General features: G+C 38.9%; 7 protein-coding genes and 1 long non-coding RNA gene across 15 annotated transcripts; 4 read left to right on the top strand and 4 right to left on the bottom strand.

The window, feature by feature from the left end:
- Positions 1-10,779: 10,779 nt before the first annotated feature.
- Positions 10,780-13,338, bottom strand: LOC126804754 (protein FAR1-RELATED SEQUENCE 5-like). The gene is made up of 2 exons (XM_050531993.1): positions 11,220-13,338; positions 10,780-10,901 (listed from the first exon to the last, which is right to left on the bottom strand). Exons 1-2 carry the CDS (start codon positions 13,336-13,338, stop codon positions 10,780-10,782), a joined length of 2,241 nt encoding a protein of 746 aa, XP_050387950.1.
- A 1,177-nt stretch (positions 13,339-14,515) lies between these two features.
- LOC126804739 (uncharacterized) lies at positions 14,516-19,960 on the bottom strand. The gene is made up of 7 exons (XM_050531985.1): positions 19,897-19,960; positions 19,607-19,818; positions 18,545-19,555; positions 18,355-18,487; positions 16,051-18,201; positions 15,786-15,918; positions 14,516-15,179 (listed from the first exon to the last, which is right to left on the bottom strand). The coding sequence occupies exons 1-7, from the start codon at positions 19,958-19,960 to the stop codon at positions 14,516-14,518; spliced, it is 4,368 nt and encodes a 1,455-aa protein (XP_050387942.1).
- A 943-nt stretch (positions 19,961-20,903) lies between these two features.
- LOC126804725 (uncharacterized) lies at positions 20,904-21,725 on the top strand. Its single transcript, XM_050531984.1, has 3 exons — positions 20,904-21,329; positions 21,437-21,531; positions 21,611-21,725. The coding sequence occupies exons 1-3, from the start codon at positions 20,904-20,906 to the stop codon at positions 21,723-21,725; spliced, it is 636 nt and encodes a 211-aa protein (XP_050387941.1).
- Positions 21,726-21,870: 145 nt separating this feature from the next.
- LOC126795463 (uncharacterized) lies at positions 21,871-28,460 on the top strand. Of its 2 annotated transcripts, none has more exons than XM_050522300.1 (4): positions 21,871-23,320; positions 23,614-23,736; positions 24,544-24,613; positions 28,370-28,460. In XM_050522300.1, the coding sequence occupies exons 1-2, from the start codon at positions 21,897-21,899 to the stop codon at positions 23,690-23,692; spliced, it is 1,503 nt and encodes a 500-aa protein (XP_050378257.1). In that variant the 5' UTR covers positions 21,871-21,896; the 3' UTR covers positions 23,693-23,736; positions 24,544-24,613; positions 28,370-28,460. The 2 variants fall into 2 exon arrangements, with proteins under 2 accessions (XP_050378257.1, XP_050378261.1); XM_050522304.1 differs by lacking the exon at positions 28,370-28,460 and adding an exon at positions 26,424-26,552.
- A 2,022-nt stretch (positions 28,461-30,482) lies between these two features.
- On the top strand, positions 30,483-32,637 carry LOC126797814 (uncharacterized). Its single transcript, XR_007672471.1, has 4 exons — positions 30,483-30,568; positions 30,655-30,920; positions 31,026-31,130; positions 32,518-32,637. It is a non-coding gene; the product is annotated as an uncharacterized LOC126797814 (long non-coding RNA).
- Positions 32,638-46,222: 13,585 nt separating this feature from the next.
- LOC126786219 (NAC domain-containing protein 59-like) lies at positions 46,223-48,397 on the bottom strand. The gene is made up of 3 exons (XM_050511983.1): positions 48,133-48,397; positions 47,712-47,977; positions 46,223-47,424 (listed from the first exon to the last, which is right to left on the bottom strand). The coding sequence occupies exons 1-3, from the start codon at positions 48,329-48,331 to the stop codon at positions 46,495-46,497; spliced, it is 1,395 nt and encodes a 464-aa protein (XP_050367940.1). The 5' UTR covers positions 48,332-48,397; the 3' UTR covers positions 46,223-46,494.
- Positions 48,398-54,273: 5,876 nt separating this feature from the next.
- On the top strand, positions 54,274-58,576 carry LOC126786229 (methyl-CpG-binding domain protein 4-like protein). Its single transcript, XM_050511994.1, has 3 exons — positions 54,274-55,332; positions 57,470-57,666; positions 58,255-58,576. Exons 1-3 carry the CDS (start codon positions 54,280-54,282, stop codon positions 58,376-58,378), a joined length of 1,374 nt encoding a protein of 457 aa, XP_050367951.1. The 5' UTR covers positions 54,274-54,279; the 3' UTR covers positions 58,379-58,576.
- Positions 58,577-59,190: 614 nt separating this feature from the next.
- LOC126784505 (pentatricopeptide repeat-containing protein At5g15010, mitochondrial) lies at positions 59,191-64,416 on the bottom strand. 7 transcript variants are annotated; one of them, XM_050509978.1, is made up of 3 exons: positions 62,675-64,416; positions 59,535-59,704; positions 59,191-59,437 (listed from the first exon to the last, which is right to left on the bottom strand). In XM_050509978.1, the coding sequence occupies exon 1, from the start codon at positions 64,354-64,356 to the stop codon at positions 62,779-62,781; it is 1,578 nt and encodes a 525-aa protein (XP_050365935.1). In that variant the 5' UTR covers positions 64,357-64,416; the 3' UTR covers positions 59,191-59,437; positions 59,535-59,704; positions 62,675-62,778. The 7 variants fall into 7 exon arrangements, with proteins under 7 accessions (XP_050365935.1, XP_050365941.1, XP_050365928.1 ...); XM_050509984.1 differs by having other exon boundaries at positions 59,191-59,403; XM_050509971.1 differs by having other exon boundaries at positions 59,191-59,704.
- Between the last annotated feature and the right edge of the window lie 6,161 nt (positions 64,417-70,577).

The raw sequence follows: 70,577 nt of genomic DNA, 5'->3' as shown, positions 1-70,577 counted from the left end.
GGACCGACCCATACCCCGCCCAGGCTCGCCATCCCCCAGCGGGGTACAAACATCTGGGAGCCCCCAGAACGAGGTCTTCACGAGCCTCACCATGTCCAATGACGACATATATGAACGTCACAAAAATTGCCTACCAAGTCCCAGAAGACGAAGGTATGACAAGAGGCCGATGAGGAACTCGGGAAAATACTGTGCTTATCATGATGATTCAGAACATGACACAGATGTCTGTTATACGTTGAATCTGCCATCGAGGAACTGGTTCAGGCTAGAAAGTTAGACCGGTACAAGACCCCGGCGTTGAATGCCAACACCATAAAAGTCCATGGGGAAATTGCAACCCTGCGTGGTAGAGCGATCTGACCGCGACCCCACAGGTCGGTAAAGAGACAACAGACCTTGGAGCTCTTCGAGCTCAGCTAGGGTGTTAAAGCCGTACCGGCCACCTGGGACACGATCCAATTCTCCACCGGGAAGACAGCCATTCGGGCTTGCCAAACTGACCTATTGTTGATAATTGCACAAGTAGACCACTATTTGTATTGAAGGGTATTGGTGGACACCGGGGCAACGGTTAGCGTGATGTTTGCCAACTGTTATCGATAGCTTAAACGGGATCGGACGAAGGATTATAGTAATAGTGATCCGCTGGTCAGTTTCTCGGGAAAGGTTGTGCAGCCTGTTGGCTTTGACCGTATGACCCTGTCGCTTAGTTCGAGATCAAAGCAGGGCAAGATCAGCACTCTGTTCCTAGTTGTAGACTGTTTATCCTCCTACAACAGCATCTTGGGCCAGGATGTGCTGTGGAGACTGCAGTGCATAATCGTCGGGCACACGTTTATGCTGAAGGTGTCAACCCTAGGTGGGATTTTAACAAACATGGGAGATGAGGTCGATACACTCAAGAACCATCTCGACCTCATCTCAGCCGGACGGGGACTGCTTGAGATGCTACTAGTAGCTCTAATGGAAGCCACCCGATGATCCGCGGGACAAGATCCTAATAGAGTGAGAGCCTTCCAAGGTACATAAGAAGAAGGTCGTCAGGCACCCCCCGAAGGCACACCCGGCAACAATTGAAGAGACCGAGTAAAATAAGTCTATTGGAGGCACATCCGGACCGAAGGATTCAAATACGAACGAGTTTAGGACCAAACCTTCAGGACCAACTAGTGGAACATCATCATGTTTTGCCTGGTTATATGCGGACATGCCCAGAATCTCCAATGAATTCATTTCCCATAGGCTGAACATCTTGAAAGGCTCAAGGCCGGTGCGCCAAAAGCACTGGGCCTTCGACCAAGAAAAGTATCAGGCAATCCAAACCGAGATCAAGTGACTTCGGGACATCGAATTCATTCGAGAGGTCAACTACCCAAGGTGGGTCTCTAATGTGGTATCAGAAGCCAAATGGATCATGGCAGATGTGTGTAGATTACACCAACTTGAATCAGGTATGCCCAATCGACAGCTTCCCCCTCCCCTGGATAGATCAGCTGGTAGATATGACGGCCGGTTTTGGGCTATTAAGTTTCCTGGATGCCTACTCCGGCTACAACCAAATCAAGATGCATCCGGACGACCAAGAGAACGCTGCCTTTGTGACTGCTATCAGGTCATGCCTTTGGCTTAACGAACGCTGGGGCGACTTATTAGAGGGCGGTCACCCAGATGTTTGAAAAAGAAATTGGCAAGACCGTGGAGGTCTATGTGGATGACATGGTCATCAAGAGCAAAACAGTGGAGGACCTTGACAAGATCTTCTAGATTCTCCTCCACTATGGCATGAGGTTCAATTCAGCCAAGTGTGTGATGGGCGTGGCCGGAGGAAATTTTGGGCTTCATGGTAAGCGAGAGGGGCATAGAGGCCAACCCCATGAAGGTCCAAGAAATAATGGACATGAAGTCGTCAACAACTCGGAACGAGGTCCAGTGCCTCGCCAGCTGAGTGGTGGCCCTCGCCCGCTTTATCTCCCGCCTGACAGACAAGTGGGCACCATTCTTCCAATTTCTCCGGACCGAGCACAAAAAGGATATCACATGGGGCCCAGAGTAGGAGGCCGTTTTTCTCCAGATCAAGGAATACTTAGGATCAGTCCCGGTGTTGTCAACCCCGGTTCCTGGGGAAGTTTTATTTTTGTACTTGGCAGTTTCCTAGACGTCGATAAGCTCTGCCCTGTTCAAACAGGAAGACAGCAAGGAGCTCCTGGTATACTATAGTAACAAAGGTGCAAATGGCCACGAGACCAGGTACCTTGAGATTGAGAAACTCGTCAAAGCACTAATCACCACCGCTCGGCGACTTCGGTAGTATTTCCAAGCCCATACTGCTTATGTTTTAACTACCAACTGCTCCGCCAGGTACTTCAGAAGTCGGAGACCTCTAGGCTATTAGTCAAATGTGCAGTCGAACTTGGGGAATTTGACATCCAGTTCATGCCTCGAACGGCGTTGAAAGGGCAGGCGACAATTGATTTCATCGCCGAATTCATCCCGGTAGAAGGAGCAACAGGTCGAACCACAACCGAGGCAGCTGCACCAGCACTGGTGTGGAAGCTATATATGGATAGTTCAGCCAACAAGAACTGCAGCGGTACATGTGTGATCATCATCGACCCGGAGGGGAATGAATACCCATATGCTCTCTGGTTCAAGTTCGAGGCCTCTAATAATACGGTTGAGTATGAGGCCCTGATTGCTGGAATACAGTTATGTTGAGAGTTGGAAGCCACCAACATCCATATTTTTAGTGACTCCCAATTGGTGGTCAACCAGGTTGATGGAAGCTATCAATCCAACCTACCCCGGTTCACTTCATACCAAAATCTAGCTTGGTCATTGCTTCGGATGTTCGACCACTTTGAAAAATCAAATAGATCACCCAAGTAAAGAACGCAAAGGTCGATGCGCTCGCCCGGCTAGCTACCTCTGAGCATGAAGTGACAATGCACGGGGTCCATGTGGAGACTCTATACCATCCAAGTATCTCTTGAACCTATTCAGATATTTTTACCATTGAGCATGCTCCGTCGCCATCTTGGATGGACCCCTTTGTTAGATTCCTAACAACAAAAGAACTACCAGCCGACAAGGCAGAGGTGAAGCGCATAAGGCATAAGGCTGCTACATGGTTCAGGACGGTAAGCTTTATTGGTGTGGCCAGTCATTCCCCCAGCTCAAGTGTTTGGCTCCGGAGCAGGGTCGACAAGTGTTGAGAAAATTACATAGTGGGGTGTCTAGGAACCATGCTGGGGCGAGAAATCTGGCATTTGAAGCCCTCCAGACTGAATATTACTGGCCCATGATGGACGAGGATTCCAAGGCCTTAGTCGGGGCATGTGTACAATGTCACCAATATGCCAATTACATCAGTCGCCCATCTATCCCATTTTCGGTTATTGTATCTCCAGTCCCTTTTGCACAGTGGGGACTCGATTTAATAAGGGAATTTCTGGTTGCCCCAGGACAATTCAGGTATGTCATCGTGGTAGTGGACTACCACACTAACTTGATAGAGGCAGAGCCTGGGCCAAAATCACCACAGATCGGGTAATAAGCTTCTTGTGGCGATGTGTTTACTGCCGGTTCGGTGTCGTAGAAGCTTTTGTCACATATAATGGCACTCAATTCAATAACGATAAGTTCAGGGAGTTTACCCATAGGAATGGCACCAGCATTTTGTATGCTTCCCCAGCACACCCCTAAACCAATGGACATGTCGAAGCAGTCAACAAACTCATCAAGCGGAACATGAAAAAGCGCCTCGATGAGGCCACATGACTTTGGGATCAGAAACTCCAGGAGGTGCTATGGGCCCTCCGGACAACCCCCATGACCACCATGGGCCAGTCTCCCTTCTTTTGGCTTTTAGCACCGAGGCCTTAATTCCAGTAGAGATTGAAATCCCTTTCGAGCGAGTCGAGGGCTACGACCCTGGCACAAAGGCCGCCAGCCTCTAGCTCAATATGGACTTGCTTCAAGAACTCCAGGAGAAATCCCACTTACGGAATATTAACGGCAGACAACGCATCGCCCGACACTAAAACAAGATAGTTCACCGTCGGCCCCTGGCAGTTGGTGATTGGGTTATGAAAGAGATCAGGCCCCAGCTTATTGGATTAAACCTAAGTGGGAAGGACCCATGAAAATTATTGAGGTGGTTGGGCCGGCCACATTATATCTCCGGGACACGTCCAGATGTAAGTTGGCGCACCCATGCAATGCTCAACATCTCCATTTCTTCCCTAAGTAGACCTTAGAACTGGCAGTCACCAGACGTTATAACCCTAGTTCAAGTCTCCAATTTTAAGAATTAATCTCCATTTTTTTATCTCCGGATTATCTTTGTACTATTTGTCCTATGGACTTGGTCAAGTAATGAAGAATTTCCAGACGTGTGTGCATTGAATATCTACATAACGTTCTCCATCTTGGTTCAATCCCAATTTGTTATATGATTACTCTGAAATGAACTAGACAAAGGTTAGATGCCACAGGGTGAACCACCCTGATAAATTTTATTCTCTTAATTCATACAACAATGTTTACAACATTAGGCACGTGAACCAAAACTGTTCATTACAACGGCCCGGCCGAACCCGCCGGGGGTAAATTTAAACAACGACATGAAACTGCCCTTTCCAGGCCTAGATTTCATATCTCACAGGATGATATCTCGGCCTCTCTTTTCCTTTCTCCGCTCAGTGATACTATCAGCTATGAGAAAATAGGCATCAGGCAAATTGGCCTTACTACCCCTTTTTTGCCGCACCCTAAACTCCTGCAGAAAAATGGTGTAGTGGGGATCAAACTTGGCATCTAGCAGGTTGCACTCTACTTTTGGAGGGTTGGGAAGAGCTCTCATTCCTCCTACGGACCCTGCACTCGAGCCAGCCTAGCCGGAGCATTCTCGACCGCCCTTTAGCCAAAGGATTCCAAGAAAGTTTAGCATGAGGATATGTTTTTACGCCTATCTCACGCATGAGGATGGGTTTTTACGCCTAAATTAATCTAGGGTAACATGCAAAAATTTAGGAAAAAATTTAGGACATCTGCGAGGCTTCAAAATCCAGAAAGGAAACAACATATTCAAAACTATGGATATTGTTGTGTTTCACCCTTGAGATAATCTCCTTTAATAGAGGGAGACACCACGATCCAACGGCCAAGATTCTTTGAGGACACATAGGGATTAAAGCTGGCGATTACGCCTAATTATGGTAATCAGATACAGCGGTTGGATGTGTTGAATGAATTTGTGACCAACGGTTTTCCCTAGGTTTGACTCTGCAATCGCCATTTTATAGGTAGTTGAACGTTTCAAGAAGATGACTTAAGATCGTCACCGAGGCTTCATTTCAGGCCTACGCTCAGGATCACAATAGTCCAATGCTAGGCCCAATAGGCTAAAGTTTATAGAATGATGCAGATATGAAAACTCTAATTTAAGATTGACAATTGCACAAGTGTTCGAAGCTTCATATTCATTGAATAGCTCGGCTGAACCGGCCGAGAGTACATTTACAATTTTGTTTTTCAGAAGGCAAGACAAGCTATGGCTACCCTATTGCCCGGCAACTTCACCTCTTCCCTCGACCGCGACCACGACCGTAAGGCATTTTTGGCGCCGACGATGCCACCGGAGGATTCGCTCGTTTCGGAGCCCTGGAGTCTAACACAGAGGTATTCGGCTAGGTGTGCTGAGGAGGCTTCAGAGAGTTGGCCGATTAGAGTTTGCCCATGTCCAGGGCCAACTCCAGGACTTCGCGTCTGCACAAAGGGCGCCGAGGCATTTTGGGGTGCGGGCACCTATGAACTAGGCACGGTTACGGCGGGAGGCATCACAACTTGAGAATGCTGCCCCGGCACCGGGGCCGAAACCTGCCGGTACTCAAGTTCCTTCACCCTCACTAAGAGTGACTCATTTTCCGCGACATACTCATGTATGATCCGTTCATCTTCGGCCGCCTTCGTTTGATATTGGGCCTCCAAGAAGTCCCAGGCATCGTGAACTTCGGCCATTACCTGCAAAGGCATCAGTTAAACTTGAATACGTCAAAACTCAGCAAAGTGATTCCATCAAGTTTGGAAACGTAAAACATGCTACCCGCTCCCGCGCCTGTGCCTCAACCACCTCGAATCGACACCCCCCTCCGCTGCCAAGCCTGGCACGGCCGATGCCTCGGCTTGTGGCTTCGGGATGTCCAGCGCCCTGGACATTTCTCCCGACCTCCCGGCCACATCGTCCGGTACGACTCGTTGAATTACCAGCCCCTTGTCGGGCTTCTCTGCCTCCACCTCTGGATTCTCCCCCTGCCCTTCCTCCGAATCGGTTACCGCCACCACTTCTTCCTCTGGGGGGGGCCATCAGTCGCCACTCCTTCCTCCAGGAAAATGATAGACGCTATGTGCTAGCGCACATTCCCATATTGAAGGAAGAGCCGGACACATTTCCCAATGCACCTATAAATAGGCAGCCTAAACCACCTAAAAGAGGTAATGTATTCCTAAGTCCTTAACTCTCGAACTTATTCCGCACTGGATTCTAACTTTAAGTTTCGGAGGGTCAAAGGCCAACGCACCGCTGGGCCTTTGACTTGTGTTGTGTACAGGTCCCTCTTAGCTAACACATTGGAATACAAGGTTACGAGGTTAGGTCCCCCGGATTTAACTCCCGTAACATATACTACATGAGGTTTAATTTTGTTTTTGTTGTTTTCGGGACAAAAGTGTATGCTAGGCATTGTACTTTTCCCGAAATTTCTTGAGTAACCCAGAAGCTGGATTTCTTGTAAACCAAAAGCTGAGGACTGCTAGCCTAGATTACGGACACAACCAGAAAATGTTTGATTATGCTCTAGTAGAATTGGATCTAAGAACTCTACAAGTAAGATATTGCAATTTTACATGGAGTATCAGCTTGAATCACTGTTATATTTGTTTTTGGTGTATTAGCTCTAATAACCTATAAAATAATGACAATATAGTTTTTTAGATGACAAATATAGTTGCATACTTGCATTACGTATTAGGTATGCAAATTATTATGTAATATGACAGCCATAACTTCTATTGCAATAGTGCTCGGGAGAGAAGAAGTGAAAGTGCCAATAAAAAGCCCATGATCATTTCTGTAAACACCAACATAGCCACCTACATCTAGACATCTTCGCCAAGCACCATTCATGTTAACCTTCACCCAGCCCGATGGAGGAGGGAGGTGCCAATTCACCTCTACAATTTTAGGAGCTCGATGAGGATTTCAGTGAGCCACGAAACACGAAGATCAAGAACAAAGTTGTGCATTATCCTAGAAACAAGACAACAAGAAGCATGAACATGCCCAACAATAAGCTCACACACACGATTCGCATGAACCACAACACTATCATATCTAGGGGTGGACATAAATTCTTGTAATCCTGAACCCGTCTTGATCCTATCCTGAAATTTATTGGGATGAGATGGAATGAAAATTTAGAAACGCCAATCTCGTCCCTATCCTGTCCCGCTTGACTATGGTGGGATGAGATGCGGGATGAATAGTTTTGTGTCCAGTCTCGTCCCACCTTTAATGAAAACTTAATAATTTTTATATATTTGTACCAAAATGATACTAATTTATGTTATTAATAACTCTCAAGTTATAACAACTCACATAATAATGGTAAATTGTAATATTTTTAAACATTATATGCAATTTTTTAATTAAAATTTCATTGTTGAATGTTAATTTGTTAATGGAAAATTGAAAATATAGGTTTTATTCAATTTCCAAAGAAGGTGGGATTGAACTCATCCCGTCCCGATCCCAACCGGGATTAATCCCGAGTGTGATGTATTCTTAAAAACCCGCGTCCTGTCCTGATCCCGTCCTGATCCCGTCCCGATTCAAAAGAGTGGGATGGGCCGTGAGATGAGCCTCATCCCGTGCTAGAATCCCATATGTACCACAATGTAGAAGTAAAAGCCACCCTCCATAACTCTTGTAATCGAGCACCACGACCAGCAACAAGACCACAATTGAAGACATTTAATATTCAACATGGCAAAGCAAATTTGTTCAATAAAAGAAATCCAAATTGCTGAAGCAAATTTAATACATGATTTACTCTCTCAAAATTTCGTATTTCCATACTAGGTGGTTTTGCCATTTTTCAAACTGTAGAGCCGAATAAGTAAGGAACACTTAATCCAGCAAATACCAATGAATGTCTGTATACCCATTTCCTTAAGAAAGGTTCTAGAGTTGAGTTTAAAGCTTGAAGGAAAGTTGTGAAGGCCATACCGACCTTGTGCTTCCATATCTTGAGAACGCAAAATCAGATCCAACCGATGCTTCTTGATTCTAATAAATATATTACGCCCACATCCTTCTCCATTGAATTGATTTGAAATCTTGTATTCAAGTACAAAATTGGTTATCTAGTTTCAGCAATATCGAACAAGGAAGATACGTAGAAATTACGTAAGGAGGTCACCATTGGAAAGTGATCTCCCGTTTTTAGGTGAATGAATGAGGAAGATTACTATCATAATTACTTTCCAACATTAGCATAGTGCCATTATATTTGACACTAGAAATTAGTTCCACTTGAACATTTGAGTTATGTAACAATGTCCGCTGGTGCAGAAGGCTTCTCTTTGTACTTGAATTTGGGAGAAAGCAATTTTGATCTTGAAAAAGAAGTATGCAATCATGGGTTTTTCATGATGGCTCCAAACCGTTGGATTCCGTCTTCAAAAACCCTACTACGTCCGCTGAGACTTGCAGACTCGACAAAGTCTGTGAGCGTCTCCATCTTTAAGCCTTGCATCTCTAGCTATAAGAACTCTCTTTTGCTTAAAATCCACAACGTTAATCCAAATCACATATCTAAAGAAGATGAGTTTGCTATAAAACAACAAGTTCGTCGAATGCTTAGGATTTCCCATAGAGATGAGGAAAATGTGAAAGAGTATAAAAAGATGTTCCAGCTCAAGGAGTATGGTAATGACTGTGAAGACCATTGTGAAGCCGGCTCTGGTAGAATCTTTCGCTCCCCTTCTCTCTTTGAAGACCTTGTCAAATGCCTTCTGCTTTGTAATTGCAAGTATGTATATATATAATACTCGCGATGGTCTACTTTAATAATATAGTTCAAAACTTGAAAGTACCTAGGAGCTTTAAACAGTAAACACAGTTGCAGAACCAGAAGATTAATTCAGTGTTAAAACCTCAATGAGGGAAAACACACTGTGATCTGTAATTGAATTAACTTGAAGGTACAAAGGACAACAAGTATCCTGTTCTATTACACAATCGGATGAACACACCAAACAACAATGAAACACTGTTGTAGTTCACACTATCTAAATTCTATTTCACAATTAAGATGAGTGAACTATCTACTCTAACACAGTAGAATTTGATGAGCAACTCTATAACACAGTTGCAACCTTTATCAAGGAACAAGAACTCTTTATCACAGTCTTGATTCTCTTCACATGTATTTTTGTTGGACTTCTCAGCACTCTAAGCTATATTGTTCTTCACAAAAACACTCAAGCAGCACAATATGCAGGATGAGTTTGTTTCAGAATTTTCTGTGATGTGTTCTCTAGCCCAGGAGTCCTGCCACACCGATTATCAAACTTAGATATATATACATGAACAAAATCAAGCAGTCAGCATATTACCAAGATTTAAGCCAGTAGAACATGAGTCATGTTTCCAGAAAAAAGTATCAGTAAAACCAGAATACCTGGAAGCATGTTTTCTGAAAAACATTCCACTTTCAAAATACTTCGAGCTCCCCCATAATTATAGGCTCAATGAATTTAATCAATTAAGGACATAGTTTAGATAAAAGACAGAAGGATCTCACAATATTCAAGTTTTGCACGATTCCTGAGTTGACTAGGAAAGCCAATATCTTCATTCTCCCCCATTGGCATTCATATTCAACTTATTGAAGCATAACCTGCAAAACTGAACATATATGCATAGGGTCCGGTTCCTGGGACATTAGTTTTGACACTAATTTTAACACCGTTTTCTGACCATCAGATTTTAAAAGTTTCAATGGTCTAGATCAATTGCAACTATGATGTCAACTTATAAAAACTGATGTGGCCGAGTGACGTGGCATTATCAAATTTTATAACAATTCAAATTAATCAAAAAGAAGAATAATTCAGAATCTCAAATTCTATAAAACCTGTTTGATAAAAAAGAAGGAAAAAAAAACGCGAAAGAACCCAGACGCATATGAAGAACACAAACCCAGAAGAAGAACACAAACCCAGATAAAGAACACAAACCCAGCTTTCCTTCTCCGTCGTAGACTTATAATCGGTTTGAATAGTTGTGAGAACGTGAGGTCACCTAAGTCTACAGAAGTCCCATTACAATTAAGCTCACCATGTCACCAATCATAATCAACTTGGGTCGATCAAATAATCTGGAAATCAAACAATCACGAATTTGTAGATTGTTGCAATGGCTTCATTTTTTATCTGGAAATCCCGCAAATACACAGGCAAAGCAAAGGTTGATGTCATTTTGTTTTCATGCCCAAATTCCATCACGAGATGGGGATTCAAAAGTATCATGTCTTTAGGATAAATCACACATATCATTCTCTCAGCACACAGTCAGACCATCTTTTTAGGTTTATAAAAACGAAAACAGGATACAAGTCTCAGTAACAAATCCTCTTGCACAGTAGCAAAATTAACCAACACTAACGATGGTAGTCAACAAAAAGAAGAAAAAATATCAATATTGAGGCGGTAAATTTAGTCTTCATTGTCCTCATCTGAATCCTCCTCCTCGTCTGAATCCTCCTCATCCGAATCTTCCTCATTCTCATCCGAAACTGTGACAGATTCTTGCTTTCTACAAATACAAATTAAGGCAACTGTACGTGTTAGTAACTATCAAAATTTATAGTGAAACTATAAGATCTGATAAATACAAAGAAGAGAAAAACTAACTTACTTTGATTTGAAGAAACAGCTGTTTTTTTTTTTTTTGCATCTGGATTCAATGGGCAAGTAAGCCTATTATGTCCTGGTTGTTGGCACATTGTACACTTTCTTTTTTTTGCTTTGAGCCAACTCCATACCACCTTTAATTCTCTTAGAACCATTTGTTATTCTTCTGCTGCTCTCATCCTTCTTTCTACCCTTAGTCTTTCAGATATTTGGATCTAGAAGCAATAGCTCTTAAGACTTACTGGTACATTTATCTGCTCCTTCATCTTGCAAAACATTATCTTGAGACTCCATAACATCTTCCTGTGACACCTTATTGAGCTCTGAAATTTTTTTTGACAATTCATCTAAACCACCCATGTAGATTGTGTAGGCTTCATTAGAAGGCGCAGCAGAACAAGCTAGTTGAGTGGCTCTCCGACACATGTGACTAAATCTCAATGCTTCCGATTGTTCTTTACCATCATTCTGTACTAAGGCTTCAGAATCCGTAACTCTAAATTTATTTGCTCCTTGTTTCCATCTTGAAAGAATAAAGTGGGACGGTATTGTATCAATGTCTTGACGAACAAACACTTTCATAATATGCCGGCAAATTATTCCCACAAATTCAAAATTTTGACATTCACATTTACCCTCATGTGTTTGTAAATTCAACTCCACCAAAAACTTTTGCGGGTTACCAATTTTCTTCATCACTGAGTATCTATGAAACTGGTCGTCAGAATCCCTTTCTTCAACTTTAAGCCGTTTGACTCTAGTCCATTCGCTCTTGAATTTTTCAAACATATTTCTGGTATACACCTGTGCTGCATGTTTCAAAAGAAAATCGTCATCATCCACAATACGATATTTATGCTCTGATGTAAAATCTTCGCTACTTTCCCTTCTAACAATCTTCTGTAAGGCTTGTTCATACTTAACAACAAACTCTCTTAGATTTGTTATTGATGTAACAAAGTCGTCAAAAAATACATTGGTGCCTTCACTACGCCCTGTAGTATTCATTCCAGCAAAAAATGTACCGCGATTATATACTGGAACCCAGGATTCACGGATTTCATAGAGTTGTTGTAGCCATTCATTCGGTCCCAAATCATGCTCCTCAATTAACTTTTTCCATTGCTCTTCAAAATCCTCTACCTTGTATGTTGCCCATATACACTTTTTCATGCCGGTCTTGAAGTTGGACTTCTTATAATATACATGTGACAACTTTTCACCAAAATTCTTCTTTATATGCCAAATGCAAAGGTGGTGACGAGTAGCAAGAAAAATCTTAGCCATTTCTCCTTTCATTGCCAAATCTTGGTCAGTGATAATACATAATGGATGCCGACCTCCCATAGCTTCAAGCCACGTCTCAAATAACCATTGAAAAGTTGACTCGGTCTCATCTTGCAAAAGTGCACATCCAAATTGTATGGATTGGAAGTGATGGTTAACTCCAGTAAATGGTGCAAAAGGCATATCATACTTGTTTGTCCGATATGTTGTATCAAATGTCACTACATCCCCAAAATACTGATACGCCATCCTTGATCTAGAGTCCACCCAAAAAAAGTTAGTAGCTCTACCATCTTCATCACACTGAATAGCATAAAAGAAATGCAGATTTTCTGCTTGCTTTTTTCTAAAGTAATTGAGGACCGATTGTGCATCTCCATATTCCAACTCTTTGTGCCTCACGTTCCTTAAATGATTATAGCAGTCCCTATTGTCAAAACCAGTACTATGAGCACCGCCAAACATTGAGGGAACTTTACTGATTCGCAAGTTCTCTCTCTGAAAAGCTTCAGTTAAATCTTTTGCTGCATCAGGCATATGTTTATTTGACTTCATCATCATTCTTCTAGCTGGTGACACTACTTTATGGTTGTGGATGTCACTGAAAACTGAAACTTTCCATTTTCTTGTCCATTTGTCATGAAGAATTCGCATATTAGCCTTGCACCCACACTTTACAGTTGAACAACTTCTACGCCTCTTCTTTTCAACCTGTATATCACATATTTCTGCTTCATCACTCTCAGCTCTCTCGTCTTTCTCTTCCAGATCATCTTCTTTTTCAGTTTGCATGACATGTTTACCTTCATGTGCACAAACAAATAATCTACCTGTCACTTCACTTGACTGTGATCTATACTTTGATGAACTTCGGATACGAGTCCAAAAACCTTCTTGTCGACCGTAATCTTCATAATATTGTTCGGCCTCCTTCAATGTTTCGAAAAACATTCCAACATAAGGAGATTTTAGTTTTGAGTCTTCTTTCTTTTCAGAATGGTGATCACTTGTTTTATCACTGGACTCTTGGTTCAACGAGCATCCAAGATTGTCATCTTCTGAAGCCAAATCCATTGATTCCATGCCAACCTGAACACTACATGATCATAAATATTCATTAAACAAATTGCATAACCACACATGTATACAATCTGAGTATATCTAAGTATAATTAGACAACATAATGTAGACAAGTTGGATAAAAACACAATTATACAATCTGATTGCCAGAAGGGTATATATATCAAATGTGAAAGGAGTTAAACGAACTGCTATTGTCTATAATACGAATCATCAAGACTTACTACCTTTGTCCATATATTTCTCTTACGAGCTCAATCTCAACTTAGCATCTGTGTATTCTAATCAACTTGCTCAAATTATAAACCTTTCATAGACCAAGACTATGGAAAAACCCAATTATAAAATCTCTTTCATGCCATATCGTTCCATGGACAAAACAATCATACTCTCTATGGAATTTGGTTTCGTTTCCCTAATCTTCAAAACCAAATACTATAAACCCTAAACCTTAACACGCCTATACAAACTCTGACCAAAGAAACAAGATAAGCTTACCTGTACTTTGTCGAAAGTATAAAGTTGTGCCTGGAGTCGGTGAAGATGGTTTCAACTTATTGGTTTGAATGCTGCTCTGTATCCTTCTCTATTCTTTATCTGGGTTTGTGTTCTTCTTCTGGGTTTGTGTTCTTCATATGCGTCTGGGTTCTTTCGCGTTTTTTTTCCTTCTTTTTTATCAAACAGGTTTTATAGAATTTGAGATTCTGAATTATTCTTCTTTTTGATTAATTTCAATTGTTATAAAATTTGATAATGCCACGTCACTCTGCCACATCAGTTTTTATAAGTTGACATCATAGTTGCAATTGATCTAGACCATTGAAACTTTTAAAATCTGATGGTCAGAAAACGGTGTCAAAATTAGTGTCAAAACTAATGTCCCAGGAACCGGACCCATATGCATATAACCATGAACTGATGAAGTTGGAAAATAAAGGGATCAGTTTCCATCCTTTCCCTTATCTAAACAACAAGATGAAATTTTAAATGATCATACCAAGGTATTTTGTGCTTATGCACTTACAAAACAACAGAACATTACTTAATAAAAAGTTCAAATTTAAACAAAAGAAATCATAAAACAGACACAATAAGCTTCAAATTCTCCCCCCATTGAATATGACTGCCTATGAGTGCCAGCCGACTGATGAGGAGATTGAGTAGCAGCGTCTCATGGATCAGTAGCCGGAGCAGCGGTGGTTGTATGAACTGCAGGAGGAGTAGAGTCCACTGGCCGATTGGGAAGCACCAGGCGAAGAAGAGCTTGAATAGTTATCATTTGCTCCTGCAATTGCACCTGAACTTGAGTGAAGGTGTCAAGACGATCCAAGATAGATGTGACAGAGGTGCGCATATTCTCCTCCAGAAGCATGAGATACGTGCCAAATTCTTCCATAGTGTTATGCTCAGGAGGTACTTGAGGATGCAAGGGTTCTCCCTCAAATTGGCAAGGAGGAATCATACCTGTGTACCCTTCCATGTTTGGTGGAGGAGGAACACGAGGTTCCACGGGGGGAATCCGAATGTCAGGAGGAAAGATAGGGAGAGAATATGTTCCATGCTGAGAAGAGGAAGGTGATGAGGACCGACGACGCTTAGAGCGGTTAGATGATTCACCGAAGGACAGGTGAGTATGTTCCATTTTTCTCTTGAGACCTGCACAAACAGAACCAAGACCTAGGATGAAGTTAGGGTTAATGAGTAAGAATGGAAGAGGTGGAGTCCTTTTTAAACGGAGAGTTGGAGCAACTGAAGCGGCAAGGTATCTTATGGTCCAAGTAGCGGAACCGTCAGGATTGAGCCACTGAATCGTCATCTTTTGACCAGGCACAGACCTAATTGACATGTGTAACAAGACTAGTTTGAAGAAAAATCCCTGTTTGAGTTAGGAGAACAAATGATTAATCAAAACTAAACCTGAGAATAACATTTTGACATTGAGAGTACTGTTGGAATAACCACTAAGCCTTGAACAACAGCCATTGTGCAACAATATGTATAACCATGAATTTAATTCTTTATAGGTTACTGGCAGAGCATATCAACAGGAGAAAGAAAGAGCAATTATTCATTGTACCATAACACCGTTCAACTAAGCTTGTGATAAGGAATCTATCAACTGAAACAATAGATTAACACAAAGATTTCAACTGCATCAGACGAAAGAACATAAATTTTCCAATATGGAGAGTGAATCACAGCTGAGTAATTTTGGCAATTTGAGCAACAACACTCCCCCTTATATCATTTTGTAACACTCTTTTATGGTTTGATCTCACAACTTATGTAGCAAGCAGCAGGGAGTAGAGCCAAAAACAATATCATCTACATAAACATATGCCACAATAAAATCATTTTTAAAATTTTTAACAAACAAGGTTTTGTCAATAGATCCTCTAACATAACCTTGATTAATTAAATGACTAGAGAGATAGTCATACCATGCCCTTGGAGCCTGTTTGAGACCATAAAGGGCTTTCTGCAACTTGTAGACATACTCAGGATGATGAGGATCAATAAAGCCTTTTGGTTGTTCTACAAAAACCTCCTTATCTATTACGCCATTCAGAAATGCTGTTTTGACATCCATTTGATAGAGTTTGAACTTTAGGTAACAAGCAATAGCTATTAGCAATCTCACGGATTCCATTCGGGCAACATGTGCGTATGTTTCTTCATAATCCAATCCTTCCTTCTAAGAGTAACCTTGTGCCACCAGTCTGGCTTTGTTTCTCACAATAGTGCCATGTTCATCTGACTTGTTTCTAAATATCCATTTAGTTCCAACAACATTTGAGTCTTCAAGCCTTGGAACAAGTTCCCACACTTGATTTTTTGTGAATTGATTTAGCTCCTCTTGCATGGCTTGAGTCCAGACCCTATCTATCAAGGCCTCTTTCACAGTTTTGGGTTCCACCAGGGAAAAAAATCCACAACAACCTATGATATTTGTTTCTTTGTCATGAGTTTCAACAAAGCAGGTCAATGCTTTTTCTAGTTGATCACCTTGAGAAGTCTTGTTTCTGGTTTGAATTCCATCATTCATCTTTTCGATCACATTACTTGTATCATGGTCTTTCTGAACTTGCTTAAACCCAGTCCTTTTTTGTGATACATGTCTGAGATTCTCGTCTTCATCATCAGTTGATATATTCCTGTCATCGTCTTTTTTCTCCATTGAGCAAGATGTGCTTTCATCAACCTGACTACTAGGCATATCATCAACCGACACATTAATAGTAACAACAACCTTTTTTGTTATTTTATTGTATACCATATAAGCTGAACTGTTCATATCATAACCAATAAAAATACATGGATCAATTCTGGAGACAAACTTATTTAGACTCTCACCTTCCCTGAGAATGTGACAAGGACTTCCAAACACATGAAAATGACCAACATTTGGCTTTTTCCCTTTCCAGATTTCATATGCAGTTTGATCACTGCCAATCCTGAGAAAAACTCTATTTGACACATAACATGCAGTGTTCATAGCTTCTGCCCAGATTTTTTCACTGAGTCCAGCTGAGTGAAGCATTACTCTTCCCATGCCAAGTAAAGATCTGTTCTTCCTTTCAACTATGCCATTTTGTTGAGGGGTTCTTAAAGCTGAAAACTCATGAAAAATGCCATTCTCATGACATAAGTTAGCAAAAGAAGCATTTTTAAATTCAGTACCATTATCTGATCTTATCCTAGCCAGTTTAAGATTTGAATGTTGCTTTTGCCTGGTCAGTTGTTTACTCAATCCAAGAAAGGACTCAAAGGCTTCATCTTTTGTGATAAGAAAATCTACCCAAGTAAACCTAGAGAAATCATCAACTATTACCAGAATATAAGACTTACCTGACATGCTCTGAGTTTGAGTTGGTCCCATTAGGTCCATATGCAATAGTTCCAGACAGTGAGTGGTAGCGGTTGAGTTAACCATTTTATGTGATGACTTGGTTTGTTTACCAGATTTGCAATCACCACACATCTTGTCTATTCTTCCACTTAGTTTGGGCATCCCTCTCAGACACTGCTGATTTGACAATTTTTGAAGATCCTGATAGTTTACATGACCTAATCTTCTGTGCCAAAGTTCAAATGTTTCATCAGTGGTAATGGTCTTAAGACATTTGTTAGAAAATAATACACATGAATCTGTTGAAGCATGATAACAATTATCAATAGATCTTTTACCACCTAAAACAACATTACCTTGATCATCAAGAACAATACATCTTTTCCTGTTAAACCAAACATCTTCAAACTCGTCAGTCAATTGACTTACACTTACCAGATTTGTTGCCAACCCCTCCACAAACAATACATTCTCAAGTCTTCCAAGATTCTGAGATTCTACTGTACCTTTTCCAAGAATAGTGGCTTTTCTTGCATCTCCAAAAGTTACAATTCCTGAAACTATATTTTCATTTAGAGTAGTGAAATGCTCTATGTTTCCACACATGTGCCTTGAGCAGCCACTGTCAATATACCAAACATCATTTCTTCTGGTATTTACAGCAGTAAGGGCCACAAGACAGGTAGCTTCGATCTGGTTCTCATCATAGGACATGCTAACAGACATGCACTGTTCATTGAAGTTTTCCTTCTTTTTCCAGATTCTATGATCACCAGCAATCTGTCTCTTAATTCTAGCATATTTCTCAACAAATTCATTAGTGTCAGGAATATTAGTGCACTTAGTTTCAAGAATTTCCAGTCTTGTGTGGATTTTTGCAAGCATAATTTTTTCTTTTTGAGTCTGCTTATCATGTTCAGCATGGATATCAGAGAATTTCCTAAATTTGCCACTGGTTACTTCAAAAACATTAGAGAGTTCAGTTTTGAGGCGAGTCAATTTGGTTTCTACATTTTTTAATCTTTCATGATAAGCATGTTCATTTTGCTGAGAGGGGAGAAGATCTACTGACCCCACTTTACTTCCTAAGATATCATACTCATTGTCTCTCTTTGACTTAATAAATTTAATTCATTTGTATCTAGAATCAATTGTTGTACCTTTAGGGTTTTCACCAGAGTAGCCAAGTCCAAAGTTGTTTTTGAAGTTTCGACCTATCCCAAGCATCTTGACCGCTACTTGTGAGCTATGATGAAATTGCTCGAACTTGTCATTTGTACGATTGATTTGTTCCTGCAAAAAATCATTTTCATGGGTGAGATTTGAAATGATATTGTGTTGAGTTTTTACCTGTTCCGATAACTTTTCCAATTTGATCAAAAATGTTTTCCTGGCAGTTATCCATTCTTCTTCTATGCCAACACATGACAGTTCCTCTATTTTTTTCTCAAGAGTTAATTTTTGATCATCCCAAAAGGCTTGTTTGTCACAAATTGACTGTTCTTTCTTTTCCAAGGATATTTTTAGTGTTGAAACTTGAGTCTCCAACTGAACATTCCTGTTGTGAACTGATTCTGCAATGTCACACAATTTTGCATATTTTTCATCTATGTTAGAACTTTCATAATCACTTTCTACCTCACACAATTCTTCAGTTTCTGAGTCACAGTCAGACTCTGCCGAATTAAAATTTAATGAAGCAATTAATGCCAGGTTCTTCTTTGAGGATCTAGATGAATAGTCTTCATAGTCACTTTCATCATCACTCCAAGATGCCTTTAAAGCTTTTCGATCTCCTGTACTATTTTTCCTGTTACCACAATCAACTGAGATATGACGAAGACCACCACATTCATAGCATTTAGGTTTAAAATTAGGATTTCTCCTAAAGCTAGACTTACTTTCTTTTGACTCATTTTTATTTTCAGTATATTTTAACCTTCTATTTTCAAAGTTTCCTTTTGAGGAACCAGAACTGGAATTATTGTTCCTGTATTTAAGAATTTTTTTGAATTCTTTAGTAAGTAAACCCAACTCAGAAAGTTCATCACTGACTTCTTTTTTCTTTGTTACCTTTAAAGCAAGATTCTTAGACTTCCTTTCCTCTGGTTTGTCCTCCTCATTCAGTTCAGCCTCATATGTCTTCAAGCTTCCAATGAGTTCAGCCAAGGAGTATGTTTTAAGATCTTTCGCTTCAGAAATGGTAGCCTTCTTCATTGCAAATTTCTTGGGAAGTGACCTCAAGATTTTCATGACAATATCATCTTGAGAGATCATTTTCTTTGCATTGATACTCCTGATTGCACTGGTGATTGAGATGACCCTCTTGTAAAACTGATCAATGGTTTCTTCTTCCTTCATCTGCAGGTTTTCAAATTCATGCAACAATAACTATAATTTGTGGAGTTTAACCTTTTTATTACCTTCATATGTGAGTTCGAGAGTCTCCCAGATCTCCTTTGAATTTGAACAATGCTTGATTAATGCCCTATCATCTTCAGTCAAAGCAATGAATAGAGCATTTTTGGCTTTGTTTTCTGCTTCACTGTAGGAGAGTTCCGAAGGAGTCCACTTGTCAAAATTTTTTAGTTTAGCCTCTTCAGATCCTTCTGGAGCTTTATCATCTGTATGAGGAGACTATCCATGCAGGATGCATTGCCAAGCTTTAGAATCGTGCGCATAAATGAAAGCTTGCATCATACCTTTCCAATCATCAAAATTATCTCCCTTTAGTAGTGGAGGCATGTTTATTGATGTTCGCTCCATTGTTCCCTGGATCTCACTAAGTATATCTAGTGGACCAGCTCTGATGCCAATTGAAAGTACCTAGGAGCTTTAAACAGTAAACACAGTTGTAGAACCAGAAGATTAATTCACAGTGTTAAAACTTCAATGAGGGAAAACACACTGTGATCTGTAATTGAATTAACTTGAAGGTACAAAGGACAACAAGTATCCTGTTCTATTACACAATCGGATGAACACACCAAACAACAATGAAACACTGCTGTAGTTCACACTATCTAAATTCTATTTCACAATTAAGATGAGTGAACTATCTACTCTAACACAGTAGAATTTGATGAGCAACTCTATAACACAGTTGCAACCTTTATCAAGGAACAAGAACTCTTTATCACAGTCTTGATTCTCTTCACAGGTATTTTTGTTGGACTTCTCAGCACTCTAAGTTATATTGTTCTTCACAAAAACACTCAAGCAACACAGTATGCAGGATGAGTTTGTTTCAGAATTTTCTGTGATGTGTTCTCTAGCCCAGGAGTCCTATCACACCGATTATCAAACTTAGATATATATACATGAACAAAATCAAGCAGTCAGCATATTACCAAGATTTAAGCCGATAGAACAGGAGTCATGTTTCCAGAAAAAAGTATCAGTAAAACCAGAATACCTGGAAGCATGTTTTCTGAAAACATTCCACTATCAAAATACCTCGAGCTCCCCCATAATTATAGGCTCAATGAATTTGATCAATTAAGGACATAGTTTAGATAAAAGACAGAAGGATCTCACAATATTCAAGTTTTGCACGATTCCTGAGTTGACTAGGAAAGCCAATATCTTCAAAACTGTTGTAACTGAGTCGTTTGTTTTATATAACACCATATGAAATTATTCACCTTATTTTATATCCGCGAGATTTACTTGTATAATGTTTGATATTAGGTGGTCGAATACATTGAAAATGGCTCGAGCATTTTGTGACCTTCGATTTGAGCCAGGCAACAATTCTTCAATGAGATCAAACGGACAAAAGAGGCAGAGAGATGAACTAAATACCGATCAAAGTGATGATAATTGTAAAAGAGTCTTAGGTACTTTTCCAAGCTCCGAAGAACTAGCAAGGCTGAATGGGGAGACTTTCAAAGAACTTACTAAAAATGTTCTAGGCTATCGAGCAAAAGACATTCTGAAACTCGCCAAGGATGTGGAGAGTGGAAATATTAAACTTGATGAACTTGATGAGGGGCTTGAGGACAAAGACGCACTGCTTCGAAAGTTCATGCAAATAAAAGGTTTTGGTTCATTTGCATCCGCCAATGCTTTGATGTGCGTTGGATTATATCACAAAGTTCCGGCAGACACTGAAACAATAAGGCATTTGAAGGAGGTACCAATTACCGCAATTTATACGTACTTTTGATTAGTTATACTCAAGGAAATTTTTATGCAATATATATCCAAGGAAGAATGCTGGCCTAATCCGTATAATTGTAGGTACATGGGAGGAACAATTGCAACAAAGATACTGTCATGAAAGATGTAGAAGAAATCTATGACAAGTATGCCCCATTCCAGTGCTTGGCATATTGGTAAGTAACACAGTTGAAATTTAGATATAATTTTAGTCTTTTTGTTTTGAGCAATGCATTAGTTGCTTGTAAATTTCAGGTCGGAGCTCTTGGACTCGTACGAATGCAAATTTGGGAAGCTAAGTGAATTACAGAGTTGTGCGTATCATACAATAAGTGGCAGACTTGAATCTTTTGACACCATGGTAGATTAAGTAGCTGAGAAATTGTAGTAATCTATTGGTTTTTCCCATTATGAACTTTCTTCTTTTTTTGCACAATAAATTGAGACAGAATACCAATGATGTATTGTTACTTACTTACTTTGCTCTCCAATAAGCTGGGAGGCTGGGTGTGATACTCATTTCGTTATTAGAACTGCAAACATGCTCCACCTCCAACTCCGTCTCCATGTTTCGGCCGCCTCCTCCAAATGTAGGCAGTTTGCTAAGGGGAAGCCTCGGCCTACCAGTCTAGCTGTGTTGCCAAACAGTCGCACTCCCATTCCTATTTTTCGTACTCCTAGGACTTCAGCAGCAGTTTCCAGTGTCATCAGTGCTTGTGGTGATCCGGAGAAGAAGAGCTTCTGGGGTGCCGTCAGCTTGATTATTGGGACCGCCGTTGGGCCTGGCATGCTGGGTTTGCCGGCTGCCACCATCCGATCCGGCCCACTTCCGTCCACCCTTGCCATTCTCCTCTCTTGGGTCTATGTCATCTCCTCCATCCTCCTCGTGGCCGAGCTCAGCTTTGCTGCCATGGAGGAAGACGGCCTCCAAGAGGTAAGCTTTACCGGGCTTGCTACAAGAGCGTTAGGAAGTCAATTTGGTGCTTTCATTGCTCTGGTCTATGCATCTTTGAGCTTTGCTTTGTTAGTCGCATGTGTTTCTGGAATCGGTTCGATTGTGTCCCAGTGGTTTCCATTATTGAATCCTCTAATGGCTAATGCTGTATTTCCTGTTGCGATTGGCTCAATCATTATGTTCTTCCCCTTCAATGCAATTGATGCTGCAAATCGTTTTCTATGCTTCATTATGCTCCTCTCTATAACTGCTCTTGTGGGCATTGGTTTCTCCGTGTCCAGAGCCAACTTGTTTGCTTCACTCGGCAATGCCTCTTGGCGCCTTTCCTCAATCTTACCTGCAATACCTGTTACCGTGCTCACTTTGGGATTCCATGTTATCACCCCTTTCATTTGTAAGATTGCTGGCAACACACTCTCCGAAGCTCGCAAAGCCATTCTCTTTGGCGGGGCAGTTCCCTTGCTCATGGTTTTGTCTTGGAACTTCATTGTCTTGGGCCTTGCCGCTCCCAATGCCCCCTCTTCCACATCTGACCCTATCTCCCTTCTCCTTTCTGTCAATCCCTCCGCTTTATATGCGGTCCAAGGGTTCGCCTTCTCGGCTTTGGCAACTAGCTTGATAGGATATGCTGTTAGCTTCCCAAAACAGCTTCTTGATACTCTCCAGTTGATACTAGGAAGAATGAAACTGCATTCTCATACTAGTGGTTTTGGAAGAATTGGATTTGCTGTTTATGCAGGAAGGCCAAATCTTGGAAATGAAGGAAGGGTTTCATTTACGACGAATCTAGCTACTACCGCTGCCTCAGAAGCTGATTGGGGATCCAAGTCATCCAATATTAATATGTTTGTAATGCCGATTGTGCTTGGTGGTCCAGTGTTCATTGCTTCTTTCTTCCGTTCCACATTTTCCAGAGCTCTTGATTTCTCTGGGCTTTACGCAAACTGCTTTCTATTTGGTATCCTTCCTCCAGTAATGGCTTACATACACCATACCAGGAAGAAACCAAGGTATAACTTGTGGACAGATAACTATTCTTTAACTGTATAAATTGAAACAGGATATAGATACTCTGGGGTCAAAAGTAGTCTTATTGGACATACTGAAGGTGCTCCACTTCCTTTTATTTCGTACGATCAGTCTAATAAGAATCAGAAAGACCAAGAAGGATTTTATAAACAGAATGAGAACCAGAAAATTCTCTTCCAAAAACTGATTTGTCTAGTTTTAGACAGTTCCATATATACTAGTTGCTAGCTAATGCATACCTAGTTTTTTAAACAAGAAAATTTGGGTTTTGCAGGTCATCCATTTTGCCTGGGGGAGATGGAGCACTGCTACTCCTCTTCGGAATCGCCGTCAGTTTGGGGATTTGGCATTAGATGGCTGCTAGGTAGAAATCTCAACAACTCCAAGCGGTCACAAGGTCTGAGTTTTCTGACTTCACAAACTTGTTCTCATTCGTTGGGGACTTGTAAGAATGACAAACTCAAATTAGAATCCTTGTATGAACACAGTTAGGCAATTTTAGGTAGTGACTCTTCCAAACATACTTGCATTGCCTACATTGCTCGTGTAATGATGAAACTTTTGAGAAAAATGTCGGGTTCACTTCTTGAAGGACAATGGTTGTATTTTGCATCACAAATGCTGGTGTTGTTTCTTAAATCTTAGGTGCCTATTTTTATTCTTGCAGGCAGCTTACGCAGAAATGACTTGGGTTTTACTTTTGATGCTTGTTCAGATTATATATACGCAATTTACATATATATACTTTTTATTTGAAATACTGGAGACTATTCTTAATAACTGATATGTTTGAGTATTCGTGGGCAGAATGTTAGAACTGATGTGGACTCAAACAATGTCTACCGCATAATTGGTTGAGTGTTAAACAAGTGATCAATTTAACAAGAATTATATGAGTACAATTCTGTTTAGACAAGTAATTCTAGTAGTATATCACTCAGATTGCGCAGGAGTTCATTAACTAAAGGCTGATTTAATGTGAATTAGTTTTGTGATAGAACTAAGCCTTTAAAACTAAGATTAAGAGTTTGATCAGGATTCACTAATGGGATTGAATCCAAATTGATCAAAACTGGCTAGTATATATATAAGGCATTAGTCCCTGTGTTCAATATCGTTTTAGCATCATACAGTCCCATTCTGTGCATGGTATTGAAATGCAGAAGACCTTGCTTTTGTTTCAATCAAAAGTTTGTTTATGCAGTAATACAAGAAGGAGAAGAACATGTCTGGATCAAGGAGCTAGATGAAGATGGATCTCTCGAGCATAGAAGGTAGGATCTTAATTCTATAATTCTGTGTTTACTCAATTGTTCTTGAAGCATATGTGTTTGATTGATGTGAATAAGATCCTATAGATTGATGGATTGTCAATACATTGTTTTATAAAAACTTCAGTTACAGTTTGAGATACCAATCCATCAATTGGTATCATAGGTGTGTTTTCATAAAATCACAAATCCTATGCTTTTAGCTTTTATCAAGAACATCTTAATAAAATTTAATTGTTGGTTTAAGCGTAAATTTTTTTACGAATATGCATCTGTATGAATAAAAGGGCTTGGATTGTTTTTTATATATAAAGAGCCAGGCCCAAAAACAAAATCGACAAAAGGCAAAACCCTTTTATTACTGTTGTGAGCGATAATGGCTAGTTTTGATTAAACTTCAGCTGCGCCTAAAGAATGAAACTGAGTTTTATTCTCGGTTTCAAGGGCTTCCAGACCCCTGCTAAAGAAAATCGATTTGTTAGAAGGGCTTTTCATACATATGCATATTGTTTTGTCTTTAATATTGGTGATGTGCTGTAGTAGAGGCAAAGGTGTGGGTTCAATAATCCCATAACTTGCAATTTATGAATTTTGCATTGTGGGAATGTTCATATGGAGAAGTGTTGGCATGAATTCGTTGTGGTTGATGTGTGGTTCCTGTTTGCTGCATGAATTTATTTAAATTGTTTGAATTGAAGGAGGAGGATTATTGAATTATTGCTCCTGTATATATTGTTGTTACACACTGTTGAATTTGTGTTTTTTTTTTCAAACTAAAATCGACAAATTCATAAGAAACAACACACAAACTCTTGCAGGGTGTTTACAAATATTCAAAAGACTGAAATTTAAGAATCAATTGATTCAGAATGTTGAAATTATTATTCTAAAAAAAAGCATGTTGAAATTATTTTGCCAAAGCAAATTTTTAATGACACTGATGCAGATTGATTACAGTAAGCAGCCAAGTTGTGCTTTGTTTTAAAATTTTACTTATTTTAGCTTCCAAAGAAGTGATAATGTTCAGTTTTTGAAACATATTCAGTGATATGGATGGTTTTGCAGGAACTAATTCGGATTTCTTGAAACTTTTCTTATCCTTAGATATGGCTGTTTTCATTAAATGTAAGTTCTTGTGGGATATTGCATATCAATTCAGTAAAATACAGAGTGATAAAATGTATATCAAAAAGATGTTTTTTTATTCATTGCTTGAGATATGGTATATTTTAGTTGATGTTATATTTGTCTTGTCTGCAGTATTGGTTGTTTTGTATATAACAACTAAAACCAACAACATAGGAAAAACTCTTACACAAAACTTTCTTCTGTTGTTAAGTACGTGAATGGCAACAAGTAACAACTATAGGGAATGGAGAGATCAACTTATGTAATAACCCGAATTTTGTTATTCATTTCTTGTAATTTCATGGAGATTAATGAAATGATATTTTGGTTATATCCATATTCTACGTCTTTTAAATAGCCTTCACTCGAAGTAGAAATCAGTTCGAGAACCATTAAGTCGTTTTTCGATTTAATTCGGTTGACTCAAGAGTTGACTTTTGATCCGTCACTCATTTCCGAAAACTTTCATCATGAAAGTTGTAGAGCTCGTCAAAACGAGTTCGTAGATATTCGGCACGTAATTTTCGGAAGTCGGGAGAATGAATTATCATGATTGGAAGATGGGTTTCCGATTTTGGAGAACTAGAAAGAGAAGGATAGAATGGGAAATCCACACATTTAGATATTTCTCTCTTCTTCAGTTTCTTTTTCTTCTTCCCACAGCCATTTTCTTCTTTCTCTCCAGGAAAATCCCTCCACCAATGATCTATTCCCTCCGGCCACCGTTTCAGCAGCCTTCAGACTTCTTGGAACCGTGCTACCTGCTGCTGCAAGCTAGGGACAGCAGCACCTCACTCTCCGACGCCAAACAGTCACTGCAGCTCCCAAGAAAGTTGCTGCGGTTCTGCCACCATCACATCTCCGGTCGCCAATGAGTCTAGGGCTCGGGGTCACCTTGTTTTGACCCTTGCAGTCCTTAGATAGTGTCTACGTGAGTGGGGTGGTCGATCTTGGGCTGCAAATCAACTTGCAACTGCTGCTTCAAGAGGGGATTTCAACTGCAACCCCAACAGTCCTTCCTTTTGACGAGTTATTTTAGGTAAGGAGATCATTTCCTTAACTGGTTAGCTGGTGAGGAGTAGTGAGTTATGTAGTTTGAGATTTAAGGGGTGAGTTGTGTTTGTAGTTAATCATCAAACTTTGTTGCTGATTTTGAAGTAGTTGAGTTAGGTGTTGGGATACTTGTGGTTTGTTTGAAATAGGTTGGTTGTTGTATGGGCTGTTTTGGTAAGAAAGAAGGTGTGAAGTCATTTTTGTGTTAAAAGAGGGTGTAGGATTTTGAGGGCTGCAGGGCTGCAGTGTTATTGTAGTAAGGAAAGTTGAGTTAGTTGTTATCTTTGGTGATGTTTTGGTGGTTTTGAGAGTAGAGGCTGTTTGAGAGTGCTATGGTTTTGTTTGGGGAAGTTGTTTAGTTAAGTTGTGACATTTTGAAAATGTTCGTTTTGGGAAGTAAGAGAATAAAAGAGTGAAGTGGTTGGAGTGGATGCCACTAGTGTGTGGCATGAGTGACCTTAGTAGAATGCTGAAATTTATGAAGTGTTTATATTTTGGGTTGTTTTGGTTCATTTTTTACTAAGTGGAGCTTTGTTTAATTTAGGTGCTTGAGTTGGAAACAAGTGTTCGACTTGTTGAGTTAGAAGTGGAAGCAAGCATTAAGGTGAGTAAATCTCACGTTTGGTCTAGTTACCTTGGCGGTAACTAGACGTGTGAACTTACATTTTATATATTTTTTTACTTGTGTGATTCATTATAGATGTGTATATATTTGGTGATTTATATACGTATATCTAAATGGTGATATGATATACGTAGATTTATCACTAAGTATATAAAGCTACTATATTGTGTATTTTTAGTTGGGTTTCATTGAACTGTGAAGGATGGGACCGAGGGGGAATAAAATGTACCTCTCGGTAAATAAGAGGTCTTTGGATGGATTATTGTATAGTCGAAGTACCTATATGTTGTGTGACCGGAAGGGAATAAAATGTACCTTCCGGCATTATTGTGTGGTAATTATTTTGTTGTTACCGGAAGGGAAGAAAATGTACATTCCGGTATGATTATTGCGTGTGTAGCTTTGTGGGTTGTGGTGTTGTCTTTGTGGCGGCCTTATGAGGCAAAAGACTTTGTGTGAGTTGTTCTGCCTTAGTGGCGGCCAGTTTGGCGAAAGAAAATGAATACATATGATTTAGCCTTAGTGGCAGCCCAAGCGGCAAAATGTATTTCAATGTTCTGCCTGTGTGGCGGCCTTAGTGGCGTAGGCATATGTCAGAATCACTCCTTGGCCGGTTGTGGGGATGATCATCTAAAGCTCTAGTATTACTGTCAATCTTCTGGGTGCGACTTGAGGGTTGCATTAACCCAAAATGTTATGCATGTGTTGTGATGTGATTGTGAGTTGTGATTATGCTTGTGTGGCAATATGTGGCGTTTGTTGTGGCATTGGTTGCGAGTTGACGTTGTTAGTGTTATGATGATAATGTTGTTTTATATATATTTCTGTGTTTAGAAATATGTTACATTATCCTTGAGTATTTCTTTTAGTTTACTCATACCAGCCTTGTAGCTGACCAAGTTTGTGTTTACAATCCTGGTGTACCATTATTGGTGCATGGGGTAGTACTGCAGGTACTTCGCAGTAGTAGAGGCGGAATGAGTGAGCAGTTTAACAACAGTGTGTTGTTTTAGCTTCTGTTCATTTTCCTATTTTGGTGAGGACTTGTGAGAGTTGAATACTGTACAACTTACACGTGTAACTACGTTTTGTTACAGTTTGAAATCTAAGTGTTTTGTTAAACTTGGATAAGATATTCAGCTGATGTATCGTAATTTCATTTATTGAAGTTATATCAAAGTGTTAACATCCACAAATTCGAAATTTTACTGTTCTGAATTGAGGGATGTTACAACTTAAGCTTTACCTATCCACACACCAGAACATGGATTATTGTTTGACAGAGAAGAAACCAACTGAGGCCTATACTGATGAAAGCACTGAGCATAACAATGGCATCACCATTTGAACCACTAAGACGGCTAAGAAAATTTTAGGCCCACCATGTATGAGATTGTGGGAGGATCTGTAGAGGAACCTGAAGATGTTGTACATTTTTTTGATGCAATAGTTGAGAAGTTTGAGGCCAATGAGAAAGCTGACGCCATAGTCAAGGCCGTAAGATGCCTGAAGATTGATGTATGCTTAGGAACTTTTTTGAAAATTGAGATTAAGGGGAACAGAAAATTGGGAGTTTTAGGCCTATCTCAACAGAATTATATTAACAAAGTGTTGAAAGGGCTTAATATGGAGACATGTGCTCCAGGTGATGCTCCCATGGGACAAACTATCCAAAATTTCTAAAAATGAGGGGTGGTGACGCCAATGGAGAGCAAACCTTATGCAAAGCTTATTGGTAGCCTAATGTATGCACAGGTTTGCACTTTGCAGTAGGCCAGAACTTGCATTCTCAGTTGCAATTTGTCCAGGTTTCAATCTAAACCTACACATGAGCATTGGGTTATAGGTAAGAAGGTTCTTAGATATTTATAGAAAAGTAAGTCTTGCGTGTTAGTTTACAAACAGGTTAAAGATTTAGAGTTAGTAGGCTTTACTAATTCAGAATTTGCTGGAAATTTCCCTAGTTTTGAAAAATCCACTGGAGGTTATGTTTCAATGCTTGCTAATGGGGCTATAGTATGAAAAACCATGAAACAAAGCTTAATCACTATGCAAGCTGAAATCGTAGCATTATATAAGGGTGTATGTGAAGGGATATTGATCAAGAATTTCTTGACAAATACTAAAGTTCACATAGTGCATAATGCGTTGAAGGTTTATTGTGACAATGAAGCTGCGGTTTATTTATGTAAAAACAGTAAAAGATTTAATAATTCTAAAATATAGCCTCAAAATACTACAGTGTGAGGCAATTAGTTAAGAAAAGTGAAGTTGAAGTTCTGAATATAGATACTGACATGCAGTTAGTCGATCCATTTACTAAAGCCTTGCCAATATGGAGTGTTTGAGAAGCATCTTCAAGATATGGGAGTGTTTCCAGTGCCAGATGAAATTGAAACGGTTAAGCAGGCTTTGGGCAGCTGGGTAGCATGGCCTAAATATCTGGTCATAGAGCCACCTGTAAAGGTAAGAAGTTGGTATATTGGAACCTATATCATTGGCTTTTACTTGGTGAAATATTCGCATGGGTTTTCTGAAATAGGTTTTTAGAAATGAGAATTCATACCTTACTTTAATTTCTTGTGTTAGGAACCTGTTGTGAAGGAAAAAGCTGGGAGGAAGAAGAAAACCAAAGCGATAGACCCAGCAAGCGCTCAATTTCCATTTAGCTCAGACTCTGTGTCATCCCAGTTACCAAATTCATTGTTGGCATTATGCAAGTGGGGTGACCAGGGGTTCAAGGATCGCGATTATATCACATTCTCCATAGAATCAAAGGTCTTTGGATATCCTCGCAAGAGTTACATATTGGATTCCGATCTTCACCAAGTAGCAAAGTTGATGAAAGTCACTGGAAATTGCATTGTTCTGTACCAGAGGTTTGTTTTTCCCAGCTTACATTTTGTGTTGAAGTCTATCTAGTTTGCCTTCAATGCAATGCACCCAAAATTTTCATTTTTTTTGCTTAAATGCAATATTAAGCACGGTATGATCAGTTGCTTGCTTATAAAATGGAGAAGATGGTTGAGTTTGTTGACCTTGCACGTATTGGTGCTGAGGGATGTGGGGATGCAGATGTGAGGGCTGAACCTTAGAGATAGGCTGCTGACTGCCAAACGAGGACAATTGTTCATGTTGCCTTTCAACTCAGGGTATATTTCATTGTTTTCTTTCATGTTCTTAGCTTATGTTGATTGAAATGGTTTGAACTTGAATTATTGTATATATATGTGCGCAGTGATCATTGGGTATTGACGGTTATTAACCTGGAACAAGCCAATGCCTATTTCATGGATCCCATGAAACGAGGCTTACCTGCTCAAGATCGGGTGAAAATTGTGAACAAATAAGTCTAGAAATTATTGATTTTCCTTACATTATTCTGAGATAGAGTTTAGCTTTATCATATGGTTATTATTATTGTTATGGTCTAGTGCAATTGGAATGTATTATATGGCAAAGACCGGGGATAGCGAGCGTCAAATCCATTGAGAAGTTTTGAGTGTGAGTACTTCATCAACTCAAGTAGATTAAACTTTTATTGTTGTGACTATGAACACAATACTTTATCTGTTCTTGTGACTTGGTAGATCGAACTTTTGGTTTTAGAGAATTCCTCCACAACCTACTGGGACATTACAGTGTGGTTACTTTGTCATGCGATACATGAGAGACATCATTGAGTACAAAGACCTGTCAATGTTTGCTATTAAGGTATAAACCCAACTGTTTTACTATTTTTCCTGGTTCGTTATCACTTTGTTATAGAAAACTGGATGTTTGTGTGAGGTGTATTGATTGATGTACAATTGATTTCAGTGATATTGATTTCAGTTAGAGGGCGCTGCAGGTATAGCCAAAGTGATATTGATGAACTGTGAAATGAATGGGCTAAGTTTCTGTTCACGAAATATATAATTGGGTGATTTCGCGTTGGAGAAAGGTGTTTTTTGTACTAGAATACCTTGCATGTGTTAATGTCAGCTAAATGGCTAATTATGTGGATTTGATGATGTTTATATATAGGTTTTAGTACCACTGGTTACTACCTACTGGATGTTTATTAGGTGAAATGAATGGACCGTTGTAACATTTAGGTAACCTTTAGAATGTGAATATCCCCGTTGTATAGACAGATAGACTTGAGAACATGGATATCCTCAATATGTACCTAATACCATGTCTGTCGACCAAAGTTAGAACTCGCTTAGTTGTGATCCTTGGTTTCGTTTACTTTATTCAAATTGCAATATTCATTCAGGGTGGGGATGGGTTCTTACTTGATATATGAACCTGTGTTCATTGACATCATGTTTTTAGACAGCATATAACCACTATTATGGATAAAGGTCAGTTTGAAACAATATGAGAGTGCCTCCATGGAGTATGCATTTTGTTACCCTGAAAATTTTGTAACAATAAGTGAATATAAGGAAATCTAATATATTAGACTTGACACATTATGACGACTGTTCTTGAATAAACTTTTATTAAGTAAATATGGTGTATATAAATCTTCCATTGGCCATTAGATTTGTTCTGTTCAGATAATACTACTGTCTCTAAATCTGATGGATGGTTATGCAAGCTTACATTCCTTATAAGAATTTTATTAACTTGGGATGATCAATTTATACTTGAAGAAACATGTGTTACTAATTTGTTTGCAATGTACATAGTATTATTATATATAGCCCAATTCAAATACATGATCATGCTCTGGTCTAATATAATTCTTATGCTGCTGTCATTACAAGTTAATGCACATATGATGTAGACGATATCAATCGCTTATCTATTATATAGAGTAATTTAACCAGAAATAAATGCGAGTCTGGAGAAGCTGATAAGGAGTTTATAAGAGATGGCAGTACAGAGAATACAGGGTGGTGATACAAAATATTAAGTCTTGGCTTTATGTTTTGTTTAAAAAATGAATTAGGCACAGTATCAAATTTAATAGATTGCATGTATATATGTATGAATTGAGATATCTTTATAGCATATATGATGTCACAAGTGCCTACTGTCAATGAAAAATAGGTTAATGATTTTGATATTTGTGGTATTCTAATATTTGTAATTGTTATGCACATTACAGATACATCACGTCTACAGGGAGCATCTCGAAGGAATGATTTTTTTGAAGGACGTGTTTGTTAAAGGTCATGATGCAATGCCAATTAAATAAACATCAGTTTCCGAAAATGTTTCACATAAGATGATTGATCAAGCCATAACTGATATTTTCTGATATAGGTAAGCATTCAACAAGCTTCCTTCCTTCATCAACCAGGTTTAGCAGTAAAACCTTAACTGTGAAGCACATTGTAAATTAGGAGTATCTATGTTCTTGAGATTATCTCTAAGTGGTGCTCCAACTTTTACCTGTTGAAATGTAAATAACATATCTATGTCCGTAATGTAGTTGTAGATGTGACTGTATGTGGCTTCAATAAGTGTAACATATAATTACATTCTAACTGTATGTGACTTGCAGCAAGTGTTGTGTATAAATACATTCCAACAATCTTGGCCACCTTTGTACATATCATACAAATAAATAAACGCTCACATACCGCTAATAGAAGCCGACTCAGCGGCGGCCACTAACTTTCCTAAATATTATTGCTCCTGAATCGGTTACTGTTTTTGCCATTGTTCTGTTTCAATTTATAACTAAATTGTTCTTGCATATATTAGTTGATTTAGTTTTGCTTTGTCATTGAGTTTTGCTATCTGAGTGTTTAGCCAGGTGTTTCTTTTATGAATTGCCATATAACATGGATCTATTATTGCCTCAGTTGTGTTTTGTTTGAGGTCTCCTAAAATTGGTTTCCATCTTCGGTAATAGGGTATTGTTTTAACCTCCCGCTCTTTGAGTTAGGGGTGGGTTTTGATTTGAATTGTTTGTTTGAATAATTCTAATATTGAATTATTTCTCTGTTTGGTTATGCTATTAAATCGTAATCTTTCGTTAAAGGCGTCAATTGGGGATTTCTTTTTGTTGCATGCGCTTCTTTTTCTTTTTTCTGTTTTTCACTTTTTACTTCTTAAATTTGGGTTGGATGAGCGAAATGAAGGTGGTAATAGTAGTCATTAATCTTTAATTTAGGGTTCGTCAACGGACCGGGTCTTAGTAAATTTAAATAAGTGGTAGACCGGGTATTTTCACAAATCCAAAGATCTAAGCCTGCCCATCTAAGGCGGGCCTTGCGGGTTTGAAACAATAAAAGAATTATTAGAAAACATTCTAAAAAAGTCACAAATAAATTCTAATTTTGAAATATTGTCGATCGATATCAATATATGTGATATATATATTTAGGGACCCTGTAAATATTTCATCCGTTTTGAACATGATTTGACCGTCCGTACGTACGGTTAACCAAAAAATAGGCGTTTTCACATAATAAAACCTCATTGACCGGGGCTTTTGCCAAATAGATTTCTTCAGTGCGACCGCACACGATAGGTAACAAAAATTAGGTGATTTCAGATATGCAAACGGCTTTCGGCGTTCGCATATTTGTAATAGCTCGTCCCTTAGGGCATATTAGTGGTGTTTTCGATTTACCGAAAATTCCAATGGTCAAACAAGATCCGAATTGGATGAAATTTTTACAGGGTCACTAAATATATATATTGATCACATCGGCTAGTGTCGATCGATTACAAGAAGTTTCCTTCATATAGTCACTTCATAATGTGATAGTTTTATTATAAACCTAATATAAAGGTTATGATACATTAGTGGACACTTCGGCAATCGACAACTTCAGTTTGAAATATGGTCGATCGCCCGGCCCTCTACCCATGGAAGCGGACTTTGGCGGGCTTTCTCGCGGGCGAGGCCGGGTAAAAGCCCATCGGTCTTGAGGGCCTTCGCGGGATTTTCGGATCCGCGGGCTAAATGAGGAGGCCTACTTTAATTGTTGAGTCAATTTGTATTTTAATTACTTCCAGTGTCAGCATGTGGTACTATGCTTTTCTTAAGTCGCGTTCATTTAGTTTGAGATGATACATGATATTTGTTTATGTGTTTTCAATGCAATCAGGGTTGTCTGTTGTTTTAAAAAATTATTGGGTATGTGTGCGTTCGTAGGTTTTTGCTTTGGGGAAGTGATGGGATTCTAAGTAAGTGATTGATTTTAGATGTGATTCGAGTAATGTGGTTATATTTGTGTTATTGTATTTGGGCTATAATAATCGGAGGTGGTGGGGGTACGTTCTTATGAGTTCTGTATAGTTCATTCATCTACTTTTCAACAAGGTAATGACCTTTAGTTCAATTCATTATATATTTTTGGTAAAATTGCCAAAATACACCCTAAATTTGATTTAAATTGTCAATTTACACCCTGAACTTGTAAATGCGAAAATTTGCCTCCTCAACTTGGCAAAAATTGCTGGTTTGCACCCTCACCGTTAAATTTAACATTTTTCATCCAATTTGTGGTCACATGCCATTTACATGATGTACATTTTTGTCATTTAATATTTATTTCATTTTAATGATAAAAATGTACAAGTAATTTAAGTTTGTACAATTATATCTGCTCACGCATTCACTTCACGATATTTATCTTTCTTGAAAAAAATTTCAAAATAACGATTCATAATTATGACCATAAGTGAAGAACTAAAACTAATTAATTATGTCTATAGTCTCTAGCAATCGTCAAGTTTACTTCCAAGGTTTTTGTCGTTGCAGAGGTTTGAGTTTTGTCCTCACTTAATTAGTTGATGATGAATATTAAGTGTACTAGCGGGGAAGAAATATTAAGAAACAAAAATCATGAAGTAAAATGAGTGAACAAACATAATTGTACAAATATTAAATTTCTTGTGTTTTTTGTTATTAAAATGAAATATATATTAAATAGCAAAAATGTCCATCATGTGCATGACATGTGACCACAAATTGGATGAAAAATGTTAAATTTAACGGTGAGGGTGCAAATCGACAATTTTTACCAAGTTGAGGAGGCAAATTTTCGCATGTACAAGTTCGGGGTGTAAATTGGCAATTTGAGCCAAGTTCGGGGTGTATTTTAGCAATTTTGCCTATATTTTTTCAGTGTCTTTACAGAGTGGAGATGTTAAACTAATCCGGAAGTTTATATAAAATGAGTTTTGAATTTTAAATTGATTGGAGATATTAAACTAATCCGGAGTGGAGATTTTAAACTAACCCGGCGCCACGTTCAAACACGATAGCATGTATTGAACGAAGTTGGACAACGGGAACATAAGTCCGCACATCATGGCAAACACTGACACGCAACACGACCCCAGCACCGACTCTCGGGCGAAGCATCGACTCTCCCATCCCTAGACACCTCGGACGGCCTTTTCATTTTCTACAAACCCCCCTCCCCCCAACATACACAATTAGCCTAGAACCACCAAAATCCGGCCCGGACAAAAACAGAAACCCGAAAAGGGGGTCGGAAAATACATTTTCGTAGTCAGAATCAAGGTTAAAAAAACGCTAGGCGTTAATCGGGCGGACAGCTGAAAACCAGCGCTTAGAGGATTAATCGGGGATTAATCGGATTTGTATTTTTGTATATATTTTAAATTTTTAATAATAAATAATTATATAAATACAATTAAAATAAGAATATAATGCATGAAATTAATGTAAAAATATATATAATGTTTAGAATACTGAAAATACATATGTTCCTAATCCTTAGAAATGTTCAACAATATTGATCTAATGATCTTAGCCTCTTAGGAAAAAAAAAGAAATACAATTCAACACAATGAACTTAAAAAAAACAATTCAAACAACGGGAATGCATTCTTGCAGGCCTAATCCCTCGAAGCTCATCAAATTCTTCTTCTCCATATCATTCAAGTACTTCTTATGTATCCGAATCAAAATCAAAATCCAGAACTTAAAAAAAAAAAAAAAAAAAGAACCTAGCCGCCCAGGATCCGCCCAGGCTCCGCCTAGGCGGGCAAAAATCGGCCAGCCGCCTAACACCACTTTTTAGCACAAAATCGCGGCGGACAGGAGTCTTCGAGCGCATAGGCGGAGATTTTTAGAACATTGGTCAGAATCGGAGAGCTTTGTCGATTCAAGTGGTTGCAAATGCTAGAATCCTCAAACTTCGATTGCACTCCAATGGGTTTTTCTTCTCTTCTCTCAATTAGAAAACACAAAATGCGTAATTGTGAGTAGTCCCCTTCTCCACTATATATACCCACACCAAACTGATCTGAACCAGTAATTCAAACAACCTTGACCTGCTCGATGAATGTCACGTGCCCCACCAATTCTTACACTTCTCGATTTCAAAAATCACGCGCTAGACGTGCGCACATCCCCCCATTAATTGTACCATTTCCACGCCCACTCAACTCCCTAGACAAGTAATTATGAGTGGTAACATCACTGACACCTCAGTTCACAAGACCCACCACACTGTCCCTAGCAATAAATACCACACAACCGTGACAAGCTGGCCACTTGTCGCGACATGCCTCGGGTGCTTTTGCTCCGGATCCATGAGACTTTCTTGACTGGTGACTTTGGGGACTCGCCAGGTTGCTCCGGATCCATGGATGCTCCGACTGCTAGTCAGCCTCCGGGCACAGCACGGAGATCCTAGTTCACTCACCAGGTCGCTCCGGATCCATGGATGCTCTAATTGCTTGTCAGCCTCTGGGCCTAGCAGGGAGATCCTAGGTCACTTGTCGAATATGCTCTGGATCCATAAATGCTCCGACTGCTAGTCAGCCTAACACGGAAATCCTAGGTCACTCGTCAAATTTACTCCGGATCCATGAATGCTCCGACTGCTAGTCAGCCTCTGGGCCCAGCACAGGGACCCTGGGTCGCTCTAACTCAAGAATCCACCGGCAATAGCAATTTAAACTCCCCACCTAAGAAAACTCATTGATCAGGGACTTGGGGACTTGTTAACACCTCCCCTGGATGGGGTAATTCCCAGTGAGATTCCCCTCGTCTCGGTCGCCAGATTTATCAAAATAGACCTAGCCCAGTGAGGGACTGAGCTGGCAGGGCAAGCCATGCCACATCTAGCTCAGGCGTCGTTGCTAACGCTGCCAAAGTAGCTCACCAGAGCAATAAAAAACATATTGTACGTCTATAAAAGCAACCAAAAACCTTCTATAACGGGTAACGTATCTCTAAGTCCTTAACCTGTAAGCTCAAGTCCAGAATCATTTATAACTTAAGCTTCAGATAGTCATAGGCTGGCGAACCACTGACCCTTGACCTTAATCCCAAATTCGTGCATGTAAATTGGTCTAGAGTAATACAGGCTGCGTGAACTGGGTACTCCAGGTTTCGTACTCGCAACACATAATATTGCATATTTTCAGGTTATGGCTACTAGATAAGGTCCTTTAGCAGATCAGAAACTTCTTAGCAGGTAAAAACGTTGCTTCATGAATGATCTTCCAACTTGGACCGTCTTACTATCCTAGTACCAATTTTGAATTTGATTTTAATGTGTTGGATACGCCTTTTTTTTTAGGGGCATGTCTTGGATGTTTTAAATAGCTGGTGGGTGCAGCTATTTTCACTCTATCATACTCTTTAATTTGTTCACCCTACTTGCTTATTTCACCCTATATTTATATTTCAAAATCTAATTTTACGCATTTCACGTATTTCCTTTTGCTTATACATATACAATTAAGAAATTACTTTTGTTAATTAAAATCTTTCATTTAATATTTTAATATATGGCAATTTCTCAAGTTTCCTTTCAAGGAACAAAATTTCCTAATCTAATCTACTTCCAGTATCTTAATACAATCTCAAACAGTAACAATGCTTTAAAAAAACAAACAAACAATTTCCATGTTCGTCTATTTTGATTTAACAAACATATCTTTAGAGATATATATGATGTTAAGAGTTGTGATTTGTGACTAACGAAGAAAATATTTGTTTTTCTTTCTAACTTGTTCTTGGTATTGTAAAAATTTTGATGAAGCTAACGTAATAATTTAGTGAGATGAAGAACGAATCAATGATGAAGGAAAACAAAAAAGAAAATGAAAAAAAAACCAATGAAATATTTAGTCTTTCTAATTAATTTCATAAATTGGTAAGAAATTAATATACATATTAGTGGCGAATTTTCAAGTCATACACGTGGACAACATTTTGGGTGACGTGGAATCCATGTGGTCATTTGGGCTTCACACGTAGATGTGGGCAACCAATTGGCAATGGATTGAGTGGCCCAAACTCTTATAAACCCACATGCTAGGTCCTATTTTCCCACGTGAGATGTATACTCTCAACACGTCCCCATACGTGTGCCGAATTTTCAAGCCATGCACGTGGACAACATTTTGGGTGACGTAGAGTCTGTGTGTTCATTTGGGCTTCACACGTGGACGTGGGTAACTCGCTCTGATACCATGATAAAGTGATCTGAGGTTCACATCCAAAACTAATTAGCTATGGATGGAGTGGTCCAAACTCTTATAAACCCACATGCTAGGTCATAATGCCCAATGTGAGATATATATTCTCAACACGCCCCGGCATGTGCCGCGAATTTTCAAGCCATACACATGGACAACATTTTTGGTGACCTGGAGTTCATGTGGTCATTTGGACTTCACGTGTGGATGTGGTCATGTGGGTAACCTGACTCTGATACCATGATAAGGTGATCTGAAGTTCACATCCAAAACCAGTTGACTATGGATGGAGTGGCTGAAACCTTTATAAAGTCATATGCTAGATCTCATTTTCCTATGTGGGATATATACTCTCAACATTTAATATAATCTTTTAATAATTAAAACATATGTCGGGTGAATAAAGAACATGGTAGGGTGGTAATAGCCGCACCCATAGCTGGATTTGTATGACATGGCCTATCTAACTTTACTGTGCTAACATTAATAATCAGTATCTACTTGCCATTACAAACAACTTATGTGAATATGTTATTGACTTTCTATCGTGTTCATTTATAATGATGGACTTTGTGTAGCACTCAGTTGTCCATTTTAAAACCAACACATAAGAGCAAGACTAATGATATAAGGCGTCTATCCTAATCAGTATCTTTTGCAATTACCATACGAGGTCAGATATTTATAGGTAATGGTACAAATAACATTGAATCAAAAGTCCAACATTTCATAATTGAAAAATCCTTGGTGCTATGCAACTTAGTACAGAATGATAAATTCAGAGGACCACTTAGTGAAAGCTTCAAAAGAGAAAAATGAAAGTCGTTTTTAAAGCTTCAACTTAATGCTACACATGTAAGTTTTAACTTTTAGGATTTGCATATGTTCATTTTATCTATTGTTTACTTATACTTTAGTTACTATTCTTAGGGAACGTACACCAAAACAAAATAATTTGGGACTTATATGAGCTAACGTAATAAGTTACTACCTTCAATCTTACATTATGTATTACGATGAACAAATAAGTAGTCAATAAATCTCACCAATGAACAATTTGAACGAATGACATGAATATTTCAACCGGAGAGAATTCAAGCATAAGGTGTGGATACAACTTCCAACAGGTCGCACTAGAATTGTTAGTATCATGACAATAAGAGCAAGGAGGGAGGGGCTGATTCCCGAAGCGTGGTGGGGGTCCTTGCTGATGAAGTGGAGCTAAAGTTGCTTGCTGAAGGGGTGGTGCTGGAGATCTAGCATGAACAATAAGGTTGGAAACTTCAACTTGTGTCTGATGAAGACTCTCTTGTTGAGACTCATTCTTACGGATATATGTGAAAGCTGTGATTAGGCTAGGGGGTTCGGTCTTTCTAAACAATTCTTTTTTCGCATTGTTATGCTTTGTATCAAGACCCTTTAAGAAATGGTGAACTCGCTCAAGCTCCTTCTCTTTTTGGTACCAAACAATATCCTCTTGATTCTTGATCATGCAATGACGTTTCACATCAATCTCAGCCCAAATATTTTTCAGTTTGGTGAAATATTGCGCCACCGGTTGCCCATCTTGTTGCATCGCCAAAGCTGTGCAAATTAACTCATGAACCTGTTTGAAAAAAACAGAGTCATTAGTATATAAGCCTTCCAGTGTCGTCCATATTATCTGCGCAATGTCACATGCCTCCACCAGATCAACTATCTCTTCATTCATAACTTTCCACAAGACTGACATTACAAGACCATCATCGTCGTCCCACTTAGTGTAGGCAACAATATCATCTGCACTAGGAGCCTTAGTTACTCCGGTTACATGCCTCATCTTGTGCATTCCTCGAAGATAAGCTGTCATAATTCTCTTTCATTTACGGAAATTGGTCTCATTGAGTTTGGCGCCCCCAAAGGAACCACTTTCAGAACTCTTGACAGATACTTCAAATTTCAGAACATCATTGATCTGAGAACTCTCAGCATTGTCTCCAGAACCCATTGAAAATCAAATTAAAAATCAGTAATTATGCAGCAGAAACACAAAAAATTGATATGAATCTGTCTTGGGTGCACTTGCACTGTCGGTGAACTTGCACTGACAACCAAGACTACAGAATTTGGGCCGGGTCGAATTTGGGCTGGGTTGGGTCAAAGAGTAGCCGAAAGAGCTGAACACGACGTCAGACGACGTCGGAGGGGAACCTCGCCGCCTAGGCGGCGCCTAAGAGCCCAGAGACCCATGGCCGCCGCGATTTTGGGCTAAACGGCGGTGTTAGGCAGCTGGGCGGATCTTGGGCGGCTAGGTTTGTTTGTTTTTTTTTTTTTTTAGTTTTGGATTTTGAGTTTGATTCAAATACAAAAGAAGTATTTGAATGATATGGAGAAGAAGAATTTGATGAGCTCCGAGGGATTATGCTTGCAAAAATGCATTCCCGTTGTTTGAATTGTTTTTCTTATTTTCCAAATGGTTGGTGAATTGTGTTTTTTATTATTAATTTTCCTAAGTTCATTGTTGTTGAATTGTATTTCTTTTTTTTTCCTAAGAGGCTAAGATCATTAGATCAATATTGTTGAACATTTCTAAGGATTAAGAACATATGTATTTTCAGTATTCTAGACATTATATATTTTTTACATTAATTTCATGCATTATATTCTTATTTTAATTGTATTTATATAATTATTTGTTATTAAAAATTTTCAATATATATAAAAATACAAATCCGATTAATCCCCGATTAATCCTCTGGGCACTGGTTTTCAGCTGTCCGCCTGATTACCGCCTAGCGGTTTTTAGAACCTTGGTCGCCACTGAGAATCGCGACTCCATCAACACTGCTTGCCAGAAATTGACCGCCAGCTGGGTCTGCGCCGCCGCGGTTGCCAACCCTAATGTGGGTTTCTCCTAGTTCACCGCAATCGACTTTGTGCACGGCCGGACTAGGCTCGAGCAGGGGAAGCCCGAACGCTCAGTCACCGCTTGCAACTTGGGACCTGCTACATGTGGCTATAGGGGAGGTAGCCAAGATGTGCATCCAGGTAGAAGCTATGCAGTTCAAGCCGAAAAGCAGGGGCATCTTGGGTGCTCCAAGAGTGCCCTCTCCAGCCACTCTCCCTGATTTCGGGTACTTCTTCCAGCCCCAACAAGAGTCGCTTCCCCATAAGCACTTGCAGCTTGAGGGCGTTTGGGAAGGCCAAAGGGTGGTGTATAGCTATCAGTATTTGCTTGATCCTAAAGTGGCGGGGATTATATCCAAGGCTGCAACAGTTCCACGCCAAAAACACAAACCCAGAAAAAATAGAGGATGAAAAACAATTGGCTTTGATACCAAGTAGAATAGAGTGAATGCTTCTTGTATATTGAATGATTCTTCTTACACTAAAATATTCTATAAATAAGCTAACAAGAGTACAGTTAACATATATTTGTATATTCCTACCACAAATCACTCCCTAATTGGTTCCCCTTGAATCACGCCATCATTGGCTCCATTACTCACGCTAACAAGAACCTTATTTATAATTATAGCAATACAAGTTCCTCTCTACTGTATGTTTATCGAATTGGAACCATTTATTTTCAAGTTGTTTGATTCGTTCCCTTACTTCCCAGCTCTCATATTCATGATTCGTTGAAACTCAGTACATGAATAAAATCTGCAAAACTTGAGACTACATATGTTTCCTAATTTCGAATTTGTTGTTGTTTCATTGGTTATTGAACTTGATGTCTTTATGAAAGTTAGAGTAGACATCCTAAAGATCATTTGAGAGCTAGAGTCTCTTATAAACGATTTTTTTAGAATTAGCTATGATTTTTCAAAATTACAGGACAACATAATTTTCTATTAAAAAAACAGTAGCATGAGAACCGAAACTAGTCAATCATGCTTTAATGCAATAGTATTTCAAAACTAAAGATTCCCAGGTTTTAAATAAGACCAATCTCTTCCTTGTTGCAATTTATTCAAATCATTTAATTGTATGGTTTATTCATTAGTACCACAGTCACACCTTCAACTCAATAAAAGTTTTTTGAAAAAAAAAAAGTTGGGGTGTGACACATCATCTTTGCCATACGAGCTTATACCGAATGAAATATCGATTCGAGTTTATTGCAAGTACATGCATATACATATCCTAGTTTAATAGAGAGTTTCATCTCCCAAGACATATCGTCGCTCATACGGATGAAACATATCTTCTCATGACTTCAACTGATTCATGGGATACTTATAGGCATTAGTTAAACATTTTTATTGCCTTTAGCCTACCTATGAACAACATCATCAATAATGGTCATTACTTTTGAGACCTAGTGTTCCCAAAATCCCGTCATTCTAACTTTGGATGAGTGATATCTCTTAGGAGTCAATCACAATTTATCCGTAATTTACACTGACAAACTCAATATCCCAACCCTAATCATGTTAATGTACTATGTGGTCTGGAGGCACTAGAATTGGATGAAAATCTGATCCATTCATGATCTTAGTCTTTATCTCTTACTTAATTCCAACAAAAATAATATGTGACCATAAGTTGCCAATTCAGTTGTTTTGGAAACCATCTAACAGACAAGGTAGTAGAGTGCAATGTCATCCATTACGAGAGAAAATCTTCTCGTAGTCGATTTCTTAGCGTGTTGTGAGATACCTTACGCTACAAGGTGAGTCTAAGTTCTTTCTCACTACTCTTTCTAACAAAGACATGACCGATATGGTTTACACTTCAGTCATCCGCATTACCTGACCAATACATATCTCTTTGTCTAAATTGGATAACATCTTTCCATATAGGCCAATCTACAACGTTGGTATTTTGCTTCAACGAAGTATGGTTCAACATCAAACTCATTTAATGTCATCATTTGTCGAGATCTCTCTTTGGATAGGTATTGACATCGAGGCATCCCCTAATGATAACCATCATCCAAGAATATAGACGAGTGAGTATCATTAATTATAGATCAAATTGTGCCAAACTCGCATGCATCAAGTATTATCGAACCAAGTGCTCTCCCTACTCTTTCGTGAGAACCACGTCCTAGTGACACCATATATATACCACATTTTTTTAGTCATCATGTCACCAACAATGGGTGACTAAACGTCCACTTATCGGACATCAATCCTTACAAGTCTATTTGATACTTGAGCAATATTTTGGTCAATGCAACATTTAAATTTGATCTCATCACTCCAATTTATGATTAGAAACATGATGAGACATAGTGGGAAAAACCATGACAAATCCAAATTTAACTTGAACATACTTGTTATTCTCTCTCCCCCCCCCCCCCCCCCCACCCAAACAATGGGAAGACTGGCTCATCAAATGTAACTAAACGAGATCGTATGTTAAGGTCTTTATATAAGCAGGCTTTAGGTGGAAGTTCATGTTTTATTCAAAGACAATATTCACATCAAATAGCTCATCATTATGCGCTTGTGGAGTTGGGAATTTGACACATAAAATATGTGGACAATAAACCGTTAATATAATCTGTTAACAAGCATGCATATCATTAGAATTGAAACACTAACATGCACACTATTACAATCTTCAACAAAACACTTTGAATGTTGTTTGCAAGAGCAACTAATATGTAATGAAGGCAAAAGAGACCACTGATATACATCCATCAACAAAACAAAAAGAATACTCAAATGGTCAATCCTAGATTGACACATAATAGGACAAAACAACCCAAAACTAAGCCCCCGGGGCGTTTCCCAAAAAATTTCCTTATATACCCAGAATAAAAATAGAAAAGATACAACATGTCATTTGGAACGTCATGTTTATCTTATAGCGAAACGTTAGTTGACTAAGAAATCATTCTTGGCGAAAAAATTGTCTCAGCCACATTTCATTTGGTAGGGGACTTCTTTGGCTAACTCGTGACCTTCTGGTTTGGTGACGTATTTGTTGGCATGCCAACTCACAGTAGGGGCCAACCAATGTTTTACAACTATTTGTTATCAATCTGACCTCTCTAAGAAGATTGTGGGACGATGAAATATTACTCTCAGCCGTGGGTTTTGTAATGTATCGGAAGTAAGAACTTTAACATGAGACAACTTGCTAGCTACGGTATTTGTGTGACTTGGTGAATGATGTGAAAGTGCAGGTGCAAGTCATTTTTTTAAATAACTTTCATATATGACTTGCATAGAAATATGTTAAATCAAAGTAGATGCGAACAAATAAATTGTAAGGAAATAAAGAACAATAACGTAAAGAACGATGATATAAAATGCAAGAAATATATATATATATATATATATATATCAATACGAGTAAATAAAATGATAAAGTAAACACGTAAAGATTGAATACAGTGAAATGTTGAATTGTATTGATAAAAGAAGCGTAGTCGTGTTGAGCATCTAGTAAAAGACCTCTAAATAAGATGACTAGAGAGATCTCACATCAAATAAGTGACAAATAAAATACAACTTATAAGTAGGTGGATAATATACCTAATTGTACTAAGACATTTTATAATTAAAACCCACCACCTAAGATTGTATGAGTATAATGGAGATCCACGGACCACGTTCATCGTTGTTTAACATGGTATCAGAGTGTGCTCCTCTCCAAATCATTCCCCAAGCATAATGAGCCCAAATTTGGGTTTATGAAAAAAGTTTGAACAACATTATGTAATTGTTAACTCGTCTTAGGCGGCAGAACACATGTCATTGAGAGAGACGACCATCCCCCCCCCCCCCCCCAAAGTTCATTAAGTTTTGACATATATGTCGAGTGATTATTGTAAGTTTAATTTGTTGTAGTACTAACTCGTGAGACATTGTTTCATATCATTGAAAGGATAAATTGTTATATATACTTTCCACATATCCCACGTGACGTATCCCCTTAATGTTATTGGTCTATTTTTTACTGTGATTGTTTTTCATTGATTCTTATATATGAATAAACTTTTGTCATTTTTACTACATGCATGCTAATTATACTATGGCTTAATATGATTGGTTAGGTATACCACATTAAAGTGTCACGTGGTGTGGCGGGTAGGCAGAATAATTACTCCATGGAAAGTTTGTGATATACACATTCCTCCAATTCCCTTAGCATAAGTCCCGTTTTTTTTTTCTTTTCTTTTCTGGTAATGGAAATCCTACTTCTTTTTTTATATAGTGTTGCCAAACATAGTCACTACCCAAGCATGTCTCATGGAGACATGGAGTCAAGTAGTCCCATAAAACAAACATTCTTAGGGCACCCTAAATGTCTACCTCACTCGCAGCCTAACATACTTTCACTACCCTATTAGCAGATAGATGTAATTTTTGTCATATTAATAAAATTGTCCTTCTACTCCAATCTATTCGAATTAATACTTTGAACAATTAAGGAGTGGAAGAGTTGCTTCTTATATATGAGTTTTACATGAGGCAATTTATACGTAATTAAGTACGTGCATTACATGAGATTTACTTGAACGAATCAATGTAATGAATCTTAAAGCTAGCTAGTACCACTACATGTATATATGTACGTACCAGCTAGTACCATTTACAGTATTGTATATGCAATAACAGTAACAAATTAATCACCTATGAAATTGAGACTGAAATTAAAGAACAAGAAATTAGCAGCAGTAATTAAGACGCTAGCTAGCTAGTGAAATTAGCTCCGAATGTCAATAGTCCCACAAGCCTTCAATGTCCGAAATGGGGACAATTGATGGACTGTCAGGATGATCTTCATATAATTTGTTGCTGCTTCCGACCTCGATTTCTTGCTTTGAGACGAGTGATGATGATATTTCGGTGGTGTTCATATCCGCGGTGCTCAATCCGGTGTCTTGTGAGACGCTAAACATAGACTGGTTGGATGAATACTGCTCCACCTTGCACTGTCTACTATCTAAGCCTCCTGAGCCTGCTGTTGTTGCTGATGATTCGATGTTGTGGTTGTTGTTGTTAGCTGCAGCCATTGCTCTTAAAATGGCCTGATGATCAATTGTGCTGCTTTGAAAGTTGAAAGAGTAGCCTTGATTATTTGGGACTGAAGTCCTGGGACCCCTAATCTCTTGTTGCAAGTAATAATCAGAACTATTATTTAGCTGAAAAGAGAAGGGTGGGTTCGGGATCAGCTGGTGATGATGATGAGTCTGAGGGTATAACATGGTGGGGGTTGCCATTGGGTTACTCATTTGGTAGCTACTGGCGGCGGCAACAGCGTTGGGAAGCTGAAATTTGTTGACCTGACGAGCGGAAGATCCATCTTGAAAGTGGTATTGCATACTTGCTGGAATTATATTTTTATTGGCTGCTCCTGGTATTGATAGTGGTGCTGCTGTGATGTTTCCTTTGGAGTAGTGGTCGTTGTGCTCTCCATAGTCGACACGGTAGCCGCCGTAAGAGCCTGCAGCAGGCTTGTCGTAGGAAGGAGTAGGATCCATGAGAGGTGGGAGCGAAGAAGAATAATCCAAGAAATCGTCCCCAAAAGAGTTGAGCCTTAGCTGCTGGCCGCCGTCAACGCCTTGATCAGTCGGAGACAATGGACTAGTACTAGTCTTTTTAATCCCCATGTTCTTGTGAAAAACCCTACACACAACCCATTCATCCTGCAACAACAAAGATATATTATCAGGGACTAGACAATTAATTCGATCATCACTTGAAGACACCCATCTAAAAGGTTTTTTTTTTTCTCATATTGAAGCTAGGGTCCCCCTAGTCGATCCCATGAAAAGAAACTCTCACCCAACATATAAGAAAGGGAAAAAAATCGAAAAGGAAATGAGGAGAGAAAGTTAGCCATCATAAGCAAATTATCAAGAAGAAGAATGTAAGGGCTGCAAATTAAGTAACGTAAGAGAAAATTAATGGAAATTAATAAGGGGAAAGTGACCTTAGCTGAAGGCTTAGAAAGGTTGCCATGGAGTCTATATTCGTGCATGACCCAGTTGGTCTTCTCACCCTTGGGAGCTCTGCCGGTGTAAAACACAAGAGTCTTCTTCATCCCGACAATGATTTTCCGCTTGAAAATCTCTTTATCTTTTCCGGTAGCTTTCCAGTATCCAGATTCCGTCGCTCGATTCGTCCTCATGCCAGTAGGATACTTTCTGTCTCTCTGGCAGAAGAAGTACCACTCCTTCTCCCCCATCTTTGCCTTGTCTGCCATGATATGATATGATATGATATGATATGATATGATATGATATGATATGATATTACTAGTTAGAATTAGGACTATAATTAATCGAGAGCTAATTAGTCGATCACTTAAGATTTATGAGCATGCTAGATAGCTAGGGTATATATCAACTTACCGGGTAAATCCCAAGGTTCACACTTGTTCAAATCGGCTTCACCGATCGCTGCCGCGGCGAAGTTGCTGTTGGCCACCTTCTCCGTGAGATAGAAAGTGATGATCTCCTCGTCGGTAGGATGGAAACGAAAACCAGGAGGCAAGGCCATCAGCTCATCAGGAGGGCCTTGTTGGTTCACCACCATACCTTCTTCTTCCATCAGAGATATGATCGACGCCGCGTAGTAATGAGAGAGAGAGAGAGAGAGAGAGAGAGAGAGAGAGAGAGAGAGAAAATATCAGAGACGGAACTTGGAGGGGTTAAATAGATGGAGACGATTTGTACATGGGGACAGCTCATATTGAGGAGATGCGTGGTGCGCAAGGCATCTTACTGAGGAAGCTAACCTCGTGTCTCTTCATTTTTATATTCTTCTTCTTCTGCTCTCTTAGCTTGAATTGGCCATTTCTCAACTCTATCGACCTGTTTGAAAACGATTACTTATTTGCTAATGAAATTATAAAGTGATCAATCGAGAGGGAGCTTTCTCTATTGGCGCTTCCGCCGGTAGACCCATGTTTCTATCTGGCGCCGATCCGCCCCTTTCACATTTTCTGATTTCCTTTCAAATCAAACAGTTGAATCTATCTAACCGCTATCGGAATTTCATATTGCATCTTCCAGTCAGTTTCCTCGATCCCTTGAATCTTAATTTGCTACTTGTGTTTGTTCAAACCTAGCTACACAAAAAAAAACGTCAGTTGATGGATATCTAGATTCATCCCATATTATTACTATCTTAAAATAATACATTCAACTACATAAATGAATGTTATCTAATACAAAGAATTGATCAACTATACGTTGGTAGAGTTGTTACGAAAATAATATCTAATTTCTTGCCACTTGACAAATGGATTAATATTCATTAAGAACACAACCGACTTTGAAATTTATACATACAAATAGCTGCAGCCACTATTATATATGTATATGGTATATTCCCGATCATGAAGTAACGAAACTTGTTTTCAGATACGATAATGAAAGATGAGCATATGCATATATAAAGCTTTTCACATAAGGAGATCTTTATCTTATCTTAAGATACAAATTTTTATTTTTGACCAACTTTTCGATCGATTTTTCACATCTCCACCGTCCAATATCTAAGTTATAACATATAGATCATCTACACAAAATTTCAGCTGATTTCATGATCGTTAAAGTATCGAACTATTCAAAACCAATAGATGTATTGAATTTGCCGAACCTGAACCGTTCATATTTTGAGTAGACAATCGAAGTTATGAGTACCTTAACGGTTATGGAATCGGCTGAAATTTTGTGGAAATGATCTATACGTTATTACCTAGATATTTAACGGTGGAGATGTGAAAATGCGATCGAAACGTTGGTAGAAAATGAAAATCCGTACCTTAAGCTAATGACCTCCTTATGTGAAAAGCCTTATATATATATATATATATATATATATATATATATATATGGACTTCCTTTTGTGAAAAGCCTTGTATATATATATATATATCCATTAACATTAATTTGGGCTAATTGCATATTCTCACCGTAACATTTCAGTTGTTTCCATGATGAAAAACATGATCATCAAATATTATATAAAAAAATCTCTATAATTTGATGTCATTAAGGCGGATCTATCACTATAGTTAGACACCTTGCAAGTCGGAGCTTTTTATCGTAGAAACTTTAATGAATATGCGATCTCATGTCGACCCTATAAACTAATGCAAGTTTATGGTATGGCAACCATGCGGTCTCTAGGTGAACTTGAACTTTTTCGATTAGGAGCTTATTCTTTTTTCTTCGGATAGGGTGGTTTAAAATCTCTTTGACAAGGTGGTAAAGGTAGCTTTGAACATAAAGACGGGTCAATCAGTTACGATTAGGTAAGTTCCATAAGAAAGTTGTTGAAGTTTGATCGTGTCGGAACAAAACAAAAAGGGAAACTTCACGAAAATTTAGCCCAGTCGAACAAAACGGCAACTCGAACGACGTCGCCAAGTAACCGTTTGAGCTGGCCAGCTCATCTCCCTAATAGGAGTAGTAATAGCATTAGCTAATCCTAGATAATAAATCAAATTAGGAAAATAAAAATGAATGTCAAAATAATCACGCGTGGACCCCAGCAAAATATTACTAATAAATTCCCATAATTCAATAGCTTACCATTAATCAAGGAGTAGTGGGATGACTGGGATCTAAATAATATTGTAAATATATATATAAGAAGAATATGTAAGAATTGGAAGGGAAGGGAGCGAGATTGGAACACAAGACTAGGGTGTTGACTTTTGTACAACGAAACTGCAAAGCAACCATTCATGAATGCTTACTCTTCCCTTTCATTGCACTAGTAGAACCTGACATTATATGACGACATTCTTTACCTCACACATCGAGAGAGAAGAGTAAACTAAGCTAAAAATATTCTTTGATTGATTGATAGCGGCGGAATTGCAAAACTATGAAGAAATTTCAACATCAAGTCCCAAATTCTCGTGTTAAACTTAGAATTTCCTATCAATACATCACAGTTGGGCTCGGTTCGGGCTATAGTAAATTTAAATAAATTGCGGGCCGGGTTTGGTATTTTCACAAATACGAAAATCCAAGCTCGCCCACTTAAAACAGGACTTACGGGCTTTTGCGGGCCTTACAGACTTTTACGGGCCGGGCTTTGCGGGCTTGTATTAGAAAAAAAATCTAATTTAAGGGTTTGACACAATAAAAGAATTATTAGAAAAAATTCTAAAAAAAAGTCACAAATAAATTCTAGTTTCGAAATATTGTCGATCGACACTAATAGATATGATCGATATATATATTTAAATGGCGGGCTGGGTTTGGTATTTTCACAAATACGAAGATCCAAGCTCTCCCACTTAAAGCGGGCCTTACGGGCTTTTACGGGCCGGGCTTGTATTAGAAAAAAATTATAATTTAAGGGTTTGACACAATAAAAGAATTATTAGAAAACATTCTAAAAAAAATCACAAATAAATTCTAGTTTCGAAATATTATCGATCGACACCAATATATGTGATCAATATATATATTTAGGGACACTATAAAAATTTCATCCATTTGAACATGGTTTTACCATCCGTACCTATGGTCAACTAAAAAAGAGGTGTTTTCACATAATAAAACCTCATTGACCTGCGGCTTTGCCAAATGGGTTTCCTCGTTGCGACTACACACGATCGGTGACAAAAATTAGGTGATTTCAAATATATAAACAACTTTCCGCATTCGTATCTTGGTAATGGGTCTCCCCCTTAGGGCATATTAGTATTGTTTTTGGTTTACCGGAAATTCCGACGGTCAAACGAGGTCCGAAATTGATGAAATTTTAAAATGATCATTAAATATATATACTGATCACATCGAATGGTGTCGATCGATTCCGAGAAGTTTCATTCATATAGTCGCTTCATAATGCGATAGTTTTATTATAAACCTAATATAAAAGTTATGATATATTAGTGGACACTTTGGCGATCGATAACTCTAGTTCGAAATATGGTCGATCAACACGAGCAAAAGTGATCAATATATATATATTTAGGAAACGAGTAAAAATTTCGTCAGTTTTGGATATTGTTTGACCATCTGTACCTACGGTCAACCAAAAAAGAGACGTTTTGACATATTAAAATTCTCTTTTACCGGGACTTTGCGAAATGGGTTTTCTTGGTGCAACCACACACAATCGGTGACCAAAATTAGGTGATTTCAGATATGCAAATGGTTTTCGGTGTTCGCATTTTGGTAATGGGTCTTCCCTTATGACATATTAGTGTTGTTTTTGGTTTACCGAAAATTCCGATGGTCAAACGAGGTCCGAATTGGATGAAATTTTTTCAGGGTCACTAAATATATATACCGATCATATCGACTGGTGTCGATCGATCCCGAGAAGTTTCCTTCATATAGTTGCTTCATAATGCGATAGTTTTATTCTAAACCTAATAAAAAAATATATATATAATATTTTATTATTTAGCGGGTTTTGTGGCGGGACGGGCCGGGTTTCACATCTCTAATATAAGCCTGGCTCTCTACGCACGGAAACGGGTTTTGGCGGGCTTTCTCGCGGGCCGGGCCGGGTAAAAACTCATCGGACTTGCGGGCCTCCGCAGACTTTTCGAATCCGCGGGCTAAATAATGAGGCCTACGTCACATGAGGTCATTTTCCGTCAGGGTGCCATCTTTTTAGTCACTTGTCACGCACGTGCTCTTAAAACAAAGATAATTATTAAAATAACCTTAATAAAAAGTTTTAGTGTTAAATGTCGTCAACCCACCAAACTCTTAGGAGTGTGTATTGTATATAGATTTGTGTAGAATTATTTTAATTGACTGACTTTTTAGAAACTCTACGGAATCTTTAAAAAGTACACCGACTCTTATAGAATTATCAAAATCACTGATTTCAACCACAGACTTTAGGCTGATATCTAGCGACTTTTATTAATTAGTGAAATTTAGATAATTGATATTGATCGACTCTCATAGATTTCTCAGTACTCATAAAAAAATGGAAACTACTTTTCTTTCCGTGATAATTTGCTTCATTCCCTGATGCGTCATAAGTATCTGGGTTGGCCCTATGAGTTCTCTGACGCCTCGTGAGTGCTATTCAACGAAGATTAATGCATTTTAGAAAAATTTATACAAAATAATTTTTTTCTAAGCAAATTTATTAGTTGTGTCTATTACAAAAATACAAAGTCATTAGAGAATTTATTTAAGAAAATTTAAAAGAAACCCTTCAAAATTAATCTATCGAGAAGTAGGTACTAAAGAAATGGAAATAACTAAATTGTTCAGAAAGTTCAAGCTAAAAAAGTCGGTGTTCATGACACATTGATATGATTATTATTCTTTTTTCTTCTTACGTACTTCTTTTATCATCATTGTTTTTATTGTTAGCATCGAACATGTGTTCACATATGAGAATGCGATTTTAATAAGTGTAAAGATACAAGGTAAGAACATAACATAAAGAAGAAGAAAAACAAGCATGGTATCATATGAATAATCATGAGTATAAAACATGTTAGGTTGTAGGAAAAAGAATTGGTAAAGAAAAGAAAAAAATAAAATCAAGAAAAATGGTGGAGAATGAACGTCTTTAAATACAATGATAAATTCCATGAGAAAGTCTATGAAAATCTTTGATCTAAAGGCTAGACAATTTTTGGATTGTGGTGTGTATAATTAACACTACAAAGTCCATGATTCTATGAGTTTATAATTTCATAAGTATGAATGATATTTTGAATACCTACATAATTCTATTCATTTTTAAAAGTCCGGATTAAATACCTCAAGACTTTCATGGATTGCATAATGACTTTTAAAAATTTAATTGAATACACCTAGACTCGTATTGATAATTAAAAGTCTATATTGAATACACCTAAACTTTTGAATTCTATAGAGTTCTTTAAAACTCCTACCAATTTCATATACAATACACCCCCTTATATCAACATCAAGGAAAATGCTTGGAACACAAAATTATACCAAAACGCATTACTAAATGATGTGGCATCTTGCATATCAATGATTCCATGGAATTTTTGCTTTAGTGCATTGTGGGGGAATAATTTTCAGCTTTGAAATGTTTCACATATTGCTTCAATATCATGTTTGATAAATAATTGATCATCAGTCAACCACATACTTGCTAGTTGTTACTGTAAGCGTAGTGTTATTTTGCAATTAGTTTGGTACTTTTCATCATGTATGAAAATTCCGAATTTTGGTAACGGATTCCTCAAAATTATCAGGTAGTGTATTAAGCATGAGATGTGTATCTAGCATTTAGTATTGTGCGAATAAACTTTCTCGTGTTGAAAAATTTAAATTTCTAATCTCTTCCATTAAAATCCAATCTCCATTTTTATTGTTGAGTAATCATACAAATTACAAACCCGCTGACGTAATAGTGGGCTTTGGCTCGAATGAAGGAATTGGCCCAACCGCCCAACTGTGCTTGTAAAAATAAAAATAAAAATAAAATACCCTAATGGGCTCCAACGATGACTATATATATATATATATAGCTTTATAGAAATAAGAGAAACGAATATGAGAATGGTAGCGGTGGCGGAGATGAAAAAGCCGACCAATGTGGCTGAGACCACGTCCCCCCGGAAGAGGAGAAGAAAATCTGTTGGGCAGAAATCTCCGTATTTCCCAATCAAGTCAAGTGCGCCTGTGACTCTGCCGGTGGAGTCTTCCTTTCATTTCCAGAATCAGCCGGCGGCGGAAATCAGGACCCAACCAGAAAACGCCGAGTCCAAGTCAATGTCAGTAGATGCGAGTAAGCCCATCTTGAATCTCGACGATTTGTTTTCTCAATATGCTTACAAAGGTGGTGCACTCACTTATAAACATGGCAACATGTCCAGAAAGCTTTCCCAATGTCGAGATACCACCATGCCTTCAACCAATCTGAAACAAGAGAAAGTGGATGAAACCCAGCCATCGTCTGTCGAAACCCGAAGCTCAACAACTATCTATCCCTGTAGTCAAGCTGGTCAGACTGGCCGGAACTCAACTGAGGACAATGCCAATGTGCCTGCAACAGTGAAACAAGAAAATGTCCCTCCACAGAAGGAGGAGGAGAGGAAGAATGAAACTCAGCCATCTGCCGAAATCCGAAGGGTTTCTCATTACTTGCCAACCTCAGCTGAGGACAATGCCACTGTGCCTGCAGCAACCTTGAAACAAGAGAAATTGCTCCCACAGAAGGAGGGGATGATGAACAATGAAGCTCAGCCATCTGTCAAAATCCGAAAGGTGTCTCGTTTCTTCCCGATCCCCACTGATGAACCAGTGCTGGTAGATGAGTGCAAGAAAACAAAAGCTAAACCCCCCCAACGCCGTTCTGGAAAGAACAGAAAGAGGGATGCCGGAAAAGAAAGTAATGCAGATGGAAATTTGTTGCAAAGTAAAAAGAGGAGGCAGAAAAACTCTTCTAAAATCAAGCCTGCTACTCTGACAGCTTCCCAGAAGAAAGATGAAGCATACCGAAGGAGAACTCCCGATGACACATGGATTCCTCCTCGCTCTCATCATCATCTCCTTCAAGAAGATCACTATTATGACCCTTGGAGAGTATTGATTATATGCATGCTTCTTAATCGGACAACAGGAAAGCAGGTCTGAAATCCTTATACTTTTACTGCTTGATTACTTAATAATGTATGTTATTATTTCTAATTGAAATGTTGTATGATTATGACTCGCATATATTATAAACACACACACACACACACACACACACACACACACACACGCACACACACACACACACATGAGAGTGTTAAGGGTTGGGTAAAGCATTATTGTAAGCAGTTTCAGTTAGTACTAAGTAGTTAGAATCAGTAAATAATCCTGAACTTTTGAATCAGCTGTAGTAGCATTGATTGGTAAATATTGGAGTTTGTGGCTCATTTTAGCCATATATAGTATATAGGTACAAACACAGACGGCATACAGCCCTATAATGATTATATATGAGTTTCTAGAGTGGGATATTTTCTATATGTTTTATAGTATTGTTTAGAGGCAGCTATCTGTGTCCAAAGTTTGCAAAAGACTTTTGCAAGATTATGAACTTTTGACTTGGAAATTTAGTTCTTCTACAACTGTCCTCAAGAGGGACAGGAAATGTATGTCACATGTATTCTTTGAGATGAATCAGAATGGTATTGGAAATTCAAAGGAAGACACCCAAGTAGAGCACTGAAGATTATATTCGCTATGATGCACGGGTACAGATACGGATACGGGGTGCGTGATGCGTGGTACGGGGATACGTGGATTTAAAAAAAAATTAGGATACGGGATACGTTTTGATTATATATTTAAATAAATAAATGATAATCATATATAAAATAATAAATAATATTAGTGTTAATTGATTTGTTTGACCTACATTTGCTCCTAAAATTATGCAATTACAAAGAGGATGGAACAATAGCTATAGAAATTAAGATTTGAAAAGAGGAGAGTGATTATGTATTAATTATTGAGGTTAGGTTTCCTTTTATTGACAATAAATTACTGAAATTACCCAAAAAAGGTGTCCTAAACAGTATCACATACGTATCTAGTTGATCAAATATGTGTCCAAAGTCAAGGATACGTGAAACAGCAGTTGGATACGTATCTTAAGCGTATCGGTGTCGTATATGTATCAGGTACGGATGCGATATAGCATTCCTTCAATTCTAACGCATCCATGCATCATAGTATATTCCGTCCATTTGAGCTGCAGATTCCTCCACTAGAATTTAATATAAATACAGCTTCATGCTGCATTTTATGTTAATTTTATAAAGAAATTTCTGCCTCTAATAGTTTGATATTTTAATAGTCTTATAAAGTGATCTTATCCATGCATTCCTTAGTAATAGTCTTTCCACATTTAATACTGAATAACAACTGCAGCTTTGTTACAGTGCCTCACAAATTTTGTTTTACATTATTAAGCTTTGTGGCCATTAGTGGGTTGTGTGCCCTTTGATAGCCTGAGTCATGATCCTTGATGGTTTGTCAGTAGCATTTTTGTGTACCGTAGTTGCCTAAGATATCATAGAAGCTGTTCTAGTTAGTACTTTACCTAAGGTTTAGATGCTGAAGTTTGAAGGTTCGATAGATTTCCGACGGCACAAAGTGTTTAGTTGAATACAAATTCTTCTTGCTTTCATGTTTATATTTTATTTTTCAGTTGATCAAAATTCTTTACTATCTCGTGTAATGTTGTGAAGTTTTTCATCATCCATGTGGTTTTACATTCCTATCAGAGCTATAACCCTTAAATTTGCTCGCATAAACCCCTTCAGAAGTTAGATTGAGCACTTTCAAGCCTTGTAGTCCATAATCTTTTTGCCTATTAGCCCCATGCACTTCTTTGTTACGAGGTATCTGAGCCTTCAAAAATCAGAATTAATGGGACTAAGGTATCTGAAACAATAGAGATATTGGGCATCACTTGTGACTTTGATGTTCAGTTAGTGGCTGGAATTGGAAGCTTGACACATATCTGGGAAGTTCCATATCATATTGGGGACCAGCTATCAGCTAATTGTGCAGTCTAGGTTCTCACTTCAGCAAAATATAATTACTTGCTTCATTTTTTGTGTTAAATATAGATTTTAAATTTCCAATTAAAGTAACCAAAGTTATATTATTCAGTCCTGGGTTCTTTTGTAATTTAGTATGATGGATCCACAGTTTGGCTTGTGGGAATTCAGAAGGAACAATCCATTAAAAAAAAAACGTTTCCATGCAGGTAAAAAAAGGAGTAATATCAGATTTCTTCAATTTGTGTCCTAATGCAAAGGCTGCTACTGAGGTTACCTCACAGGCTATAGAAAATGTTATAAGATCTCTTGGACTACATAAGAGAGCAGAGATGATACAGCGCATGTCTCAGGAGTATCTAGGGGAAAGCTGGACCCATGTAACTCAGTTGTATGGTGTTGGCAAGTATGTTGCTAATCTCTGGTCCTTTCACTTTCTTATTCTATTATTTCTTTTTGTCTTCTAATTCATGATTTAGTCTTCTAATTCATGATTTGGTCTTCTAATAAATGATTTTATTTCTTCTTCTTGGTTGTTTGCCTGGATAATTTTCGTTAATCTAAAAGAAGAAAAGCCTTTCTATGTCCTCCATAGTTTCACTATGTCTTTAGCAAATCCACATCTTATTAAAATAAAACCATGTTATCCCACCCCAGATGGTCCTGGTATAAGATAGATCAATTACAACAAAAACGTTGCATTTCTTTGTATCTAACCATTCAAGATGAATTTCAAACTCATGGTCAACATTATGTTATGAAATGTCATTTTGTGATCAATGGTTTAAATTTTTCTAAGTTCCAAATCCAAACTAGTGCTAGTGGAATTCTAGTGAAATATGTAGGTTTTATTTCAGACTCCAAAGTCCAAAGTAATGGTAGTGGAGTTCTGGAGGAGCTGCTGAGTTTTCCGTTTTCAGTGCTATTACAGTTATTTAAATTGATTTGGTTGATGGAAATTGATTTCTGTGGTCAATGGGTTGGATTGGACTAGATACGCAGCTGATGCATATGCAATATTCTGCACTGGAATGTGGGAACGAGTTAAACCTGCTGACCACAAGCTAAATGATTACTGGGAATTTCTCCACTACCTTAAAGCTCCACCTGCAACCTGAGCCTGCAGTTCTTATTTGACAGCAGGAACTTTTGCGTCTTTCTGATTGAAATCATCTGATAGAAATATATTTTTTGGGGGAGGGAGGGTTTTGTATAGTAGAATGCTGCAATGGGGGTGGAACTCTGAACCTTGCTTTGTTCAAAAGCTGTATTTATAACTCTAATTGGAACTATTCTGAATTGTTAATAATTATTTTCAATGCTTATCATTTTCGTGCTTAACGTATATTCAGTTCAATAGAAAACCATTTATGTACTTGGCTGGCTCCCTTGACCGGAGCAAGAATGGAGATCATCCTAACAAAAACATGGAGCACCATCAGGCCGCAGAATTAGCCGAGTAGAATCAATAATGAACTCGATCTTGGCATCTCCTATTCTCCCCAAGATAGGTTGAGGTTTTATCACCAGATTTCCGATTTGGGCTTCGGGGTGTCTCGTTAAGCGAATGCGCATCTGTATGAGTACATCGAGCACGGTGAGCCAATCTTCAATGCCGCGTAAATGGCGTAATCCAAATAAGAATAAAAGTGGCTTTGTTTTAAACTTGCATAGGCACAGATGGTTGAGGTCCTTTTCTTAGAATTGATGGCTTGCCACCCCACATACTGGAAATCGAACGAAAAAACGGAAGTTGTGTGGGAGTAAGGGAAGGCAAGAGGTTGGGAGCGGAAAGCCCTCTGCCCTCACCAAAAGGAATATGGAATGAAAAAGGCGGTTGTATCTTCTTTTGAATGTAGTGTCCAAAGACGAAAATATCGAAGAAAACAAATAAAATTTTGGGATGAAAAAATCAAGAAAATATGGAATATAGATGAAAATTTTACTAATGTTATGTGAATTGTATATTTTCCTAAAAACAGACCAAAAATTGAAATATTGGAAAGATGTGAATATTAATAGATGCTAGTAAAAATGGAAGTTTCGATGATCCTTGGTAGTGTCAGGCTGTGCTAGCTCAACAAAACCGAGAGCCTCCGGTATGGAACCCCAATCTGTGCTGCAACATGCAGGGATCAGGAACCTGCCAAGTTCCAAGCTCTGCATGCTTAATCCCGCTAAAGTTCCAACATAGCAGTAAGTTGTTCTCTATTCGGTGGAAGTCTACTCTTTCGATATGGTAATAAAAAAAGGTTTATTGCTTAAAAAAATTACCTGAAAATACTACTTTGACTGAAACCTAACAAAAATATAGGAGACCTTATTCCCTGAAGAGGATTATCAAGTCATCTTCGTAAAATTCCAGTTTATTCCAGTGTTCTATACACCTTGCTTGGCTTTGCTGGATTGATTGTGCGCTTTGGTCTTCTCTTTGGTAACTTTATCTGCAAAATAAGAAACAAAGTAATTAGCATTAACAAAGGTTCGGCCGTCTAAGGATTAGTGTAGAATTCACCAGTCTATTGAAGATACTGAAACATAGATTTCCTATTCATAAATGAAACACAGACCAGCAGAAAAAAAAACATTAAAAAAGAATCGAAGACACAGAAATTCAGTTCCCAACTATATCCTTGGCTAACTACAATTTTTGTTTTTGTTTTGCTCCAATGGAATGACGACAGTCTTTATTTACCAGTTACCTTGTTACAAACACAGCTGGTATAGGTCCCACCGAGAAATATCACACCTGAAAAATAGAGGGCATGCTAAAACTCGGACCTTAAACTAAAGCCAGGAGACATATCCAAATACTTCATACCCACACTCAAGGAACAGGTCAACATAGCTTCCGGGGAAGGGCTCACTCCCGTTTGACCAGGGCTCGCTCCCGTTTCAATATCTAATCTTATGAAAAGAATTTCCCATACTTTAAATGTCTAATCACACACCATTGTTCCATCATATTTGTTCCTCTATCTTTTCAGAATTTACCACAAAATCTAATAGAGCATGATCCTAAATTGCAAAGTTAATAAACAGAAAATAAGGAGGATAAGGGAGACAAAAAGTTGCAATTAAAAAAATAAAAGATTCAAGGTACTGTGGCTCTGAATTCTGAAATCATAAAAGACTGGAAAATTGTTGGAGAATTTTGGGTTCAGGATTCAGTTAAGCATGAAATACTGCATGAGGGATATGAAGTTCTCATATAATTAATTTGCTTGTGCCACGACTATAAATCCGAACTATAACTAAGACCATCTCCGCTGTTGAAGCTGCCTCATACATTTCATCTATTTGTTTATAGGTAAACCTTCTAGCAAAAGCTCGTCAAAATATACATGTCTGATTAATGCCTGCATCATATTAAACTCAATATACTATAGTCCTCGACCCATGTAAATTTGCGATTTACCTATACATACGAAAAAGACTCAAGAACCTTTATTCCCTTGAAATCTCAAGTGATATATAGTTTTGATGAAACTAAATTTCAATTCACTTTCTCAGAAACAATCATTCAATGAAAATATCATCATGTCAAGATGACAAATTTGATATGTAAAAGTTTGCTAATATTTACTGTTCCAGCCGCATAAAATTTCAGATAACTCAACTCCGCTCCAAATGGATACGGAGCATCCAAGGGGGCCTTCCAAAATCAAGTTAGGGTTTTTTTAGTATTTTGACTATTTTCCCAGTTGATTGGGTGTTTTGGGGTTCTTTCCACTTAAGCTACGATGTAAAGTGATTGCAAGGATAGGATACAGGGTCACTGTACCTTGGAATTAAACCTAGTATGAATAATATTCATAATGAATATTTTTAATATGTCATAAAATTTTATAAAATTTCTATAACTCAATTATCCAAACTCCAACTTTAATGCTATAGTTATTTAGCTCCTTTTTCTGGTTTGTTATAGCAGGAATCCTGTTTTCTATTGCGTTGGCTCCTGCATCACATTCCAGCAGAACTTTGTTTAAAATTTCCAGCTACCATCACGTTTGCAAAATTATAAAGACATGATTAAAATAAATATTAAAAAAAAAGGAATCAAAAACACAAGAACCTGCCTTTCCATTCAACACCACAAAAACCAACAAGGAGTTCTTTTTTGTTCACCACAGCTCCAGATACCTTCCCAACACCTCCCATCTCCCAACTCACATTATTCTGGAAAAACTTGCACAAATGTGATCTACAACACAAACAAGCTAGTAAAAGACAGTTCATTAAGCATAAAGCAATTTTTTTTGTTACACAGATTTAGGTTATTTGAGCAAATACTCCTCAAAATAAACTGCTTCATTTTTGGAGGCCTACCGATCTAATTTTGTTTTATTAGTCCTCCAAACTTTCATCGAAAGTCTAAAAAGTAAGTATCAGATATTCAGTTACCCCTCCGTTAGACCCAAGGAAAATCAGAAACTATCCACAAGGATGCACTGTGGATAGTTTTGGGGAGATTGTTCACTGGAATTTTTTTATTTAACTGGAAGGTTAAGAATAGAATGGATCTTTGATAACGCAAAAGAAAAAATTGGAGCACTTATGGGCATCTACTTTACTACAGAAGCAGAGACTAGTCAGATTCCCCAATTCTTTGAATTGGAAAACAATTACCAGAACCTCCAAATAGGTCGACCTTAATCCTTAATGATCATTCCTATATACTTCCCTACTTTTGCAAACCAATACATGTGCGCACTGATGTATCCTATATAAAATACAAAAGAATTGGAAGTAGTGAATACGTATATATGACATTTCATAATTGGTCAAAGAATGCGACTTTGTTCCACAAGACAGAGCAAACAAAAAAACATCTGTACAAATCATCATCATACAAGAAAGGAAAGTAAGCACATACAAGAAAACAGATGGTCCTTGCAGAAATGTATAGTTGGGTTCCAGCCGATGACGTTTTCCTAAAGCAACTACTGTAGTAAGCATTGGTAGAATCAAGTATTTTACCAGTAGGTCTTAATATCTCTTTGATGATAGTGATGCTAATAACCACAGAATATTTTATTCCTAATCCTGGTCAATTAAGGAAATATAATAGTGCCTGGTGTTGGGCTCTATGATTCAGCCAGTTGCTTGCGAACAACACAACCAGTGAGCGGATGCCAAAGTACAGAGTGATGGCTAGCACGAGGGTCATTCACCCCTATAAGGATGAGAAAATACCGGTTCAGGAGTTGGAGTGTGAGAATAAAATAGAGGGCATTCAGACAGAGTGCCTTAGTGTTTTTCATTCTCGGTGAAAGTGCAATTCAGACCCATATTTTACTTTACCACACCTAATATATGATTAAAATGTTATGTATCTTATATATTTCAGTTCTTTGCTTATGACAACAACATAAATTAGTTAAAACATATTTTTGACAGAAAGTGTTATGTACCTTCAAAAGCTCATGGAATTCTGATGCTCAAGCTTGCAGACTAATTGCCGCTCTATGTAGATACACAGACCATGCCATGTTGACATCTCTCATTTCAAATAGCCCTACTGCTCCCAGAACGAAAATCCCCGTTCTCTTACAACTTTCCTACTTTCAGGTTGACGAAGGAAATCTTTTTCCAGATGAGATTTCCTGGAGATTACTAGTTTAGTATTTGTAGCTGGCTGAGTAGAATCCACTTGATCGATTTCTCCATCTGTTGTTTGAAATTTGGAAGCCTGCTTACCAGACAACCAAGCCTGAAGCATTTCTTCTGTCCTTGGTTCCGGCAAATAGTGTCTATCTTTCATCTCTGTATAATATTTGTGGGCTTCCTCCATCTTCCCATTCAGAAAGAGCCCATGTATGAGCACAATGTATGAGCTACGATCAGGACCGGGTCCATTCTCACTCATCTCGCTCCACACCTTGAAGACATTATCAAGCTGGCCCCATCGACAGAATTTCCGAATCAGCATTATGTATGTATCAGTACTTGGAGGGCAACCGTTGCTTTTCATCTTTTCCAACAGCTCAAACACTTGGTCCTCGTTTTGAACAACACGGAAGAAGGGATGGTAAGTCTGAATTGTCGGAACAAGGCCTCTTTGCTCCATCATTTGGTAAAGGATGTGTTTAGCTTGATCGATTTCCTTGGCCTTGCAGAGGGTCTTAATGAGAGAGTTGTAAGTGACAATGTTGGGGGCAAGACCCTTTTCCTGCATGGTATTCATGAGATTGGCAGCCTCTTTGAGGTGGCCGGCTTTTCCAAGGGCGTAAATGAGGGCATTGTAAACCTTGGTGTCAGGCTCAACATTGAATTTCTCCATGCGCCGGAAGATAGTGAGCACCTTGGTGAGATTGGAGCATTTGGAATGACAGGAAATGAGACAGGAGTAGGAAATGGCATCGCGGGGGACGCCTCGGCTAATCATCTCAGCCCAAACCCTGTCAGCATTGCGGGGACTGCCGATGATATTAGCCCAGCCGTTGAGAACAATGTTGAAGCTCTTAGTGTTGAAGGGGAAGACGTGTGAGTTGCAGAAAAGCAAGTGCTCGGCTTCCGGAACATTCTTGTAGCGGCAGAGAGCAGAGAGGAGGCCGTGGAAGTCATCCATGCCGGCCTCGAAAGCAAAGCGCTTGTAAGAGTAGAAAGTGTGAATGGCCTTGCCCACATGACGAGCGCAAGAGTATTTTCGAATCATGAGCAACAGAGTTTGGGGAGTGACAAGAGTGGAAGAAGAACCTGAAGGGCGGCGCATTTCGTCGATCAGAGCCCAGGCGGTGTCGAACTTCCTCATCTTGCCCAGAATGGAGATCATCGAGTGGTACTCACGCGCCGAATGGGGTTGCTGCTTTCCTGCCCAGAGGAAGAAAGTGAAGGCGGATTCCCAGTCGTTGCGGAAACGCGAAAGAATCTCTACCACTAGCTCCGGCGAGGCTGCGACGCCGCAATGCTCCAGCTTCTTCTTCAATTCCACAGAGCCGGTGCAGGACGAGCGCAGATCCACAATGATTTTGACCGGGTCTTCACTCGAGTTAGAGTATTGGCGAATTAAAGTAAAGGAATGCGTCTGAGCTCTGAGCTTCATTCCACCATGGACGGAGGTGCACAGCGACTTGAGTCTGCCGATGCTTCTCATTTCTCTTCTCTCGCCTATCCAACCCTACTTTCCAAAACCCCCAACCTTATATCACTTGCGCTCAAGGGAATTCATTCAATTCAATCAAAAAAAAAAGTTGATCAACGTAACCATTGGTTGAATGATAATGTGACGTGTGTATATATATATATATATATATATATATATATATATATGTGTGTGTTTCAGGATGAAAATACTTGCGTATTATTGAATGATATGGGGGCCTATATATAGGCATTACAAAACCACAATCCCTTAGGATTCGGAGTCCTAATATATTACGGAGATGCTAATCTATCTCCTAACAGGAAACCTATTAGGCTAAGACACACACAAGGGTAGAATAGTAATTCTCCCGGAACACTCCCCCTTGTGTCGCATGCCTAGGTTGCATGGTGCACACATCGTTGTCTCGGTAAAAACCTTGTCAAGCAAAATAAAAACCTCTTGGGTAAAAACAAAAGCTTGATCGAAGGGAAAAAGAGCACAACGCACCGTCTACATTTGATAGCATCATGTGACGTAGACTCCCCCTGAAGTCTACGAAACAACTCCCCCTGATTAGTGCCATAATCATGGAGTACAAAGAAGAACGTATACAACGTTCATTACATGCTTCTCAAACGTAGTCTTGGGCTAATGATTAATCATTAATCTAGCCACACATCCTTAGATCATCCATGCTATACTTAGCCAAACTTAGATCTTAGGAAACAAGATTGCATAACAACTCAAAACAAGAGTTTGCAATGAAAATCAGATTCTCGGGTAGAATGACTTTCACTCACTTAAATGGCCATAACGTCTTCGTCAAAATAGGTATCAGCAAACCGTAAAATGTTCTGAAAAGTAGACACCCGTGGCTTTCCAGTGACATAAGGTTCACAACCTCATCCGATCGGAGCAGTTCACAATGCTCTGTCGAAATTGACTGACTTGCAAATTTCCGGACAGGACTGTCCTACTTTGCTAAAACGGCCATAACTCACTCAATATGATAGCTATGGACTAAAGGTTGAGGTCTCTTCAAAGTAGACACATATAACTTTCCAACGGTACTAATTGCACCATATTTCATCGAGCGAGCTGTCCTGTAGGTCTTGTTGAAGTTGACCTACGAAATTGGACAGATTCTGATTTGTCACATTTAATGTGTCTTTCGCGAAAAGAATGGGAGAATGGACCAATGAAGGACTGATTTTGGTCCAAGATGGAACCGTACGCATCCTCTACGCTACCAGTGTCGACTGCTACACCAAGGCGTACGTTGATATTGCTGGAGCTGCTGGCGGCGTTGGTGTGGATAGGAGTTGTGTTGGTTCACTAAGTGTAGAACTAAACCCATGTCAAAGAAGCAATGCAAGTCCAATGACAATGCATAGGCGCATAGTTAATCACGTCATAATGAAAGCAATAGTGTCCCAACAACACTAACATGTATGAATGTATAGCTCATTGAATCTTTTCATCATCTATACTTAGACGGAATAGAGAATCAAGAATTAGCTTCATATGAACACATATGGGTATGAGTTCTTGCAACCGATTGTACTACGTTCTCTCGAACGTCGCAATCTGATTACATAAGCTCTCCGTGGTCTAGAGGCATTTAAAGTCCCTCAGGCACTCTCATATCTGCGTCAAGATCCCTTTACAGATATTCTATGACCACTATCATATGCTGCAAATCAGTTTTCATGGACACTACTACTGATCAAGTAGCGGAAAGCAATTATGTCCATAACGAGAGAATATAACTCATCGTACTCAATACTAGGATAGTGAGACAATCTTTGCGCCATAAGTCCTGCGTATATCGCATGACTTCATCTTTCTCATTACACTTACGAACAACGACTAACATAACAAGTCTAGTTCAGCCTGTATTGATTCTTTCCACTTCGGTCAAGTTACTCATCGTTGATGATTTACAACGGAATAAGGGCATAAGCGAATACATCATCAATCATGGGAGATCAATACATTAAACACGCGCGCGCGCTGTATACGATCAATTCGTGAGATTTCTATTCTTCTCTAACATCAACAAAAGGAGTCTGTAGCGTCCCACAGAAACTTAGTTGATACACATGTTTAGAGAATATCTCTTGATGATGGGCGAAATACTTGTGCCTACGCACTTCGCTTCTTTCTAGATTTGATTCTAGAGAATAATGGTCTCCCCCTCATCTAGGCAGGAGCCAAGACCGAAGCTATGACCCTTACTAGTCCATCTTTGCGTTTGCCGCCCTTGTTTTGTGGTACAATACCACGGGCGCCGACAACACCACAGCGTACGATGATGCCATCGCCGGCTTCCTTCCCACTGTCAGGGATGGTGCCAACGGTGCTAGGACCAGGTCATATGAAATTCTCCCATATTCTGAGAGTCCCAACCTTACCGGCACATCACAGCATTTATGTGTGATCTCGTCACTTTCGCAATATCGGTAAAGTCATTGAGCATCGAATTTTTGACTTTCTGGAGGTCGATAATGCGTTGCACATTTACTCACTTTGAGTAGTGCGGGATCTTAATGAGACATAGTGCCACACCACGTCAATTCCTGGTGTTAAAACCGGAATGGGAGCATTCCATATCTCCCCCTAACGACGGGAAGTATGTCTCATCAAAGTGACCGTCTGCTAATATCGCAGGATAGAGATCAACGGTTGTAGATTGGAAATAGCGGACAAGTGTTGGTGATTCATAAATCATAACCAACCAGAATACTTAATCGTTTTAAGTAGACCCATTGAGATAACTACAATAGAGGCACATAAACAACTTTAACCAAATAGGCGTTTAAGGAAAAGAACGTTGGGATCGTATCCAGTAACCATCTGGTACGCACTAAACGCTTGGCAAGTTATGGATCTAAAACAAATAAGTGTCGCTGCATGCAACATCATTACATATCTCCATGCAAAAATCGGCAGGTTAGTACCCATAACCAAGTCCAAGCTCTGCTAGATCGTGCAGTGAATGAACATGAGGAATACTATGTTCAACGACGATCCCAGTAGATATGCAAAACGAAATCATCAAAGTCGTGGAGGTGAACTCTCCAACGGTATCCAATCAAATAGATTTGAGAGGATGGGAAGGGTGGTGAGCCCTTAGTATGATGATCATAGCTAAAAACTTTAGCGAATGCAGCGTTTCTTGTGGAAAGCAAAGCAACATGTGACCAACGCGTCGATGCTCTTAACCTATACCATAAAAATACCGAAAAATATCCGTATTCGGTTGGATAGGGTCCACTAATGTCACCTTAAATACTTTGTAAGAATGGAATGTTCTCGGTTGGAGCCTTAGCAAATAAGGACTTCCTTGAAATCTAGCAAAAGAACAAGCTCTGCAAAATGAGCGATTTGCATCAGAGATTGTCATGGAGGCATTAGAAGACACGGGAGGCATCACAAGCTCCTGTGAAGGAGGGGATGCCGCCACCGACGGCCTTAATGCCATGGAGCGGCCGAAATAGGCAGGCTCGGCCTCACCGTGTGGAGCATGGATGAGGTGGTCCTCCAATCGCTTCGTGAACATGAAAAATAGATGATAATGTGAATTTCAAAGAACTCGAATCATCATATCTTGTTCAAAATGACCAAAAAACGATCATGTCAAAACCGAGAAGACAGTAAAACCGAACCCATGATTCAAAGAATCTTGAGTTACATAAAGCTATTGCTGCACGCAAGCAAAACGATGTCTGCAGGCTAACAAAGCTACTGTCGAAGCTTGAAAAAGATACTGTGAAAGAAATCTGACAGATTTATTCCTCTCCATTCTTAACACAAATATCAAGATGAAAATCCATCATTGGCATGTATGGCCTTTAAAACTTAGCAAGGCACGAAGATATAGAACACAATCTCCGCACGAGATCCGTAAAACAACTACCTGCGCCGTAGGACAGTGTGGGTGGTTACGCAATTAGCAAGACACTCGATTTCACGGCGGGACATTCTCAAAATGAAGATTAAGAGAGTCAACGACGCGGTGAACTTCTCTACACAATACGCCGTAGGATATTGTAAGAGAGGGGATTGAAACAAATGGCAATCCCATCGAATGTATCACATGGCAATAGAACTACATTCTTCAACTCAAGAGTTGGAAAAACATGGTATTGGAGCAGTTGAATACCAAACAATTACGGTGGAAAACCTTCCATTTGGTGCGGGTGGTCACCAATAATAATAAAATCATTTGAGCTATGAAACGACTTGGAGAAAACCGGAAAACCATGTCAAATTAACTCAAAACCGGGTGAAATTTGGACTGGGAATACGTGACAGCAAGAACTGCTGAAATATGCGGAAAACATGACGAGAAACGACGGAAAAAAAACTTCGGAAAAACTCGTCGGAAGCCGGCGGCACCGATTGCCGGAAATCCGGCCGGCGGTGGCCGGACCTGGCCGGTATGGAGGCCGTAACTTCAGGTCCGACAGGGAACGCCGTCCGGAACCGGACGGCGGTGCCGGAAACGCCGGCAAATGGCCGGAAGGCGGCGAATACGCCGGTAAAACGCCGGAAAACGTTCCGGAAACTCCGGAACAGTAACCGGAAAAAAACGACGTCAATTTTGACGTTCCGAGGCCCGTTTTTCAAATTTCAAAGTCCAAAATCACAATGTAGTGCTATTGGGGTCCCATGTAACCAAAAAGCGGCCAATTTAAAAACCACGTGAGTTGTAAACGTTGACCATGCATGCTAAGCCAAGGCAAATAAAATTCTCACAAGTCCAAGAAAGACGAGAAATTTTATAGAATATGCCAATATTTAATACAACACAAACAAGCCTCCAATTCCAATAGACGACTTAGGATAAAGTCGAGCAATAATCATGGCAATGCCAACGTCATACTTGAAAAATAGTAAGCAGAAGACATAGTCAAAATAGAGTGACTAATCAAAAGTCCGTAGCAACAAATCTTGCATATCGGATTGGGCGGAGCCTTAGCCTGAGGCTCAAAAATGTTTGCTTACTTGAGACTGGAAGAATGTTACTTTTCCATCTCCAAAATTCCCTCAAGAAATAGATACAGGTGCCAAAAAGGGCATGCGTTTCTTGGATGTGGAGTATGCATCAAGGTCAACTCTGATAATACAACGTCATAGACGTTCATTAAATCACTTTAAGTGTGTCCCATAGAATTCTTTATTTTTGGGATCTTTTGTCAGCAAATAGTGCTGCATCAGAGTAATGAATCAACTCAAATAAATGAGTACGTAGACCTTGGGATTATCGTTTATAGACATGAGTTTAAGAAAACTCAAACATTCAAATAACAGTCGCGATGGCGACGCATCCATAAGAAACGAGGGTTGTATAGGTTTCGAATAATCGAAATATTCAAGTATGTAACCGGAATTAGAAGGGTTGTGATGTATATGGTCACAAAATAATCGATGCATATCGGCGATTCTCATGATCGCACCCAAAACAGCGGTGCACTCAGGCGACCACACGAAATCGATATCTTCCTTTTTAAATAATAACGTGACTCCCCCAGGACCGTCACACGAAAAACGTCGACCAAGAGGGGAATCATATCCCTCTTTGGTCTCATCGGCGTTATAAGAAAGGCCGGAAAAGAAGACATGAAAAAGGCTAATAGCGCCCGATAATTTATATATATATCTTCAAAAGCAGCAACTTTAAGAAAAACATACTTGTTGGTCTGCCAAATAGACCGCATATAAGTAAATTGCTCTGCAAATCGATCGTCATGCATGAAGTTGCTTGTTGAATTCCTTTTCGATCTTCGTCCGATGACATAAAAATCTTGGGAGGATACGATCGGAATCGTATGTAGATGGCAAAAGTATCGTCCATCTCGGCATGAATGTCATCACCATAGTACGACGAGTAATCACTTTTCATATGCAAGCACGCGAAACAGAGTTAGAAAACGAAACGTGCAAATAAATGATTTAATAAGCAATAGGAAAAGAAAAAGGAAAAAAATAGAAATAGTTTAAAGGCCCAAAAGGGTAGAGAAGACGGGAGTAGCTACTCTTGAGCGAAGAGTTTGCTTGTGCAGTTCGCGTTCATTGTGTATATATGCGGGAGGAGCAATTTTGAATCCTCTGATGCGGGGTTTGTCGGGGCAAAAAGATGTTTTTGCGGAGCGAATGCGGAGGATACCCTGCGGGGCTGCGGAGGCTGCGTGCAGGGGCAGCAGGGGGGTCGCAGGGGCAGCAGG

Source organism: Argentina anserina, chromosome 1, assembly GCF_933775445.1.
Source record: "Argentina anserina chromosome 1, drPotAnse1.1, whole genome shotgun sequence".
NCBI classification, from domain to species: Eukaryota; Viridiplantae; Streptophyta; class Magnoliopsida; order Rosales; family Rosaceae; genus Argentina; species Argentina anserina.
The sequence above is the reverse complement of the archived record's forward strand: the minus strand, read 5'-3'. Positions and strand labels throughout refer to the sequence as shown.

Excerpts from the sequence above, each read along its gene's own strand:
- LOC126804754 (XM_050531993.1), bottom strand. The coding sequence starts at position 13,338 with ATGGATTTGGCTTCAGAAGATGACAATCTTGGATGCTCGTTGAACCAA. Across the intron at positions 10,902-11,219 it reads AGGAGCAGATAAATGTACCA|TTGCCTTAATTTGTATTTGT; the intron begins GTAAGTCTTAAG and ends TAACACGTACAG.
- LOC126804739 (XM_050531985.1), bottom strand. The coding sequence starts at position 19,960 with ATGGAGCGAACATCAATAAACATGCCTCCACTACTAAAGGGAGATAAT. Across the intron at positions 19,819-19,896 it reads TAATTTTGATGATTGGAAAG|ATGATAAAGCTCCAGAAGGA; the intron begins GTATGATGCAAG and ends CTCCTCATACAG. Across the intron at positions 15,919-16,050 it reads AGCCAGACTGGTGGCACAAG|CATTTCTGAATGGCGTAATA; the intron begins GTTACTCTTAGA and ends ATGTCAAAACAG.
- LOC126804725 (XM_050531984.1), top strand. The coding sequence starts at position 20,904 with ATGGCTCGAGCATTTTGTGACCTTCGATTTGAGCCAGGCAACAATTCT. Across the intron at positions 21,330-21,436 it reads CAATAAGGCATTTGAAGGAG|GTACATGGGAGGAACAATTG; the intron begins GTACCAATTACC and ends GTATAATTGTAG. Across the intron at positions 21,532-21,610 it reads TTCCAGTGCTTGGCATATTG|GTCGGAGCTCTTGGACTCGT; the intron begins GTAAGTAACACA and ends TGTAAATTTCAG.
- LOC126786219 (XM_050511983.1), bottom strand. The coding sequence starts at position 48,331 with ATGGAAGAAGAAGGTATGGTGGTGAACCAACAAGGCCCTCCTGATGAG. Across the intron at positions 47,978-48,132 it reads TGAACCTTGGGATTTACCCG|ACAAGGCAAAGATGGGGGAG; the intron begins GTAAGTTGATAT and ends ATATCATGGCAG. Across the intron at positions 47,425-47,711 it reads TTTCTAAGCCTTCAGCTAAG|GATGAATGGGTTGTGTGTAG; the intron begins GTCACTTTCCCC and ends TTGTTGTTGCAG.
- LOC126786229 (XM_050511994.1), top strand. The coding sequence starts at position 54,280 with ATGAAAAAGCCGACCAATGTGGCTGAGACCACGTCCCCCCGGAAGAGG. Across the intron at positions 55,333-57,469 it reads ATCGGACAACAGGAAAGCAG|GTAAAAAAAGGAGTAATATC; the intron begins GTCTGAAATCCT and ends GTTTCCATGCAG. Across the intron at positions 57,667-58,254 it reads CAGTTGTATGGTGTTGGCAA|ATACGCAGCTGATGCATATG; the intron begins GTATGTTGCTAA and ends GGATTGGACTAG.
- LOC126784505 (XM_050509971.1), bottom strand. The coding sequence starts at position 64,356 with ATGAGAAGCATCGGCAGACTCAAGTCGCTGTGCACCTCCGTCCATGGT.
- LOC126795463 (XM_050522300.1), top strand. The coding sequence starts at position 21,897 with ATGCTCCACCTCCAACTCCGTCTCCATGTTTCGGCCGCCTCCTCCAAA. Across the intron at positions 23,321-23,613 it reads CATACCAGGAAGAAACCAAG|GTCATCCATTTTGCCTGGGG; the intron begins GTATAACTTGTG and ends TGGGTTTTGCAG.